Raw genomic sequence first — 72,089 nt, 5'->3', positions numbered from 1 at the left:
TTTTTTCCTTTTCAATTCGTTTTTTTTTTCAGGCGTACAGAAATATCACCAACAATATCGACTAATGAACGTTTTCCCGCATTAGCGTTTCTACGAGAAGGAACACTTAATAGTGTAGCAGGGATATTTTGACGGGTGTTTTAAGTACCTCCAATCTCAACTAAAATGTTTTCATAATCATCAGACGCTACAGCTAAATTAGGACTGAACAGAAGTTTTTCAATAGCACAGACAACGTCATAGTTGCCATTAGACTCTGCAAACACGCAAAAATTCCTAATTGCTTCATTCAGATTGTTTTTGTTTTCAATTTTTGAAATTTTTGCTATCATCTCGAAAGTTCGACTTCTATCCTTTAACTTGTACTTGAGTTTCAAGTCTTTAGCCCGGCCTAAAAGCTCAAATATTGCGAATTTTGCAAAATTGAATTGCTCAATGACATCTTGTGGGGCGCAACCAAATATTATACCGTTGTTGACTAACTTTATTTCGTTTAACAAAGCTGCTTGTTGGGTAGTTTTTGGGTTCCTACTTGGGTATGAACTCTTTCTCATTACTTTAAATTTTCACAAATACCTGACTAAAATAAACTTAAGTTCAAATTTTTTTAACTGAATGAACTAAACAACCTTTGTTATATTAGCACTCTTTAATCAGGTTTTTAAATTATTGCTATAATTAAATGCTAAATTTATTATTAATAATATCTTTTATAACATCACAGTTACATGACATTTCAAATGCTTATGAAACTTTTAAATTGAATTAAAAACTTTTTAATTAAGAAATGTCCATGTAGGCCTATTTACTAAAAAAATATTGTTTTAAATGATCAGAAAAAAACTTGCAATTTTTCTTCAAAACAACTCAAAATTTTAAGAATTTTAATACTATAAATTTGAATTATCAGTACTTGATCCGTTAGCCACTCAAAACCAGTATTTTTTTAGAAAAAAGAGTTAACCATAATCAAAAAGATTTAAATCATTCAAACAAAATCAAATTACCAGAACATAAATTAAATTGTTACCATTGTTAGTTTTCACTTGAAAAATATTTTACTTTTATTTTTAAACAAACAAACTTTTAACAGCACTTAGTAAAAACTTTTGGTTTAAGTTGTAAAAGTAGGTCTTGAGCATCATTAAATTATAAAACTTTTATACAGTTTTACTTTGTATGGTAGAAAGTAAACAAACAATATCTTTATTGATATTTGAAATATTAAAGATACAATTAACATCAATTATTAAGCATTTTAACTAGAAATACAAAGAGTAAAAAAAAACTTGATTTTTACTTAGTAGGAAGTGAAAATTCTTTTGTTTAGTATATTTTAAGATAAGTTGTTTAACTTTTCTAATCACTTGACAACTTTAAGTTTTTTATAAACATTTTGTGTCATTATTTATGTAAAGAAGCTCAAAAATCAAAGCCTAAAGTATTTTTTAAGAACTATAAATATGCATATTTATCATAAAGTCGATTTTATTCAAAATTGTTACGAAGCTATTTGCTTTATTAAGATTTCTGCTTAGATTATATAGCTTTTCCGATTTTTCTAATTAGTTATTAATAATTAGAAATGGTCTATATAAATAAAGAACTACATCGAAATTGTATAAAAAAGGGCATACATTAGTTTTTAAAAATATTTAATTAGATTTTTAAAAACATAAAGTGTTTGGTTATTTTTTTTAGTTTCTGAAATTAAAAATTAAAAGTTTAAGATTAATTGGTTTATAATAAAAAAAAAAAAACTTTAAAAAGTCTAACAGTTTAAAACATAATTTTTGTTATACCAGTATGTAACTAAAGTTATTAGTTGAGCATGTAAATAGAAAAAGTTGTTTAGTTTACAAAGAAAAATTCTTTTTATAAGCTATGAAATTTTGAAAAAACAAATCAAATGTCAGTTTTCAAAAAAAAGCCTGCTAATTAAAAAATAGTCTAAAATGCTTTAAGAAAATTGTTTATACAACTTACATAGTTTTGGTAGTGGTAGTCATTATCATCAGCAATGTAACTAGGAAGTTGATTTTTCTGAAGATATATTAGGCGTATTTTTTGTTAATGGTTTGTTTTGAAACGATTGATTTGATGCACAACTTACATCTTGTTGCCTTATTTGGTTATTTGTACTAATAACTGCTGAAGTAGACGGTTCACTATTTGTCATTAATAAACGCTGAGCCATTGAACTTTGTAAAGCGTTTAAATACTTTTGATGTTCAATATTTGACTTACCCAATTCCTGTACGTTATAGAACCATATTTCAACTTTAAACTCGTCAAAATTAATTTCTCTGGCTATCTCATTCATTATTTAACTGACTACCCTTTCGCATTGCAACAATTTTCAAAAGGCTATTCTTACTCAAGCTTTTCATTTTCGCTATACTCAAACGTGTGTAAGTAAACAAGCTTTGTATTTCCAGTCGTTTTCTACAGTTTCTAAATTACCGAAAGACTGCCAGTTTTTCTGCTCTTAGTATGCCGCTCAAATTTGCATTTTCACGTAATGGTGACTCCGGATTTAAGTTGAAATACAATTTTTGCCGATGGGATTATATTTTTCTCAAAAACGCCTTTCTCTAACTTCATTCTGTGCATTTAACCGAACCGTCTCGATTCAAAATCTTTACTTTTATCAGTCGTTTCAGACAAAATGTTTATAATAGTGTCAAGTGGGTACGTATTGTCCAATTAAAAACGTTGTCAGTTTCTTTTCACAACTATTGTCGTTACTCTGGAAGTTTATTGAATGGTTACATTATGGGTGCTGTTCAAAGAAACGTCTGAAGATTCTTGAGTCAGATTAGCGATGTTGGGCTCTGTCAAAGGATGTGATGTGGTTAAGGTTTCACAAACTTACGAGTAGTTGGTTGGTCTGCAAATCTGATAGTATATTGTTGTTTTACAATTTTGCTAGTGAATAGTTGGTCTGCGAATTTACTGATAAATGGTTGAACTGCAAATTTGCTGTTCTATTCAAGTATTTACTTTTTTTCTTAATATTATTTGTTAGAAACTTAAGTTTTTTTAAAGCTACACACTTTACACTTAAACAAAAAATAGCAATTAAAAGTATTAGATTTTCTTAATAGTTACTATTCAGTTTAAAAATAAATTTACTTTAACTGCTTGAAAACATTCTAAACTTTACAGTAAAGATTATCCAAATTAGAAAGAGCTAATGCTAATTTAAGTTAAATAAAGCAACTAAACTTTATGTTGGACATTAAAGCAAAAGTGATAAATAGATTGAAAAAGTGATAAAAGTTAGAATTATTCAAATAAAAGAGAGCTTAGTATAAATAATTAAGCGTTATTTAAAATTCCACTGAAAAGTAACTTTTATTTGACGAAGAGTTTTACTAAGAAAACAAATAAAAACAAAAAAAAATAGTATTGAACACTTTACAAAACTGTTAATTTTTTTTTTACAAAACTTAACAAATATTGACAGTTGAATATACTTAGCTTAGGTTGATACGATCGTTAACTTGGCTTGAATGACTTTTTTGTTTTTTTTTAATCATACTTTAAAACCTATTGTTTTCAAGATCTTTAATGCTAACTTGAAATTTTTTTAAATCTAACAACCGTTCTTTTGCTTTGTATTTCACTAAATTTCCATCGAATTAGGGTTTTACTTTTGTAGTGGGGCCCCTTTAAAAATTACACGTTTTTTAGCGTTTTTTTATTCAACACCTGTTTTCTCTAAAAATAATAATTGTTTTTATTTAATTTTAATAGTTAACATACTTATAAAACTGAGTTTAAAGACGTTATATATTTTTTTGCAAATTTTTTTAACATATGCCTAAATATATTTTTCAGAAAAACTCAAAATTTGCACGATTTTCGTTTTTTTGGTGCATGGTTTTATTGCAAAAATATAATATTTCGATAGTAATTTTTATGTCTAACGGACTTATAAATTTAAGTTATAATATTTTTTTTCCTAATTTATCATTATTTTTTGAATATATGACCCATACAAGTTTTACCTAAAATCTTTGTACTTTAGCAAGAATTCCCTCAAGTTACATAAACAAAGTGCTCAAGTGCTAAGAATTTGAGTAAAACTTGTATGGGTCATATATTCAAAAAATAATAATAAATTAGGAAAAAAATTTGTTAATGTCATAAAACTTAAACTTATAAGTCCTTTAGACATAAAAAATACTCCCAAAATATTATATTTTTGCAATAAAACCAAGCACCAAAAAAATTAAATTCGTGCAAATTTAGAGTTTTTCTGAAAAATTTGTTTTGGTATATGTTATAAATATAATAATAACGTCTGTAAACTCAGTTTAATAAGTATGTTAAAAAAAAGAATATTTTTTAAGAGAAAATAGGTATTAACTAAAAAAACGCAAAAAAACGATAAATTTTTAAAGGGGCCCACTACAAAAGTAAAACCACAATTCGATGGAAATTTTGTGAAAAGCAAAGCAAAAGAAAGTTTTTTAGAATAAAAAAAAAATTCCAAGTTAGCATTAAAGAAATTGAAAATAATAGGTTTTAAAGTTTGGTTTAAAAAAAAATTACAAAAAAAGCCATTCAAGTCAAGTTCACGTTCGTTAAGTTGATAAGGATATAATACTTAAGACTGGGATGAGTATCGTTAGATACGCAAATGGTTAACTTTAAAAATGTTAAGCAATTTTTTTTAACTTGAACTGTAAGGAATTAATTTTTTTGGTTTACATTAACTATTCTGAGATTAATGATGAAAAGCATGAAAAAAAAAATCGAGGATCAAAACTCGCCCCAGATATTAAATGGTCAATAATTAGTTTAACCCATGAATTATGATTTTATTAATACTAACTTTTACTTCTGTTAAATTTAGCCCACTGACTGAAAACGTTGCGGTTGCTTACTTTTTTTTCTGGTAATTTACACAGTATAACAAAGTTTATAATTATCATATTTAATTGACAAATAAAACGCTTCAAGATTTTCTCATTTACATTTATCACTGTTACTAAATTATTACAAAAATTTAACTCCGATATTTATCTAAGTTTTACTATCATCAATTTATTCATGATGTTTTTGTTGTAGTAGTTTTAATTATATACTAATTTTTAGGATCTATGCTTATTTATTTATTGCTTTCAAAACTGTTTAATTAAATTTGCTCTTATTCTCCACAGCCATCTTTTTATGTTTCTAAGTAGTTCATATTTTTCGATTTTAGTGTTGTACAAAATAAAAGCAATAATTTTGCAAACTTAAATTTAAAAATACTTAGCGACAAAATTGTTAGTAATTGAAATTTAGTAAATTAATCTGTTTCTAAATGCAAATATAAGTCTGTGTATTTAAATACTTAATGCAAGTTAAGTTTTTTAAGTAGTGATCCATCGGATACAAGATTTGAAATCCGGATTTTTTGTTTTTAAATTAAGATTCCGCTTTACCCGACCATATTTTGCTGGTATCCAGATCCAGCAGGATCCAAAATTTAAAAACAATAAATCTGGTTTCAGTAGATCACTACTTAAAATAGAATCACCTTAAAATTAGGTTAAATAAAATTATCTTTAAACTTTTCTTCTAATAGGTTTGCTATCTAAAAACAAAAGTTTTTGTATTAAAATTGATTGTGAATCTAAAACTATTACATTATATTGTATTAATATCTTTCTTAAAAGTTTTGCACTGTAAACTTAAAGTTTACAAAAAAAAACAAGTGTAAATGGCATTTGTCCAACGTTTTTTTATCATATTCTAGTTTGTCAACATAATCTGATACAACCTTGTTTTGTGAATAAACGAATCTAGCAAGTATAAAGATTTCTATTATCGAAAAACTTTGGTTAACGAAAATGAAATACTATTTTTACAAATTTTAACTTATTTAATTTTAACTTGTTATGTGATGAAACGAACTTCATAAAACGTTTAACCATTTTAAAATAAATCATAAGTTATCATTAGTTTCAGTTTATAATGAATATACACTAAACTTTTGTTTTGCTATTGAGTATAAGAATAGAGTAAGGTAAAAATGATCTTTTTAAAATTTACTTAGCTGATAAATACGGGTTAGTTTAATTACTTTAAGTCATACTGACTTAACAAAACATCTAAATAAAAACAGAATAGCTTTGTTTTTCTATTTTAACATATATCAGAAGTTTCGAATATTTTTTTTCACGAAATAAATAACGACGTTAGAAAATAATCATTTTATTGTATAATTTTAGCAATCCTTTTGTTTTTAGTTTGCTAAAAGATAATAATAAAGAGTTTACTACTTTTGCTAATTCTTAATATCTTATGACTTTAAATTGATAAGAAAAAAATAAAACTTAAGAATTTTTGTAAGTTACTCATAATTTTTTAATAAACTATTTTGTTACTTCAAAAACAAAGATAATAGTTTATCTACTTTTCTTGAAAATTCTTATAGGCAATTGATCATTTTATTCTTTGAACTTTTAGTTTTAGTAAGTTATCTGACTTGTTCTTAATGTAAATAATTCTTTAAATTGCAGTTAACCATTTAAAAGATTTCAGTAAATAGTTTCAATTCCAAGAAATGACATTTACAATTGAGAAAACAACTTGAAATTTTCATAATTGTGATATTTCTTAAAATATCAATGTTTTTTTTTAGCAAAAAAGTTCCAACGATAAATGTAAATCATTAGTTAAATGTTTTTTTATTGTGATTGTAAACATCATGGAATGAGATTTTATTATTTTGTATGATATAAAATATTGTTAAACATTGCAAGATCAAAACCCATATGGTTTCACATATTCAAATATGGATAATAAAAATGTGACAAACTATATATTCTTACAAAACTATAAGTTGATCAAGATGACAATATCATTTTCTTTTTTTCATAGTTACATCAAAAGACAAGATTCATAAGTAAATTATCATGCTCATTACTATATGTCATTGTTATGACTTTTTTCTTAGCTTATTGAAATTAAATAGTAACCAATTCTATTAAATAAATTAGTTTTCTAAATAATTGCATTTGAACTTTAATTACCTATGTGTGGCCTGATGATGTAGTGGTGTTTTAACTTTTTTTCTTTATGTTATTTTAATAAGCAAAAAAAAAAAAAAATCCATACAAAATATTTAGACCTAGGACTTGATGCACAAAGTCTTGGTTAATTAGTTGCACATCATCCTTTTAATGATCCTTTTTCTACCTTATGTCCAGGACATAAGATAGAAAAATATCAGACAGATTTATTGTTGTAGAAACTATTCCCTCTACAAGAATAAATATTTTTGAAGGTCAAGAAATCAATTTGTCATCATCTGTAATTTTACCTCCCCCTTTAAAATTAAAACCTAACTACAGGGTTGCCACTTTACCTGGAAACGTGGAAAAACTTGGAATTTGACAATTTAGGCATAATAAATCTGGAAAAACCTGGAATTTAAACTACATGAATACATGTTCAGTAGTGAAATTTTGATTTGACTCAAAAAATCTATCATATAAATAATTTTTTTTTGTTATCATCAAAAAAATGTTATTGAAAATATATTCAAAGTAGCTATACAGTATCTTTTCAATGTTTTTGTACTATTTAATACAGTTTCATATCTTAAACTTTGCTTTAAACTAAAAATAGACCCAAAAATGTTAACTTTTAAAAACCTGGAAGAAATTTGGAAAACCTGGAAAATTTTTGAAAAAATAAGTGAAAACTCTGTGACCAACCATAAAATTTTAAATAAAAGAAAAAAACTAGCATGATGTCGCACTAATATCAAACAGAAATTATATTTTATTGAAGGTCTATTTAACCATAATTTAAGGGGAAAAGTTAAGTTTTCTAAATATATAAATAAAAAATCAAATCAATTTCTCTTTAAGAAATAAAACTTGAATATTCAATTGCTTTCATTTTACAATATAAATTGATTATATCAATACAATATTTTATGTCGACTACAAATCTTTAAAATAAAAGCAATTAATTATTATTATTAGTTTGTTTTTTTATAAGGTAGAAAAACATCAGAAAATACTCACTCTCCCCTTTGCAACAAAAAATTCAAGTTTTTCTGGTTTATATTCAATAAATTTAATTCTATTTATTTATTCATAAAGCTTGTTTAAAATATCCTCAAGAGGGGACAGTGTGTTTTCTGATGTTTTCTACCTTAAAAAAGAACAGTATCTTTTTAGGCTTTAAAAATTGATTTTAGCCTAAAATTATGGATAAAATGAACATTGAATATTATGTAATTTAAGTTTGAAATTGGTGCAAAATCATGCTAGGTAATTATTTAATTCCCTTGGTGACAAATCATTTGGCAAACACTCACAAGGTTAAAATCTCAACACTAAATACCACAAAGTGTGTGAAAAATCATGAAGCTTAAATCCCCAAGCAAGTATCTGAACTACAACAAAAAACACATCAACAATCCAATCATGTGATCACTGCCACCAGTGTTAACTCACAATCAGCTGTTGCAACTCAAATATCAAATTGAAATTATTAATTTCTGTAAAAAAAAAAAGAACTACTGTAAGTAGAAAAAAAAAACTGTTTTTATTTTATAAAATATAAACATTAATAATAAAATCAATAATAACATGTATTATATAAATTTGTTAGTATTAACTTGACATAAAACTGAAAAAAATATAGAAACTAATAAACTTGTACTAATGTTATACTTTTATCTCTAATTTCTAATAAAAAATATAATAAATATTAATGAAATAAACTATCTTTAATCTAACACAATAACAAAAAAGAGTAAGAAAAATGAATACAAATAAAATAAATAAACAATAAAAATAATTTGTCTCAATACTTTATAACAATCACTCTTTCATTAGCAAGACAATCATAAAGTAAAAAACCAATCACAATCTGCTGCCCATACTAGGGGTAGGGAGTACTTGGGTGATGTTTGCTGGACTTATGAGTACATATGATTTGAATGTATTTTTGCTTCATTAAGAAGAATCTGAAAAAAAAATTAAAAAAAAAAGTTTGCTGCCCAAAAAAACAATTTCAACCCCAAAAATCACATACTTTTAGATTTTTTACTTAAACAGAAATTAAATCACTATATATGTCCTGGACTTATAATTTATGGCTTAAATGAAACCTTATACTTATTGACATATATTTAATGACATATTAACTGCTTTTGATGTATTATGACGTCATAATCACCCTTAATGTGCAAAATTTGTCTGTAAAATGTAGGGGTAGGGAGTACAGCACTTTTTTTTTATGATCATATTCATTCAAGTGCACATGATTCGAATGTGTTTTTGCTTAGTTAAAAAGATTCTAAAAAAAAAGATAATTTTTCAAAAAAATAAAAAAGTTGCTGCCCAGAAAACTGATTTAAAACCCAAAAATTACATATTTTTTGAATTTTCAACTTAAACACTAATAAAATTACCTAACATGTCCTAGACTTATAATTTATATTTTGAATAAAAGCTTATAATTATTGGCATATATTAATGACATTTCAACTGCTTTTGTTGTTTTATGACGTCATTATTATACTAAATATGCAAACTTTGTCTGTAAAATGGTACTTTATTTTCTAATATAAAAAGCAAATTCTTCTCCTTTTTTACTTTTAGTTTTTTGATTTAGAATATAAAATGTGTCAAGTCAGCTAGGCAGAAAGATATTTAAAAGATATTTTAAAATTGTTAATGGTAAATATAAAGAATTTTTCAATCAGTTTTTTGTTTTTTCTCAGACCAATTATAATTTGAGAGGAAATGATAAAAAGATAAAATGTAAATATAATTTTAATAACAGTCAGTGGCAAAATTCTTTTTTCTGCAGAACAATAAATATGTGGAATAAGTTACTGCAGGATGTGGTTTTGTGTGGGAGGGTGGAACAATTTCGATTAAAACTAAAAGAAATCGATTTAAATAATATAAACACAAGTAAAATACAGTGATTAACAAATAAAAATTCATTGTAAAATGTTAGTATCACTAAGATTAATTTTTCTTCCTTAGGCCTTCCCCCTACAGATTATAAGTTTTATATATAATTTTTTAAAATGTGTAATCTTTTTTAGTCTATGCATAAGTTTTTATATGAGAATTTATTTCGTTTTGTTCTATGTGTAACTAAGTTATTATTTATTATACAGGACTATTTGTTTGTAATTTTTTTACTATGTTATTTTTAGATTTTAATTTTCATTGAACGTAATTTGTTTGTTTCTATTTTTGTGTGTATTGTTTAAGCGGCTCAGGTTTTAATGCCCGAGTCCATCTTTGCACAATAAACTCCAATAATAATAATAATAATATTACTGATGTAATGTCATTTCAATTGCATGTATATAAAATACTTTTTAAATCACTTCCTGTTATTAGAAATTATGATTATTAGGAGAATTTTATATAAGTAAATACAATAAAAATTGACTGCTATGAATTTAAAATTGAAAATATTTGATAAAAATTTTAAAACTAGAGAATTAAAACATTTAAACAAACTAACAAATTAAGTTTTAATTTATTTAGATGTACAATACTTAATTAACTTTAACTAGTAGTAATTTGAAAACAATAACATACTTAAAGCTAAAAAAACTAATACAGATGAACATTTATTGTTGAATTAAATAAAAATTCTTAAACTCAAAGAACAAAATTACACATATTTTAATAAATATATACATATTTAAATTACATGTGTTTTATATGATATATAAATCTAGATCTTTTAATCTTAGACAGGTGCTCTCAATAGTCATAGTTTCTAATAACAGAAAGTGATTTTTAATGTACTTTATATACATATCAACATGCAATTGAAATGACACTTCATCAGTAATATTTTTCTGCCTAGCTGACTCAACACATTTAATATTCTAAATCAAAAAACTTAAAAAAAAGGCAGATGAATTTGCTTTTTATAGTAGAAGAAAAAAGTACAATTTTACAGTCAAAATTTGCATATTTAGTGTAATAATGACATCATAGTACAACAAAAGCCGTTAAAATGTCTTTAATTTATGCCTACAATTATAAACTTTCATTTAAGATGTAAATTATAAGTCTAGGACATGTATAAGGATTTTCATTACTGTTTAAGTCTAAAAATCAATAAAATATTTAATTTTTGGTGTTGAAATCAGTTTTTTGTCAGTGAATTTTTTTTTTGCAAAGTTATAAGCAAAAACAAAAACACACTCGAATCACATGTACTTGAATGAATATTACAGTATGACCAAAAAAATGTGCTGTACTCCCTACCCCTACATTTTGCAGACAAATTTTGCACATTTAGGGTGATTATGACGTCATAATACATCAAAAGCAGTTAATATGTCCTTGAATATATGTCAATAAGTCTAAGCTTTCATTTAAGACAAATTATAAGTCTAGGACATGTAAAAGTGATTTTAATTCTACTAAAGTAAAAAAATCAAAAAGTGTGTGATTTTTGGGGTCGAAATTGGTTTTTTGGGCTGCAAACTTTTAGAAAAATATTTTTTTAATTTTTTTTCAGATTCTTCTTAATGTAGCAAAAACACATCCAAATCATATGTACTTAAATGAATATTACAGTATGACCAAAAATGTGCTGTACTCCCTACCCCTACCCATACAACATGAGTCAAATTTTAACACAAATAAAACATACATTCTGAACTATGCTAGATCCTTGAAGTTATGTAAAAAAAAAAACTGATAACTAAATAAAAAACAATCTTAATAAGTTTTTAAAGTTTCAGGAACAATAGACCTAAACTTTGGGACCCAAATACCCAAAGCAGTTTAGGCCAAGCCTTGTTCTATGTCTATAGTGTTCTGGTTAATAATTTTCATTTTTTTTTTTTTCATTTTCATCCAGTTTTTAATTATAGCTTCTTAAGGCAATAGTAGGGGGGTAAGGCACTTTTTTACATGTTAGTTTATTTTAAAGATTTTTACTAAGCTAGCAGTTGGTATTTACTATTTTCAGAGTTGCCACTTTACATGGAAACCTGGAAAAACCTAATATTTGACAATTTAGGCAAAAATAACCTGGAAAAACCTGAATTTTGAGAAATTTTAAAAACACCTGGAATTTTCAACAAAAACCACTAAAAAACCTGGAATTTCAACAATTTTCACATGTTCAGTAGTAAAATTTCAATTTGACTCTTTAAATCTGCCATATAAATAAAAAAAATTGTCATCATCAAATTTTTTTTCATTTAAAAACATATTTAAAGTAGCTTTACATTATCTTTATGATGTTTTTATAATATTTAACACAGTTTCTTACCTTAGACTTAACTTTTAACTAAAAATAAACCCAATAATGTGTACTTTTAAAAACCTGGACGAAATTTGGAAAACCTGAAATTTTTTTTGAAAAAACAAGTGGCAACCCTATATTTTGTAAAAGTAAGTTTAACTTTTGAGATATGTGAGAACTATATCAGAGAGCTTAATAAGTTACTTATGGAGGACAAAAATAAAACTGTTTCATTAAAAATGTATCTTTTTCCATAAATTTTAAGCAATCTTTCTGAAAGTTTATTAGTTATTCTTAACTAAGTAATGAATATATGTAACTATAAACTAAATTATATAGGAATTATTTTTTTGTTATAAAATTCTTAAGTTTATTTTTATACTTGGTGCAATAGGATGTTTTATACTAATAAAAGGAACATTTCCTAAAAGTTAGAGGTCAATTGACTTGAAATAGGGGTAAACCATAGGGGGGGCCATAGGGGGGGGGGGGTAAACCATGTTTTTTACATGTTGATCTTATTTTAAAAAGTTTTTTATAAGCTTCTAGATGCTTTTTATTGTTAAAAAAAATTCAAATTATTTTTTGAGATATGACTAGTCAAAGTCGGGCCACATAATAGGTTCCCTATGGAAAGGGAAAACTAAAACAGCAAAAAAAGACTGTTTTATTTAAAATCTATCTCCTCCTACATTTTTCAAGCAATCTTCTTCAAACTTTCACAGTCTAATCTTTATCAAATAACAAAAAAACGTTACTTTGGAATTTAAAATAAATTTGTAAAAATATTATTAAAAAAGAACACTTTTTTTTTAAATTTTTGTGATACTTTTTTTTTTATTTAAAAAAAATTCTAAAGTAACGTTTTTTCCTTTTAATATAAGAAACATTCCCTGAAAATTTGAAGAAGATTGCTTAAAAAATGAAGGAGGAGATAGATTTTTAGTGAATTTTTAAATTTCCGAGAAAATTGAACCCAAAAAATTTGCGGTCCATAGGTTTGAATTGGAAATTTTTTACAAAAAATAAAATATCTCAAAAGTTAAATGATATTTTTGAATTCTATAAAAACAGGCTTGTAGTTTATATTTAAAGCTTTCATATAAAAGACAAAGTTAATTTTTGTATAAAAAAATGTCGGACCCCCCCTATGGCCTTATCAAGAAGATAGGATTCACTTTTAAAAATTATAAGAAAATGGACAATAGAAAATTTTACTACAGACATTGTAAACGTTTTTATGCAACTGCTTGAAAAATTTATTTAATTTATTGTGCTAATAGTATCTTATAATATATAATTATAGCTTTCATATAAGTTATAATGTTAATTTTTGTAAAAAGAATATTAGACTCCACTTCAGTCTTAAGTTGAGATTTCTATAGTAAATTTTGACTCTCACCAATCCATCAAGTGAATTAAGTTGCTTGTATTCATATTTTCAGAACTTTTAAATTAATTCTTGATAAGGGTGGCCAGGTCACTTGTTCTAGAATCCTTTAAAAATCTAGAATTTGAAAACTTGATCATAAATCCATTCTTGGTACCCAATCTGTTAATGTGAAATTTTCTTAAAAAATTATGGGAAAACATTGAACTTTTAAAATTTGAAATAGTTTCTATTCAAAAACATTGTTGCCACACTAAGGCTAGTTTTAAATTTTAAAATAACTTTTGTTGACTTGGTCAGCTTGGGATAATTGAATTTTTCAAAAGTTTTATGCTAATTTTGATTAAATTTCAAGTAACTTCAAGTTGATTTGTTTAATAGATAGTATTAGATTTTCTTATTAGATAAAATTTAGCTTACTAACATATAACAAAGGTATATTTAGAACTTTTTAGATATAAAACATAAAAGCATATCTTAGTCAGGGTGACTATTTAACCAAAAATTAAAATTTTTCTAAAATAAACCTTGAAAAGCCTGGCAATTAGTATTTTTTAAAAGAAAAGATAGATAAATGTTTTTTGAACAATTTTTACATAATTAAAAGCTAATTAAATTTGAATTGGAAACAAAAAAATATTGTATTCAACAATTTGTTTTTGTACTAGTACATATTTAAAATTTTAATTATTAAAAACCAAATTTAAAGACATAGCATTACCATATTTTTTATATAGAGGGTTGCCAAAAACCTGGATCCCTGAAAAATTTTAAAATTTAGGCTAAAAAACCTTGAAATTGACTTTAAGCCTTTTAAAAATCCTGCAGTTTTGAACAAAAGTCATTAAAAAAGGCTATAAAAACCTGTATTTTTAAACAATACTTACATTTAAAATAACAAATTTCAATTAGATTCAAAAATTATATCTTTAGATAAATATTTTGGTATGTTTAAGACTTTTTTACTAATAAGCAAATTTAAAATAGCTTTACAGTACTCTCTTATGCTGTTATACTATTTTAGACAATTTTTACTTTAAACTTAATTTTATACTTAAGACACTGAAACCTAATACTTTTAAAAAACTGGAAGAAATTCAGAAAATACGGAATAAATTTCTCAAAAATATTTGGCAACCCTAAATGTATATAGTTTTATCCTTTTTAAACATTGAATTTAATTTTATAGTAGTTATTACAGAAAAATTGCTTTTAAAACTTAGGAGATAGTCAGAAAATTTAAAAGAAATTTTTTATTAACCAGAAGCCATCCTGATTAATCTATACTTATAAGCTAAAAGCATCTTTAGATTTTTGTACAACTAAGTCACTAAAAGTTTATGAAGGGTTAAAATGTAATTTGATTTAAATTAATTTCTTAATAATGTAGTTTTTTCAAATTTAGTGGTCTTTTTATGCACAACATAGTTAAACCTGTTTAAACTTGTTAACTATTAGAAGTAGAACAAAAGTGGTTTTTCATATATTAGAAATTTAAGTTTTTCTGAACACACTGAAAATATTATATGTATACTGGTGATTACTGTAGCTGAATTTCAATGTGGCAATAATGAAATCAATTACAATTATTGTAGCTCAATTTGTTTTGATATTTTTTTACAAACTCAGGTCAGTTGTTTGCCTTAAAGAGTGGCAGCCTGAAATATAAGTTGAAAATATGTAAGTATTTGACTTAAATATAAAAGTTGTCATCTAAAATTGTGTTATCCAATTATCTGTGACCAGAAATGTTTTGATTAATTATTGTAAATTAACAAAATGCATTAGTTAAATGACACATTAAGTAATAATAATAAAAACATCAGAAAAAAGTTTTACGAATTCCTTAAATAAATTCAATTATGATAAAGGTTATAAATTTTGCAGTTATTAATCAAAATAAAAAATGACACCAACAATCGACCTGCAGCAATTGCTGACAGGTGCCATTATGACGGTCACCGCTCATCCTTTCTCCTATGCAAAAACATTAATTCAAGTGAGTAATTATATATAGTGAATGTTTCTGATATGCAAAAACTTTTATTTTAGAATGTTTTGTTTATATTGACCCCCTTTTTCCTATGCGAAAACATCAATTGATTTTGTTTTTATACAACTTGCTCTTAATATTGCAAGAAACATTTACTGAAAACGTAAGTAAATTGCTTAATGATAATAATGTAGATTTCTGGTAGATTAAAAAAAAAAAATGTTGCCATCATTTTTTATTCCATTTGTTTGTATTAGAAACAATTTAGAAAAATTATTCTATCTCAAGTTTTTTTAAAGAGTTTTTATGTATACACTTCAGGCTTTCAAATAAAGATTTATGTTAGTGTTTCTAAAGAAGGAGTTGGACATTAAAATTTTTTGATTACTTTTCTTAGATTTAAAAAGTTTCATAAAGTATGCCTCTTAAAATGAAAATTAGAAGAGAAAAACATAACAAAAATAATTATGGTACAATATGGAATTTTACGTTTGAAAATAGTTTAACTAGATCTAAAGTTAAGAACTTTGTTTTAAAGATGATGTAAATAAAAAAAAATTAAATTAAAATTTTAAAAGTTTAATAGTTGATATCTATAGCACAAAAAAACATTTTGGATAATAATAAAACATAAACGTTTGGGAAGTTTGTTTAAACTATGATTTCTTTACATAATGTTTTTACCATTGGGAAAAGTTAACTTAATGCTTATTAGAATTTTCCTTAAAAATGATTGATTTATAGTCAAAGGTCTACTTGGTTTCAACTATATGCACAGCTTTTAACTATTAAAAAACTGATTTTTTATATGCATTAAGTTGTACACTTACATAAATCATAAGAAGTTTTTTTAACAAATACAATACTTTAAAAAATATTTCTTAAGAATGTTTAACAATTTGGATAAATTATCAAATCTTAACTAAATTGTATATTTAAATAGTACACTTAATAATATAGTATATAGCAGTGGCGTAGCGTGGTATTTTGGTCAGGGGGTGCGCAAATTTTTTTCTCAAAAAATTTCTTAAATTAAAACTTTTGGGCCGCAATTTTTTCGGGGTCAATTTTCTCGGAAATTTAAGAAATTACTAAAAATCTATCTCCTTCATTTTTCAAGCAATCTTCTTCAAATTTTAGAAAATGTTCCTTACATTACCAGAAAAAAATGTACTTATGAATTTAGATAATTAAAATTAAATAAAAATTTTATATAAAAAATTTAAAAATATAGTCTTTTTTTTTCAAAAATAAAAAAATTACTACAAATTTTTCAATTCACAAGTAATGTTTTTTTGTTATTGTATAAAGATTAAACTGTTAGAGTTTGGAGAAGATTGCTGGAAAAAAGTATTAGTAGATAGATTTTAAACAAACTAGCCTTTTTTCGCTGTTTTAGTTTTCCCTTCTTATAGGGAACCTATTATGCGGCCCGACTTTGACTGTTCATATCTAAAAAAAAATCGAATTTTTTAAAACAACAAAAAGTATCTTAAAGCTTTAAAAAAATCTATAAAATAATATCAACTTCTAAAAAACATGGCTTACCCCCTATGGCCTTAAACTACAAATAAATAGTCAACTAAGTACAACAATTAATACATCAAAACATTTTTCTCTGTGCGATTTCTAAATAATGTTCAATATCTATTTTATATCAGCAAAAAAGAATTGTATTAAACTTAAAATAACTCATACTTTTAGTTTGTTGCAGCTTTCAATATACTATCTCTATCTTTTATATAAAAATGTTAAAATTTCAGTATTAAAATTAAAAGGTTTGAATCTAAAGAGCTATTTTTTTTTTTGTTTTAACTTTTACTTTTTTGGCTATATTACAATATAAAACTGTAAAAATATATCTTAAAGGATGAAGAAAATCTGAAATATAAACAAAAATTAAAATTTTATACCACTTGAACTGCTGTCTTGAGTAATAGCAATATCTGGTGTTGGTCTGCTATTTTTCAATTCAAGTTTTTGAGCTTCAGATAATTTTCCTATCTGAAATATTTTTAGACTTGCAACATTCCATACAATACTACTTTGCATTTTTTTTTAAATAATAATCTAAAAATTAATAAAAACAGATTTTTACTTTTTATTTAGTTTTATAAAACAAATTTTCAAAAAACAACCAACTTTGAAGCTATCAGAATTGCCTTGCCACTCTTTGAGTCAAAATAACTATCATGAGTTAGTTTAAAAATATCATGTGTCATCTTAGGCATTTTAAATTTTTTTAAAGATATTTTTTATTGTTTTTAAACTAATAGAAACTAGGCTGTTGTTAAAAAAAGCTTTTAAAACCACTTAATCTACCCTGAGTTAACAAAAAAAACAAATATATCCTTAGTCAGCCTGAGCTTAAAAATACTTAATTTTATAAAAAATTAAAAAAGTTATCCTGGTTTTAACTGAGTCATACTAAAGTTTTCCAAAACTTCATAGAATCTTGAGTTATCCTGAGTGTGTGGAAAGATTTTACTAAAAGTTTTTGATACAAAACAAAAAAATTAAAAAATAAAATTTTGAAGGTCAACCTTTTCAATGCTTTTAAAAATTCACAAGAAATATAGCTATTCACTTATCTCTAGATCAGTTTTTCTATGATCTTTAGGGAATAGCATTTTTTAAATACTACAAACAGTGGGTAGAAAGCACTTTTTTTAAAATACCATTTAAGCTTGATTTAAATCTAAATAAATTTAAATTTAAAATTAATCAAATAAGTCTTTAAGACTAAATATTGATTGTAAAAAATCTGTTTTACAAGTTACTATAATATTATTCATGATGTGACTGAATAAATTTTAAAATAACTTGCTACAAAAATTGATTAATTTTTTAACTTAATGGCTGATAGAATAGCAAAGTTTGATTTGTTTGTTATCTTAATAAAAAAAGAAACTACTTTTAAAAAATTTTTTAAGTTTAGGGTAATTTAAAGAATAATTTTTGTACAGTGAGATTAAAACTGCATTCACAGTATGAATTGTTTATTTATTATTTGTTTTATTATATTTTTTTTGTTATTTTTCTTTTAAATTATGTTGTTAATATTTTTTGTTCTTATTATCAATTTATTTTTATTTTATTAGCAGGTATTAATTGCTATTTTTGCTACTATTTGTTTATTCTTGAATCATTATCACTATAAAACAGGTTTAGCTTTATGGTTTGCTAACAAAATGTTAGCATTTGTCGTTGTAGAAAATTCTCTCATAAGGTTATACTACTGCGGTGCACTAACTGGTTGCGTACTGTTTGAGTGTAAATTCTAATGAAGTTAATGAAGTTATAAAATTTTTCCTTATGGAGTTTTGCATCAACATTGGTGCACATTTGAAATCACGCACCGAATCAGTATACTGGGTAATTTCCCTAACTTGTCACTAATTAGTATTGAAATTTCGTTTTACTTTTCAAATAATAGAAAAACTTAGTTGAAAAACGGCAAATTAATCAGAAAAAATAAACAATAAAGAATAAAGATATTACATTTTTTTTACTTCTTTTTTTTTTTTTTGGGTGGCACGCATGCGCCAGCGTCCCTCCCCACGCTACGCCCCTGGTATATAGTATTTATTATATAGTTTTTAGTCCAAATACTTAGTTTTCAAGTTTTATGGGATAAAGATGTTGTAAGAAACAATCAAGTAAATTTATTTAAGGTCAAACAATCAAAATAGGTATTTCATATGTTGCAGTTTGTAGTAAAGGATTCAATTATATTTGAGTTTTTGTTAAATCTTAACTATTTGACTTTGTGATGACAGTTTCATTGTTTTGGTTGCTATTGATAAAATACTTTATATCTTTTTGTTAATTAAGAGTATTTTTTTTTAAATTTAAATACACCTTTAAAACATGATCAAAACCTCTTTTTATTTATTCATTGCTAGATAGTTTGAAATTTTATAGAGTTTTCGATTATTAAAATAAACATATTCACTAAAACACTTAAATCTATACTTCATCATAGTGATTTAAAATATTTAATCAACTTGTAGTAAAGTTTTCCTTTTTTACATAAATTTGATTATTGTGTGCGAAAGTATAAGACAAATTAAATAAAAAATATAGCACTCTGAATGAGTTAAAAAACATAATCTTTTATTTCTTGATCAGAAAGAAAAAATAATTTTCAATAAGTAAAACTTAGTACATAAAACTTAATTTTCTTTTATTTTTCACAATAACTACGTTTTTTTTTAAGATTAAAGACTAAGAACACATAAATTTATTACAAAGTTTCAAAATTACAATTATAAGTTAAAGTTTTATTTCTAAAAGGTTGAAAATAAATAAATAATATATAAATAATTAAAGGTTTAAGAAAAAAAAAGTTTTGTTATATATTTAAAAACTACCCTAGATTATTAAACAAAGTTATTTGTTTATACAAGTTTTATTTACTTATTGATCAAACATTTACAGTTGTTTCGAAAGGCTCTAACATTATGAAGTTTAAATAAATTATCATAAATTAAAAGTACAGCTGAAAACATTTTTTTTTTGATAAACTGCTTCAGTTTTTATAATTCAATAATTTTTGAACTTCAGAATTGCCACACACCTAAGCTTGTTTACATTATTTTTGCAAAACTCAAGCATAGAAAAACATTTAGATATTTATATGTTGTTTTTATAAAACTTACAATTTAAATTAATTCAATAAATAAATTTATATTTTAAGTTTTATTTATCTTTTAATATTGGTTTGATTTTTTAAGTGATTTTTCTACAACTTTATTTCAACTTTCACTCAGTCTATGTTTGTCACTCAGTTGTTTTGCTTTATAGAGTGCTTTATAGAGTGGTGTTTCAAAGTTTTAAAGTCAAGTCTAGTAATACAAGTTATAAATAAATATTAATAATTGATATGATTTTCTACACAGCTAGGTCATGAGCCACTGGCCCCACAGCTGAAAAAAGATCTTTTCTTCCGTCAACGACTTCTGTACCCTGGAGTTTTCGAATATTGTGAGTTAAAAAACATTTATTTAATAAATTATTAAGTGAATATTTTTATAGCAGTTAATCTTGAATATTTTTTTTAATGATTATTTTTTTTTTTTATTTATCAGTAGGACGGTATTTATTTGCACGAAATGCCTTTTAAATATTAAAAAATAAATTGTTTAAGGTTTTTATCTGTATTGATATTGTTTAAAAATTCAAACTTTATTGTTTTTTGTTTCGTGTTAGTATTATTCCAACTAAAATATTTAAGGACTGTTTTATACTTAAATATACATGTTAAATCAAAATTAATTATAACAATGTCATTGTAAACAAAAGCTTTTAGTAATTATATTTTTAGTTTTAGAAATTTTTTAAGGTTACCAAGTTATAATCAACCTTATACAATTGTTTCCTTTTATTTGTGTTAATGATCACTAATACACTGACTTACATAAGAAAAGCATCCCACTCTTGACATTCAAATAATTTTATGTTTTTTAATATTTTGTTTTAAATGTTAGTAACCCTAAAAATTCTTAATAGTTATATATTCATTTTGTCAACAATATGTTTTATATTTTTATATACTTCAGGTAATTCCTATTTGCTATATTAACACATCAGATGAAGAAAATTATAGATAAAAACAGTAGTGTAAATTAGTTATGTACAAACAAAAAATTGAAAACAAAAAAAAATGTTAAAAATAAAACCTCTGGTATTTAACACTTGACAAAATACTAAACAAATCAATACAGTGTCGCACATCAAAGCAACTGACGGATTCGTAGGATTGTACAGAGGCTTGTTGCCACGGATGTGCGCGCACACCACTATGACCATCACTTATGAGTGCGTTAAACAGGTTTGTTGTAAATATTGTGTTATTTCAAATTTATGTTGAAAATACAATTATGTTAGTTCCAAAATGACCATCACTTATGAGTGCGTTAAGCAGGTAAATAGTAAATATTGTGTTATTTCAAATTTATGTTGAAAATACAATTGTGTTAGTTTAAAAATGACCATCATCTATGAGTGTTTTAGCAAGTCAGTAGTAAATATTTACCTGTTTTAGACATTATGTAGATTATTTTTGAAATATAGTTTGGCTGTTTAGTTATGACAGTTTAGCTCAATTAAATATTTATAAAAATTAAAGTATTTTACAATTAGATTATAATCTTTTTATGTAATTCACAATCTTTTTACATGCATTTTTAATTAAAAAAGTTTATTATAACTCAAAAAAAAAAGTGTTTGGAAAACTTAACTTTGGACAGTTATATTTAAAGTTTAGATATAACTAAGAAATTGTTTTTTGTTAATTATACTATTGCTAATACAGCTTTAAAATGTATAACTGTTGTTGATAGAGTAATACTAATCATTTTATATCAGTTTTTCTAACTTAGTTTAAATCCTCGATAAATAAGTTTATTAGGGTTTCCATTTAATTTCATCATTTATTTGAAAAATCATATGATAATTCAAAAAAATTATATAAAGGGTGCATCTAAAGCATTTGAATAATTTTTTTTTTAACAAAATGAAGTTTTGAAATAAGTTGTTAAGTGTTCTTGTTCTTTTATCAACTTTATTAAATTAAAATTTAGATAACAAATAACCTTCTAAGACTAAAAGTTGGTATGAGGTATGAAAATATAGTAATTAATATATTGTATAATACGGTTTGCGAAATTTACAAAACTTTAACTTTTTAGAAGTCTTTTGCTCATTTTGTTTATCTCTGTAATTTTGATTTTTGTTTGAAATTGTTTTATAAACAAATATAAAGCAGTGGTTTTTGTTTTTTTAGATATACTATTATACCATACAGTCAAAATAATTTTTTATTGAAATCTTAATTTTTAAAAGTTAAAAAAAACTTTTGGCAACTCTGTTATAGTTACTATTATATAATATATAATCAGAAAGTTGATTTATTGTCTAAATTTAAAATACTTTATTTTAACAGACAATCAAAACTCAGGAAGAACAGCAAAACGTTAGTTTTTTTTTTCTATCATAATTTAAATGTAAAAAAAATATCACAATCTTAATGTAAATTTAAAGGTTATTCATTTCTTAATTAAAGTGTAGATAAAAAATGTTTTTTAAAAGGTTTAAACCACCAGTATTGTTGTTTGATATTTTTTTATTTAGTTTCAAGCTTGTAAAGTATTGAACTACTTTATTTATTTGAAATTATTAGGTTATTCATTTCTTAATTAAAGTGTAGATAAAAAATGTTTTTTAAAAGGTTTAAACCACCAGTATTGTTGTTTGATATTTTTTTATTTAGTTTCAAGCTTGTAAAGTATTGAACTACTTTATTTATTTGAAAAGTTAGCAAAGACACAAACATAGCAGTTTCTACAATTGGGAATGAATGTTTTTTGAGACTTTTCTAAAAAAATACTTTAATTTGTAATTACAACAATCTAAAAATGTTTTTACTTTTCAACAATTTTTTTTGTTCTAGAAATAAATTAAATTGTTCTGAAATCTTTAAGAATAAATTTTATTAAGTTTATTAAAACTATTTTTTAAAAGAGTAATTACATTTAAACGCAAGATAATATAATATGAAATTATTTATTAGCTAAAATGAAAGTTTTCACAGCGTTTTAGTTTAAAATTTTGTGGTTCAATATATAATGTATAATATACCTGGTGTGTAAAAACTTAAATTAGATAATTGTTTATTTATTACAACTTAATTATTAATAAATAAAATTATTTAAAACAGCAAGCCCCAGAAAACGATTTTGGACAGCTCTGTGTGAAGGTATGTTTTTTTTTAATACAATTTATATATATATATATTTTCAATATTGTAGAAATATAGCTTGAAATGTTTTTCGGTGCTTGCTTATTAACCATATATCAATTAAGTTTTTAATAAAATAGCACAAAGTTTAAATAATTTAAACTTTAAAATACACTTATGCTGTTGAAAGTCTATAACTTTTGTTTGAAATTATAACAAAGTCATGGTAGTGGTTTTGATTTTCTAAAGTATATCACATATCTTTACTTAAATTGTATTGTTTTTTGATTAACAATTTTTAGTTTAAAAAAATAAGTTTAGACATAAGCTTTCTAGCTTCACTTGTTTTTAAATCAGTCACTTTTAAAACTACTAACTTTGCTGTATAATTAAAAAAAAATACACTACTTTCTATATAAATAAAGACTTCTTTTACAAATAACAGATGTTTTTGAAGCAAGATAAAAATATAAAATTAAGATATAAATGCAGCTCATTTGTTTTCTTTTCAATTAAGAAAAGTATTATTTGCTGACTGCTTTTCCTTTCAGTTGAATGATACATTTTTAACGATTGTTGAAATTCTTTTTAAAGTTTTATAAGCATAAATAGTCTTTTGTGGTTGGGTAAGAAGCAATTACGTAAAAAATAAGTTTTTATTTTTCTACAAAATTTTAAACTCAGTTGGAATTTTTTGTTTAAAAAAGACAAAACAACTATACTAGTATTTATAGGTTTATAATAATTAAATGAATTTAATCTTTTTATTAACATATAAGAATAAATATAAGAATAACATAAAGAAACTAAATAATAAACTTTTTTTTTTCAGCTTTCAAAGGAATCTGCAGCAAGGTCGGCAGCCGTCATCATTTCACACCCATTTCATGGTTAGAAGAATAAATAACAATATATAACAATAAATACAAATGTAAATTAAATAAACAAAATGTTAGTAGTTGTTTGTAATTTTTCATTGTTAGAAAAATAAATTAGTTATTAACCAATAAATAAAAATGTGTGTTATATAATTAAAATGATAACAACACGTCATTTTTTCACATCCTTTTCATTGATAGATTACGTTATAAAAGATGAAACAATAAAAAACCTGATAAATTTAAACAATGATATTACGTCACATTTATTTAATGGTCAGATAAATTATTAATACCAAAGTGTCATACTATCTCGCCCCTTCCATGATAAAATTAATAAATAATTAGTAAGTTGATAAGTAATAATAAACTATTTCACTACCTAAAATAATAATTAACTTGATATTTAAACTTGATAAATAATAAATGAACTTGGTAAATAAAATAGATAACAAGCAATAATGATTGAGTAATAAATATTAAATAAACTTAATATATAATAATAAAGTTCAGAAAATGATACTTAAGATCTTAATACAAATGATAATACTAAATATTAGTAATTAGCTTATTATTCTCATAGTTTTTTTTTGTACTACATAAACAAAGGTTTGAAATTGGTTTAAAAGGTGTTGATTTTTTAAAAAATTTGTTGTAAATCAATAGTATCAACCCAGTTAAAGATGTATTTTTTTAGTAAAGTTATCTTAAAAAACTAAAGTTATATTTTCACATCAATTTTTTCCTGCATTTTATGCGAATTATCACAACAAAATGTCAATTTATGTTTTATAAATTATCAAAATGTTTAATTAAAACAAGTGTGTTAAACATGTATGTTTATAAAGTTTTACATAGTTCATTTCTTGTTTATAATTAAACTCAAAGTTTTAACTTTTATTTGATGCTAGTTTTTTTGATTCATTATAAAGAAACGTATCAAAAATTTATTAAGTTTACCCAAAAAGTTTATTTAGTTTGATTATTATATAAAATAAATTTAAGCTGTATTTAAACTTCCTGTTTGTTTAACTGCAAATAAATTTTAAAGTTATTAATTAGCTAATACACTGTTAGTCACTTAAAATGCTGTTTAGCAAACATTAATGTAAACAAGTTTTTTTTAACTTGATTAAAATAAATTTGTGTGGATAAGATTTGAAAGCTTTTTAAAGTAAAGAAACTTTTATGGCTGACTTTTAATCATCTCTAAATCAATAAGAAAAGGTTAAGTTGAAGTAATTTGTATTAAAAGAAAAACTGCTTACTATAAAATTTCCATGGAAGTTTATATAAATTCAAGATAAAGTAAATTATTTAACAAATATTGTTTAAGCTATATGTTTAAAACTGATCAGTTTTAAAAAAAACCAAGTCAAAAAAATAAATATTTATAGTAAAGTTTGAAATTTACACAGTAACATAATAAACTCTAAAATAATTATAAGTTTTCATGATGTTCTTGAAGAAAAGTAATTAATTTTTGTAACTTGTATACTATTTAACTTTTTATTAAAAATTTAAATACTATTTTTACTTTTATTAAAGAGTCGTATGCTTCTCTAAAAATAATTTGAACTTGTTTATAATTTTTAAAACTTTTTTTCACAGCTTTTCAATTAACACATTCTAAAAAAATGTTTTTTTCCTTAAGTTCAAATGAAGTCAAAGTTTTTTTTACAAAAGTTAACACTGGCTTTTATTTGAAGAATGATCTCTTACAAAAAAATAAATGTTTTAGAATAATTTTGACTCATAAATTCATAGTAATATTTTTTTTTGTTATGGAAATACTATCACTACTGTTAAATAGTGCTTGTAAGATAACTAAAATAAACTACGTAACTATATTGCGTATTTGTATTAAATTTGTACTGTTCTTCGTCACATAGTGTTTTATATACTCTATTACAAAATTTAATTTTTAAAACATTTAAACTAAATAAATAGATTAATATCGTTTTTTTTTAAAGTTATCATTCAAATACTCTGATCTTTGGTGTTTTTGCAAAATGTAACTGTTGATTTTGAAACAATTTAAACACAGGGGGGATTTAAAATTAATAATTTATTATTTTGAAGAAAAAAATTTCACCGCAAAGCGGACTTTAGAATTGTAAATATGTACCGCCTAAAGTATGTATTGAAGTAATAATGGTAGAATGATAAATAATTACAAGTTTGTGTGAAAGTTTTTTTAAAATCGCCCACTTTGCATAACTCTCAAAAACTATCACCTAATGGCTGGCTGCAGGTCCGGACAAAAAAAAAACTTTTTGTTTAAGTAGATATTTAAACATGATTAAAAATGAATTACTTATACAATGATATAAATAATAAGTTTAGCCAGTTAAATTTATTTATATATTTAAAAGTTGCTTTTAATCTTTTCAACAGTCATCTATAATATTTAAAGAAAATTATATAAGTATGTGTATTCTAACAATGAAATAAGCTGTTATATACTAATCTAGTAAATACAAATAAATATCCGAAACAGTAATAAGATCAATCACATCATTCATTGGTGGTGAAGATTTTTGAAAAAACAAAAAAATATTAGTTATTACTTTTAATTTGAACGATTTATATTTGTTAAAACAGTCATAAACAAATGATAAATACTTTTGATAACAGTCAATTTGATTTATTTATTTGTATTCACAGTAATCGCAATAAGATCGATGGCCTCATTCATCGGCGGTGAAGATTTGTGGAGCTCGTTCTTCGGAGCTTCGAAAAACACTTGGAATGAAGACGGTCTCATGGGTTTCTTCGCGTTTGTTTATTTATTAGTATTAGATCTAATAAATATATTAAGAATTTTATTTATTATATTATTTATAATAATTGGAGTTTTTCTGTTATAAAAGAACCCATTTAGTGTAATAATTGATAAAATGAGATTTTTATTATCAGTTATAAATAGTTCTAGTATTGTAAATAAATAAATATATAGTTTCACCTTTCTTTTATTAGTGTAGTCAATTTAAAATTATTTTTAATTTATAACGTTCAAAATTGGTCTATTTTAGCTCATAAATATCATATGGCTCAAACAGTTTAGAATTTAAATTGGTGAATTGTAGATTAATTTTCCTAATATTTAACATTACACCATCTTAAAAATTCTGTGTTTGAAACTTTAAAATAATAAAAGAATTAGAAAATAACAATAATATTTATTATAACAGAGGATTGGTTCCCCGTCTTTTAATGGAAGCAGCAACAATGTGGTTGAGTGAACTGGCAGCATATATGATAAATACATACATTATCACTGAAAAAGTTTGTTTTATTTACATGATAAATACATACATTATCACTGAAAAAGTTTGTTTTATATGATGATAAATTAATACATTATCACTGAAAAAGTTTGTTTTATTTACATGATAATTACATACATTATCACTGAAAAAGTTTGTTTTATATGATGATAAATTAATACATTATTACTGAAAAAGTTTGTTTTATTTACATGATAAATACATACATTATCACTGAAAAAGTTTGTTTTATATGATGATAAATTAATACATTATTACTGAAAAAGTTTGTTTTATTTACATGATAAATACATACATTATCACTGAAAAAGTTTGTTTTATATGATGATAAATTAATACATTATTACTGAAAAAGTTTGTTTTATTTACATGATAAATACATACATTATCACTGAAAAAGTTTGTTTTATATGATGATAAATTAATACATTATTACTGAAAAAGTTTGTTTTATTTACATGATAATTACATACATTATCACTGAAAAAGTTTGTTTTATATGATGATAAATTAATACATTATTACTGAAAAAGTTTGTTTTATTTACATGATAAATACATATATTATCACTGAAAAGTTTTGTTTTATTTATTTATAAGTGCATTGTATATAAAAATATAAAACAAATAATTTCAGTTATAATACAAGCATATGATACATGTATACAGGGTTGCCAAAAAACCTGGAGTTAGTATATAAAAAAAACTGGAATCCTGAAAGTAGTTTGACAATTGGGCAAAAAAACTTGTAGTTTAAGACCAGAAATCACTAAAAACTTTGAAAACCGTGAAAACCTGGAATTTTAAACTAGTCATACACGTAAAGTAACAAAATTTCGATTAGTTAAAAAAAATCTCTCTTGAAAATTTTTTAATAAAAAAATCATTTAAAGTAGCTTTACCGTTTCTTTTCTTTTTTGTTATACATTTTAAGACAACTTTTATACCTTAAGAATTTATACTAAGAATTTATACTTAAACTTATAAAGAACATCTGGCAACACTGTATATATTTATTATCAGCTACTTTTATAAAAGTTTATATCATTCACAAAAAAAGTGTAATTTTAGTCTACATTAATTATCAGCCTATTTGTTGATACCAGTTTTTTAGTTTGATAAGTTTTCTGCTGCACAACTAAAACTAACAACGAATTAGTTTACCTTGAAAAGTATTAACGTTGTTTTAATTTTTATATTTTGATATTCAAGTTGTTTTCCAACCAGGGTGAACTTCGTGATCTGAGAAATTACACTCCTGTGCTGACCCACTACATGGTGCAGGGCTGGTGTTACCCGTTGTCCGTGACAACCACCGTCATGGCAACCAACGGCACCTCGTTGCAAGCTGGCAGGCCACCATTCATCACTTACTACAACAGCTGGTCGTCATGCTTGATTGATTTGAGAAGACAGGTTTGTTGAATTTGTTGAATTGTGAATTTTAAATAAGAAATTGAATAAGAAGGTTGAAAATTGGGTATTTAAAAAATAAAAAGAGTAAAGCTTTAGTTAGGCATGTTGTGGTTTAAGTGTTGATAATATGTGAAACTGAAAAAAAAAAATTTTACTGAAAAGTCTTATTTTATAAAGTTAGTACAAATTTTTGAAAACAATGCCTTTCGTTAATGTTTTCATGTTAGTATATATGCTCTTTATACATATGATATGCAAGGTAGCCACACTTATGTTTATAAAAACGTTTGAAACAAACCCGCTACATTTCTTAAAAATAAACTCATTAATTTTAGATGATATTCTGTCAATTTTCACGGTTGAGTACTTTTTATTAATTAAATTTAAAGCTTAAACTTACTTGCATTTCTTTTTTTGGAACAAAAAACATTAGACAAACTAAACCTTTTGGCTATTAATCTTTAAGAAGTTTCTAGTAATTTTTTTAATCAAAAACAGGGTTGCCACTTTACCTGGAAAAACCTGGAATTTGACAATTTAGGCTAAAATAACCTGGAAAACCTGATATTTAACAAATTTTGAAAAAAATCTGAAAAAACCTGGAATTTTTAATAACTTTAACATTTTCAGTTGTAAAATTTTTATTTGGCACAAAAAATCTATCATATAATTAAGATTTTTTGTCATCATCAAATTTTTTTTTAAATTAAAAAACACATTTAAAGTAACTTTACAGTATCTTTTCGATGCTTTTATTCTATTTAACACAGTTTCTTTAATAGAAATTAACTTAAAACTAAAAATAGACCCAAAAATGTGTACTTTTAAAAACCTGGAAAAAAATTTGAAAAAATGAGTGGCAACCCTGTCAAAAAGTTTTCAGGCATCTGATATTTGATTTAAATATCTAATATAATAAAATTATATTTGAATATCTGTGATATTTATAGTTTGTATCAGAACTTTAAATTTTTAAGTTTTAAAGCACTAAACTACTTAAAACATGATGGTCAAAACACCTTGAATTCTGGAAAAACCTGGAATTCGACAATTAAAGCTTAAAATTTTTAATATAACTGGGAATTTTAACATTTTTTACATGATAAGTAATGAAATTTTAATTTGACACAAAAGTTCTTTCAAATATATATGTATATATATAAGTTTTATTTAAAGATGCAAAACTCAAAGGAATTGAGTTTCGTGACTATTCACTCATCAGCTTCAAAACAAGTTTAAAATAAAGCACAAAACAAAATCACCAATGAAAGTTAAAAATTTTTAACTTGTTAAAGTTAATTTAAAAATTTAAATAAACCTTTTTTAATAATAAAGCCCTCAAGAAGGGCTCAGTGTGAAAAATTTAATTTATTAAGTTAAATAACTTAATTCTATATATATATATATATATATATATATATATGAAAGAACTTTTGTGTCAAATCAAAATTTCATTACTTATCATATAAAAAATGTTAAAATTCCCAGTTATATTAAAAATTTATGTATATATATCATATATATATACAATTGTTTGTTATTATTTTTTTTTCATAGAAAAAACATTTAAAATAGCTTTACACTTTCTTTTCAAGGTTGTGATACTATTTTAGACAGTTTACCTTTAAACTTATTTTTATACTTTTGTTAACCTGATGAAAATCAGAAACCCTGGAACGAGTTTTTCAAAAACCTTGAGAAATCAAAGCATCAAAAAACTATGGTACTTGTATTTTCATCAATATATTTAAATTTGTCAATCTCCTTATTTCAGTAAATTGTTCTTATTGCAGGGATCTCTGAAATTTTAACACCCCATTTGCAGTAAATACTTTAAATCGTTATGTAAACTAAGAAAAAGTAAGTAAAGAGAAATTATTCTCATTATAGGGAATGCACCAGCGTGGGGCATCGATGTTGTTCAGGAAAGCAATATTGCCCAGGGACGTTGTTTTTGAGGTGAAGGAACCAAAAGTATTCGAACAAATCGAATCACCCTTCGTATCAAATGTGGCTGACATTGTTGAATTAGATGAGTGAAAAAAATATAAGTTAAATTTTTAATTACATTGAAATACAAGAACATATAAAATAGATGAATTTAATTAAAAAAAAAAAATTACAGCACTTTTGTTATTTAAATTGTTAGTTTTATTAGGTCTATAGAAAATAAATAAATATCTTTATTATGTTGGAAATATGCATAAGTTTCTTTTCACAAATTGTTTTGATGCAAAGTTTCTTTTTATACAAGTCTTATTTTATAACTGCTGTAGCCTAATCGCAATCTATATTTATTATACAAGTTTTTGTTTTGTTAGTCGAAATGTTTCACTAATTTGAAAGTGTTTATTGGTTCTTTAAATATTTAATAAATTATATCATGACATTTGTGATTTAAAAAAAAAACTTAGTTATTAACACTCAACTTATTAGCTTTTAGTTGCTTATTATAAACTAGAATATGGGTTGGCAATGATTTTAGTCTTAAGTTTTCAAAAATTACTCAATTTTTCATTTAAATTTGACAAACTAATAATTCTATATGTCCTTCTTACTACATCTAATATAAGTTTAAATATTCCGCAAACTGTAATGACATTTTAAATTTTCATTTTGAATGAAAAAAGTTTAGTGTAAGTTTCGAATTTCGGTTTAGTAAGATTAACACTTGGGCCGAAGTTTTACCTTTTGTGGGCCGCACTTGAATTTTGTAAACATTGGCGGGCCGGTCATTTTCACTTCGCGGGCCGTAACATTACCCCTTTATCAGAACTATGTTATATTAAGTTCGCACGTTATAATATCCAACAGTCCTCGAATGAAGATTCAATTAAGTTGGTTAATTTTGAGTGATAAAAGTCGCTTACATGACCGCGCCCCAATTGGCAGAAAATCATAATAGCCTCTGAAAACTTGAAACAAAAACTTTAAGTGTTAATATCTTAACTCAATATAAAAGTAACAAACTTATAAAAGTAGTAATCTTATATAGAAATACATCACTCCTCTAAAACTAAATAAATAATCGCAAACAATTAATTATGTATCGCCCCTCTAACACTAAAATCTGATCTGCTAAACTTCGTGTTTCAACTTAACGCAATCAAATACTTTTAAACAGTATTAAGATACTTTGCTTGAGTTAAAAATTAATAAAATGTGCAACTTACTAGTTTTGTTTACTTACTTCACTTTTTTTTATCTGCAGAGTTAAAAAAATGCAAACATTTGTTATCCTAACTGAACGCATAAACTTTTGTTTTTCAAGTTAATTACTTCACGCTACATCAAATAAAGCAATGCCTTCTTACAAGTATGTTTTAAACATCAATAGGAATAATTTGACCCAGCTATAGTAAAATTTATTAAAAATCATTAAAGATCTTTACTAAAAACAAAACTTCAAAAAATTACTTTAAATCATGGTTTCCCAAACTTTTTTCAAAAGGCCCTCTAAACAAAAATTAAAAAAGCTATGACCCCCTCCAACAAGATTACTCAAAAAACTACCATTTAAAACACTTAAGACCTTTTTTAGTTCTTCAACCCCAAAATATCAAATGTAAGTTTGAAACTAATCTTATGACTTTGTGCGCGGGTGAGATTTAACCGGGTGGAAAATGATTACAGGTGGAATTGTTATTATACCTTGTTTTTCAGTACTAAATGTTGAAGCTTTGGTCTTTAAAGAATAAACGTTTTATTTTAAAAGTAATTATGTTTCTCAATTGGAAAAAGCTTTACTAGAAAAGGTAAAATTGTTTTTGACAACTACAGATTTCAAGGTTCCGACGCTTCAATTTAATTCGTTGTTTTTTTGGCATTGTTCGCAAAATGTCAGCTTTTGTACAAATGCTTGAAATTTATGATTTGAAAAGAGTTAGTTAAATTCTAATTAAACATATTACACTAATGTTGTGTATTTAAATTGTTAATTTAAATAACTGTTTGGTCTTTGAAACATTTTTTAGAAAATTCAAGGCACTATTGCCAAGATTTCAGGACTAAAATTAAACTTTTTAATTTAAACTTATTAAAATTTTTCAGGACAATTAAATTCTAAAAGTTTTTTTTGAAAGCCACATTAAAAATAACATTTAATAGTTGTCCTATATTAGTATCTTACGCCATTGCAGGCAAACTAATAGTCTATGTTGCTTCGTTTGGTTTTCATAAGCTCGGTTGGGTACCAACCAACAAATTGTTTAGAATGTTTAAAAACTGTATTTAGTCACCTATAAAAACTAACCTAAGAGCTAATTTCTCGGAAAAATGTATAGCAGGATTAAGCTAGGTATCATATAAACATAAACTTACTTTAAAACTGCCTTAGTTTTGGTACTTTTAAAATTAATTTTAAATATAAATAAAAAAAACTTTGCTTCTTTTAAAGTATAATAAATAGTTTAGAAGCATAATATCATTATTTTCGTTAATAACATCTAAAAGTTTATATATATATAAGTTGTTTAAGTTATAGCTAAATGCAAAAAATTATAAGAGCAACTAAAACTAATAACTCCATTTATGATGGGTTTACATTGAAAACAACGTTTGTTTAGTAATTTTTTATTTCATGATACATATTTCATTTGAACCTAACTTCCATTTACTAAAACTTAAAAGCTGCCGATAAAATAATTGTTTACGGTTTTAAGAATAAGTTATACCTTATCAATGACAAACAAACGAAACTTGTTGTACACCATACATTTTTGTTGTTTCAGTACAAAGGTGACATTGAATTGGTCAGCTTAATTAATTAGTTATTAACTATTTTAAAGAAATTACTTAGTCATGACAAGTTAAAACAAACATATTTAGTATAAATAACTTTGAAATTTTTGCGACCCAAATGGTATGACAACTAACAAAGTTTTATATTCAAAAATTAGTAAAGTTGTTTTCTAACGTCATCCACAAATTCTTTCTTATTCTTTTAGTAAAAACTTTATTTTAATTAATTTTCAATGTATATTTGTATGAGAAAAAAAAAATCAAAGTTAATTATGAATCTAAAAAAAAAGTATTTTACTGGGGAAGAAAAAAAAACTGTTTATGGCATCTATAAATTACTGAAAAAGAAAATTAATTTATAAAAATTTAGTCAAATTACCTGGTATATAGAAAAACCGAAAATTTTTTTCCACTTTTTTAATTATTGAAATTCCAAAAAAACTTTCCGTTGAGTTTTAGTTTTAATCGAACACATCGGTATTTAAAAGCTAAAATCATTTTGTAGTGTACAGTAACCTCTTGCGAATCAACGCACTCGTTTGATTACGCACGCTCGTTTATTTACGCATTTGAGAACTATTAATAAAAAAGAAAAAATCATTAATACACTATAAATACTACATAAATACTGAGTTTATTTTGTGTGTATTGAACTAGTAAGGCATTTACTTTTAATAAATCATTTAAATGAAAATTTAGGAGAAAGGAAAGTTTTAAGGTTTTTGCATTTTTAATTTGCGCCTTGAATAAAAACTTATTTTGCTTCGCTCTTTGTCTTTTAAATTTATTTAACCAACTTTTATACTTTTATGTCTAACAAGGTACAACTTTCAATTTACTCAAAGTATTGATGGCATTAAGTTTAAGTTTATCTCAATAAACTTATTATTTTTAATTAATCTGTTACTTACCCAGCTAAAAGTAAACTTCTCTTGCGTTGTGTTAGAGATCTTTTTCTCTAACACCTATGAAATACAAGCTTACTCTTAGGTGGGCAAGGAACATAGTGGAAAATACATTTTGTATACACATAAACAACTTTTATTAATATACTTTTGACACCAGGTCCGAGGACCAATTTTGAGCTTTTTGTTTTTTGTTGTTCAATAAACAAATTATGTAAAACTTGAATTAATACTATTTTTGTAAACAAAAAAGTGATCAAGTCTACAAATGGTATTTAATCAAATCCATTATAAAAACAGTCAATTTAATAAGTATATTACAAGGGAATGGATCAAAATTGCACGAGGTTACTAAATTACACGAGAGGACTAATTTGCACAAGAACAAAGTAGCACGAATGCACAAAATAGCATGTAGACACTTTTGCACGAAGTAAAAACATGCACGAGGGGACAAAATTGCACCACGACAGTTTTGCACCAAGGGTCAATTTTGCACGAGCGACATTTCTACAAGATTAAAAAATACAAAAAAAAAAACAAAACAAAACAGAACAAAAAACTAAAAGATAGATTAATAAAAAAATGAAAAAAAAAAAATACTGACCGAGGGTAAGGGCTAGGGGTAACAGTGATACTAAAAAAAAAATAACACGTAGCAATTTCACGAGACGATTAAAAAAAAAAGTACATATGATAACAAAAGTTAAAAGCTGTTTATACTCTCGTTTATTCATGATGCCAAATAGTGATTCTCGAATAATGACGTCACAACTTAATATTAAGAACTATAGTAAACAAGAAAATGTTCATAAAATAATGAGTTTTTGTTATAAACATTCTTAATTATAGAAAGGTAAGTATCATCACCAAGGAAGCAATTCCTTTATTATCATTTCACAACTGTTCATCGACTTCAACGTGCTGTTTGCTGAATTGTTGGTAAACAATAAGCTAAAGTACTTACAGTCTACTTTGCACAAGTCATTGCTTTGAGATTTTAAGTAAAGAAATTTCTCAACCAGACCCTGGTAAACGGCGAGAGATTGCTGTACATTTTGCTGAAGGTTGAACAAATTAAATCAAATTCTTTAAACACATAGCATTTTCACGAGATGACTTTACGTTTGCACTAATATCTTAAGAATGCGACTTTACTTGGTCAATCCGAAGATACTGTCGGAAAGCTGAGACTCTCAGGAGCATTTTAAGATATTTTTTAGGTTCTTGAGACAAGAAATAACAAAGTTATTGCTTCTAGATTTTTTTTTTAGTTTTCTATAGTAAAAGAACTAATATACGAAACCTTATTTTAATATATACAAAAATTCAAACTATTTAGAGCTGCGACTTATAGCCATCTTGCTTATGAAGCTTGTTTAACTTAAACGAAACTAATTGAAATACTTAACATAAAAGTGAGAAGATGAAAGAAAATGGCGTGTACTATAATGGGTTTTTGATACCATATATAAGTGTTGCCAATGGAAATACTTGACATAAAAGTATAAAACTGACAAAAATGGCATTTACTTTTATGGGTAATACTATATATCAGGGTTAACAATGGAAAAAATTGTCATAAATGTGTAAAAACTAACAAAAATGGCATTTATTATTGTTGGTTTTTGATACTCTACATTGGGGTTGCCAACACAGATGTAAAATCGAAAAAGTTTTTGAGGTTTTTTATTTGTCTGAATCTTTTATGATCAAGCATCATTAAAAGTTTCTTAGCTGCACAAGGAGAAAGAAAAACAACATAGTTAAGGTTTGGTTTCAATTCAAATTTATCAAAATAAAATTAATAATCAGCTTACTTTGAATAATCTAATGTTTGTATAAAGTATTTTTTTTCTTCAGTTATTCGACAATTAAAAAAAAATGTACATATGATAACAAAAGTTAAAAGCTGTTTATACTCTCGTTTATTCATGATGCCAAATAGTGATTCTCGAATAATGACGTCACAACTTAATACTAAAAACTAAAGTAAACAAGAAAATGTTCATTAGATAATGAGTTTTTGATGTCAACATTCTTAATAATAGAAAGGTAAGTATCATCACCAAGAAAGCAATTCCTTTATTATCATTTCACAACTGTTCATCGACTTCAACGTGCTGTTTGCTGAATTGTTGGTAAACAATAAGCTAAAGTACTTACAGTCTACTTTGCACAAGTCATTGCTTTGAGATTTTAAGTGAAGAAATTTCTCAACCAGACCCTGGTAAACGGCGAGAGATTGCTGTACATTTTGCTGAAGGTTGAACAAATTAAATCAAATTCTTCAAACACATAGCATTATCACGAGATGACTTTACGTTTGCACTAATATCTTAAGAATGCGACTTTACTTGGTCAATCCGAAGATACTGTCGGAAAGCTGAGACTCTCAGGAGCATTTTAAGATATTTTTTAGGTTCTTGAGACAAGAAATAACAAAGTTATTGCTTCTAGATTTTTTTTTTAGTTTTCTATAGTAAAAGAACTAATATACGAAACCTTATTTTAATATATACAAAAATTCAAACTATTTAGAGCTGCGACTTATAGCCATCTTGCTTATGAAGCTTGTTTAACTTAAACGAAACTAATTGAAATACTTAACATAAAAGTGAGAAGATGAAAGAAAATGGCGTGTACTATAATGGGTTTTTGATACCATATATAAGTGTTGCCAATGGAAATACTTGACATAAAAGTATAAAACTGACAAAAATGGCATTTACTTTTATGGGTAATACTATATATCAGGGTTAACAATGGAAAAAATTGTCATAAATGTGTAAAAACTAACAAAAATGGCATTTATTATTGTTGGTTTTTGATACTCTACATTGGGGTTGCCAACACAGATGTAAAATCGAAAAAGTTTTTGAGGTTTTTTATTTGTCTGAATCTTTTATGATCAAGCATCATTAAAAGTTTCTTAGCTGCACAAGGAGAAAGAAAAACAACATAGTTAAGGTTTGGTTTCAATTCAAATTTATCAAAATAAAATTAATAATCAGCTTACTTTGAATAATCTAATGTTTGTATAAAATATTTTTTTTCTTCAGTTATTCGACAATTAAAAAAAAATGTACATATGATAACAAAAGTTAAAAGCTGTTTATACTCTCGTTTATTCATGATGCCAAATAGTGATTCTCGAATAATGACGTCACAACTTAATACTAAAAACTAAAGTAAACAAGAAAATGTTCATTAGATAATGAGTTTTTGATGTCAACATTCTTAATAATAGAAAGGTAAGTATCATCACCAAGGAAGCAATTCCTTTATTATCATTTCACAACTGTTCATCGACTTCAACGTGCTGTTTGCTGAATTGTTAGTAAACAATAAGCTAAAATACTTACAGTCTACTTTGCACAAGTCATTGCTTTGAGATTTTAAGTGAAGAAATTTCTCAACCAGACCCTGGTAAACGGCGAGAGATTGCTGTAAATTTTGCTGAAGGTTGAACAAATTAAATCAAATTCTTCAAACACATAGCATTTTCACGAGATGACTTTACGTTTGCACTAATATCTTCAGGATGCGACTTTACTCGGTCAATCCGAAGATACTGTCAGAAAGCTGAGACTCTCAGGAGCATTTTAAGATATTTTTTAGCTTCTTGAGAAAAGAAATAACAAAGTTATGGCTTCTAGTATTTTTTTTAGTTTTGTATAGTAAAAGAACCAAATTACGAAACCTTATTTTAATATATACAAAAATTCAAACTAGTTAGAGCTGCGACTTATAGCCATCTTGCTTATGAAGCTTGTTTAACTTAAACGAAACTAATTGAAATACTTAACATAAAAGTGAGAAAATGAAAGAAAATGGCGTGTACTATAATGGGTTTTCGATACCATATATAAGTGTTGCCAATGGAAATACTTGACATAAAAGTATAAAACTGACAAAAATGGCATTTACTTTTATGGGTAATACTATATATCAGGGTTAACAATGGAAAAAATTGTCATAAATGTGTAAAAACTAACAAAAATGGCATTTATTATTGTTGGTTTTTGATACTCTACATTGGGGTTGCCAACACAGATGTAAAATCGAAAAAGTTTTTGAGGTTTTTTATTTGTCTGAATCTTTTATGATCATACATCATTAAAAGTTTCTTAGCTGCACAAGGAGAAAGAAAAACAACATAGTTAAGGTTTGGTTTCAATTCAAATTTATCAAAATAAAATTAATAATCAGCTTACTTTGAATAATCTAATGTTTGTATAAAATATTTTTTTTCTTCAGTTATTCGACAATTAAAAAAAAATGTACATATGATAACAAAAGTTAAAAGCTGTTTATACTCTCGTTTATTCATGATGCCAAATAGTGATTCTCGAATAATGACGTCACAACTTAATACTTAAAACTAAAGTAAACAAGAAAATGTTCATTAGATAATGAGTTTTTGATGTCAACGTTCTTAATAATAGAAAGGTAAGTATCATCACCAAGGAAGCAATTCCTTTATTATCATTTCACAACTGTTCATCGACTTCAACGTGCTGTTTGCTGAATTGTTGGTAAACAATAAGCTAAAGTACTTACAGTCTACTTTGCACAAGTCATTGCTTTGAGATTTTAAGTAAAGAAATTTCTCAACCAGACCCTGGTAAACGGCGAGAGATTGCTGTAAATTTTGCTGAAGGTTGAACAAATTAAATCAAATTCTTCAAACACATAGCATTTTCACGAGATGACTTTACGTTTGCACTAATATCTTCAGGATGCGACTTTACTCGGTCAATCCGAAGATACTGTCAGAAAGCTGAGACTCTCAGGAGCATTTTAAGATATTTTTTAGTTTCTTGAGAAAAGAAATAACAAAGTTATGGCTTCTAGTATTTTTTTTAGTTTTGTATAGTAAAAGAACTAATATACGAAACCTTATTTTAATATATACAAAAATTCAAACTAGTTAGAGCTGCGACTTATAGCCATCTTGCTTATGAAGCTTGTTTAACTTAAACGAAACTAATTGAAATACTTAACATAAAAGTGAGAAAATGAAAGAAAATGGCGTGTACTATAATGGGTTTTTGATACCATATATAAGTGTTGCCAATGGAAATACTTGACATAAAAGTATAAAACTGACAAAAATGGCATTTACTTTTATGGGTAATACTATATATCAGGGTTAAAAATGGAAAAAATTGTCATAAATGTGTAAAAACTAACAAAAATGGCATTTATTATTGTTGGTTTTTGATACTCTACATTGGGGTTGCCAACACAGATGTAAAATCGAAAAAGTTTTTGAGGTTTTTTATTTGTCTGAATCTTTTATGATCAAGCATCATTAAAAGTTTCTTAGCTGCACAAGGAGAAAGAAAAACAACATAGTTAAGGTTTGGTTTCAATTCAAATTTATCAAAATAAAATTAATAATCAGCTTACTTTGAATAATCTAATGTTTGTATAAAATATTTTTTTTCTTCAGTTATTCGACAATTAAAAAAAAAAGTACATATGATAATAAAAGTTAAAAGCTGTTTATACTCTCGTTTATTCATGATGCCAAATAGTGATTCTCGAATAATGACGTCACAACTTAATACTAAAAACTAAAGTAAACAAGAAAATGTTCATTAGATAATGAGTTTTTGATGTCAACATTCTTAATAATAGAAAGGTAAGTATCATCACCAAGGAAGCAATTCCTTTATTATTATTTCATAACTGTTCATCGACTTCAACGTGCTGTTTGCTGATTTGTTGGTAAACAATAAGCTAAAGTACTTACAGTCTACTTTGCACAAGTCATTGCTTTGAGATTTTAAGTGAAGAAATTTCTCAACCAGACCCTGGTAAACGGCGAGAGATTGCTGTAAATTTTGCTGAAGGTTGAACAAATTAAATCAAATTCTTCAAACACATAGCATTTTCACGAGATGACTTTACGTTTGCACTAATATCTTCAGAATGCGACTTTACTCGGTCAATCCGAAGATACTGTCAGAAAGCTGAGACTCTCAGGAGCATTTTAAGATATTTTTTAGCTTCTTGAGAAAAGAAATAACAAAGTTATGGCTTCTAGAATTTTTTTTAGTTTTGTATAGTAAAAGAACTAATATACGAAACCTTATTTTAATATATACAAAAATTCAAACTAGTTAGAGCTGCGACTTATAGCCATCTTGCTTATGAAGCTTGTTTAACTTAAACGAAATTAATTGAAATACTTAACATAAAAGTGAGAAAATGAAAGAAAATGGCGTGTACTATAATGGGTTTTTGATACCATATATAAGTGTTGCCAATGGAAATACTTGACATAAAAGTATAAAACTGACAAAAATGGCATTTACTTTTATGGGTAATACTATATATCAGGGTTAACAATGGAAAAAATTGTCATAAATGTGTAAAAACTAACAAAAATGGCATTTATTATTGTTGGTTTTTGATACTCTACATTGGGGTTGCCAACACAGATGTAAAATCGAAAAAGTTTTTGAGGTTTTTTATTTGTCTGAATCTTTTATGATCAAGCATCATTAAAAGTTTCTTAGCTGCACAAGGAGAAAGAAAAACAACATAGTTAAGGTTTGGTTTCAATTCAAATTTATCAAAATAAAATTAATAATCAGCTCACTTTGAATAATCTAATGTTTGTATAAAATATTTTTTTTCTTCAGTTATTCGACAATTAAAAAAAAAAGTACATATGATAACAAAAGTTAAAAGCTGTTTATACTCTCGTTTATTCATGATGCCAAATAGTGATTCTCGAATAATGACGTCACAACTTAATACTAAAAACTAAAGTAAACAAGAAAATGTTCATTAGATAATGAGTTTTTGATGTCAACATTCTTAATAATAGAAAGGTAAGTATCATCACCAAGGAAGCAATTCCTTTATTATTATTTCACAACTGTTCATCGACTTCAACGTGCTGTTTGCTGATTTGTTGGTAAACAATAAGCTAAAGTACTTACAGTCTACTTTGCACAAGTCATTGCTTTGAGATTTTAAGTGAAGAAATTTCTCAACCAGACCCTGGTAAACGGCGAGAGATTGCTGTAAATTTTGCTGAAGGTTGAACAAATTAAATCAAATTCTTCAAACACATAGCATTTTCACGAGATGACTTTACGTTTGCACTAATATCTTCAGAATGCGACTTTACTCGGTCAATCCGAAGATACTGTCAGAAAGCTGAGACTCTCAGGAGCATTTTAAGATATTTTTTAGCTTCTTGAGAAAAGAAATAACAAAGTTATGGCTTCTAGAATTTTTTTTAGTTTTGTATAGTAAAAGAACTAATATACGAAACCTTATTTTAATATATACAAAAATTCAAACTAGTTAGAGCTGCGACTTATAGCCATCTTGCTTATGAAGCTTGTTTAACTTAAACGAAATTAATTGAAATACTTAACATAAAAGTGAGAAAATGAAAGAAAATGGCGTGTACTATAATGGGTTTTTGATACCATATATAAGTGTTGCCAATGGAAATACTTGACATAAAAGTATAAAACTGACAAAAATGGCATTTACTTTTATGGGTAATACTATATATCAGGGTTAACAATGGAAAAAATTGTCATAAATGTGTAAAAACTAACAAAAATGGCATTTATTATTGTTGGTTTTTGATACTCTACATTGGGGTTGCCAACACAGATGTAAAATCGAAAAAGTTTTTGAGGTTTTTTATTTGTCTGAATCTTTTATGATCAAGCATCATTAAAAGTTTCTTAGCTGCACAAGGAGAAAGAAAAACAACATAGTTAAGGTTTGGTTTCAATTCAAATTTATCAAAATAAAATTAATAATCAGCTCACTTTGAATAATCTAATGTTTGTATAAAATATTTTTTTTCTTCAGTTATTCGACAATTAAAAAAAAAAGTACATATGATAACAAAAGTTAAAAGCTGTTTATACTCTCGTTTATTCATGATGCCAAATAGTGATTCTCGAATAATGACGTCACAACTTAATACTAAAAACTAAAGTAAACAAGAAAATGTTCATTAGATAATGAGTTTTTGATGTCAACATTCTTAATAATAGAAAGGTAAGTATCATCACCAAGGAAGCAATTCCTTTATTATTATTTCACAACTGTTCATCGACTTCAACGTGCTGTTTGCTGATTTGTTGGTAAACAATAAGCTAAAGTACTTACAGTCTACTTTGCACAAGTCATTGCTTTGAGATTTTAAGTGAAGAAATTTCTCAACCAGACCCTGGTAAACGGCGAGAGATTGCTGTAAATTTTGCTGAAGGTTGAACAAATTAAATCAAATTCTTCAAACACATAGCATTTTCACGAGATGACTTTACGTTTGCACTAATATCTTCAGAATGCGACTTTACTCGGTCAATCCGAAGATACTGTCAGAAAGCTGAGACTCTCAGGAGCATTTTAAGATATTTTTTAGCTTCTTGAGAAAAGAAATAACAAAGTTATGGCTTCTAGAATTTTTTTTAGTTTTGTATAGTAAAAGAACTAATATACGAAACCTTATTTTAATATATACAAAAATTCAAACTAGTTAGAGCTGCGACTTATAGCCATCTTGCTTATGAAGCTTGTTTAACTTAAACGAAATTAATTGAAATACTTAACATAAAAGTGAGAAAATGAAAGAAAATGGCGTGTACTATAATGGGTTTTTGATACCATATATAAGTGTTGCCAATGGAAATACTTGACATAAAAGTATAAAACTGACAAAAATGGCATTTACTTTTATGGGTAATACTATATATCAGGGTTAACAATGGAAAAAATTGTCATAAATGTGTAAAAACTAACAAAAATGGCATTTATTATTGTTGGTTTTTGATACTCTACATTGGGGTTGCCAACACAGATGTAAAATCGAAAAAGTTTTTGAGGTTTTTTATTTGTCTGAATCTTTTATGATCAAGCATCATTAAAAGTTTCTTAGCTGCACAAGGAGAAAGAAAAACAACATAGTTAAGGTTTGGTTTCAATTCAAATTTATCAAAATAAAATTAATAATCAGCTCACTTTGAATAATCTAATGTTTGTATAAAATATTTTTTTTCTTCAGTTATTCGACAATTAAAAAAAAAAGTACATATGATAACAAAAGTTAAAAGCTGTTTATACTCTCGTTTATTCATGATGCCAAATAGTGATTCTCGAATAATGACGTCACAACTTAATACTAAAAACTAAAGTAAACAAGAAAATGTTCATTAGATAATGAGTTTTTGATGTCAACATTCTTAATAATAGAAAGGTAAGTATCATCACCAAGGAAGCAATTCCTTTATTATTATTTCACAACTGTTCATCGACTTCAACGTGCTGTTTGCTGATTTGTTGGTAAACAATAAGCTAAAGTACTTACAGTCTACTTTGCACAAGTCATTGCTTTGAGATTTTAAGTGAAGAAATTTCTCAACCAGACCCTGGTAAACGGCGAGAGATTGCTGTAAATTTTGCTGAAGGTTGAACAAATTAAATCAAATTCTTCAAACACATAGCATTTTCACGAGATGACTTTACGTTTGCACTAATATCTTCAGAATGCGACTTTACTCGGTCAATCCGAAGATACTGTCAGAAAGCTGAGACTCTCAGGAGCATTTTAAGATATTTTTTAGCTTCTTGAGAAAAGAAATAACAAAGTTATGGCTTCTAGAATTTTTTTTAGTTTTGTATAGTAAAAGAACTAATATACGAAACCTTATTTTAATATATACAAAAATTCAAACTAGTTAGAGCTGCGACTTATAGCCATCTTGCTTATGAAGCTTGTTTAACTTAAACGAAATTAATTGAAATACTTAACATAAAAGTGAGAAAATGAAAGAAAATGGCGTGTACTATAATGGGTTTTTGATACCATATATAAGTGTTGCCAATGGAAATACTTGACATAAAAGTATAAAACTGACAAAAATGGCATTTACTTTTATGGGTAATACTATATATCAGGGTTAACAATGGAAAAAATTGTCATAAATGTGTAAAAACTAACAAAAATGGCATTTATTATTGTTGGTTTTTGATACTCTACATTGGGGTTGCCAACACAGATGTAAAATCGAAAAAGTTTTTGAGGTTTTTTATTTGTCTGAATCTTTTATGATCAAGCATCATTAAAAGTTTCTTAGCTGCACAAGGAGAAAGAAAAACAACATAGTTAAGGTTTGGTTTCAATTCAAATTTATCAAAATAAAATTAATAATCAGCTCACTTTGAATAATCTAATGTTTGTATAAAATATTTTTTTTCTTCAGTTATTCGACAATTAAAAAAAAAAGTACATATGATAACAAAAGTTAAAAGCTGTTTATACTCTCGTTTATTCATGATGCCAAATAGTGATTCTCGAATAATGACGTCACAACTTAATACTAAAAACTAAAGTAAACAAGAAAATGTTCATTAGATAATGAGTTTTTGATGTCAACATTCTTAATAATAGAAAGGTAAGTATCATCACCAAGGAAGCAATTCCTTTATTATTATTTCACAACTGTTCATCGACTTCAACGTGCTGTTTGCTGAATTGTTGGTAAACAATAAGCTAAAGTACTTACAGTCTACTTTGCACAAGTCATTGCTTTGAGATTTTAAGTGAAGAAATTTCTCAACCAGACCCTGGTAAACGGCGAGAGATTGCTGTAAATTTGCTGAAGGTTGAACAAATTAAATCAAATTCTTCAAACACATAGCATTTTCACGAGATGACTTTACGTTTGCACTAATATCTTCAGAATGCGACTTTACTCGGTCAATCCGAAGATACTGTCAGAAAGCTGAGACTCTCAGGAGCATTTTAAGATATTTTTTAGCTTCTTGAGACAAGAAATGACAAAGTTATGGTTTCTAGAATTTTTTTTAGTTTTGTATAGTAAAAGAACTAATATACGAAACCTTATTTTAATATATACAAAAATTCAAACTAGTTAGAGCTGCGACTTATAGCCATCTTGCTTATGAAGCTTGTTTAACTTAAACGAAATTAATTGAAATACTTAACATAAAAGTGAGAAAATGAAAGAAAATTGCGTGTACTATAATGGGTTTTTGATACCATATATAAGTGTTGCCAATGGAAATACTTGACATAAAAGTATAAAACTGACAAAAATGGCATTTAATTTTATGGGTAATACTATATATCAGGGTTACCAATGGAAAAAATTGTCATAAAAGTGTAAAAACTAACAAAAATGGCATTTTTTATTGTTTGTTTTTGATACTCTACATTGGGGTTGCCAACAAAGATGTAAAATCGAAAAAGTTTTTGCGGTTTTTTATTTGTCTGAATCTTTTATGATCAAGCATCATTAAAAGTTTCTTAGCTGCACAAGGAGAAAGAAAAACAACATAGTTAAGGTTTGGTTTCAATTCAAATTTATCAAAATAAAATTAATAATCAGCTTACTTTGAATAATCTAATGTTTGTATAAAATATTTTTTTTCTTCAGTTATTCGACAATTAAAAAAAAATGTACATATGATAACAAAAGTTAAAAGCTGTTTATACTCTCGTTTATTCATGATGCCAAATAGTGATTCTCGAATAATGACGTCACAACTTAATACTAAAAACTAAAGTAAACAAGAAAATGTTCATTAGATAATGAGTTTTTGATGTCAACATTCTTAATAATAGAAAGGTAAGTATCATCACCAAGGAAGCAATTCCTTTATTATTATTTCATAACTGTTCATCGACTTCAACGTGCTGTTTGCTGATTTGTTGGTAAACAATAAGCTAAAGTACTTACAGTCTACTTTGCACAAGTCATTGCTTTGAGATTTTAAGTGAAGAAATTTCTCAACCAGACCCTGGTAAACGGCGAGAGATTGCTGTAAATTTTGCTGAAGGTTGAACAAATTAAATCAAATTCTTCAAACACATAGCATTTTCACGAGATGACTTTACGTTTGCACTAATATCTTCAGAATGCGACTTTACTCGGTCAATCCGAAGATACTGTCAGAAAGCTGAGACTCTCAGGAGCATTTTAAGATATTTTTTAGCTTCTTGAGAAAAGAAATAACAAAGTTATGGCTTCTAGAATTTTTTTTAGTTTTGTATAGTAAAAGAACTAATATACGAAACCTTATTTTAATATATACAAAAATTCAAACTAGTTAGAGCTGCGACTTATAGCCATCTTGCTTATGAAGCTTGTTTAACTTAAACGAAATTAATTGAAATACTTAACATAAAAGTGAGAAAATGAAAGAAAATGGCGTGTACTATAATGGGTTTTTGATACCATATATAAGTGTTGCCAATGGAAATACTTGACATAAAAGTATAAAACTGACAAAAATGGCATTTACTTTTATGGGTAATACTATATATCAGGGTTAACAATGGAAAAAATTGTCATAAATGTGTAAAAACTAACAAAAATGGCATTTATTATTGTTGGTTTTTGATACTCTACATTGGGGTTGCCAACACAGATGTAAAATCGAAAAAGTTTTTGAGGTTTTTTATTTGTCTGAATCTTTTATGATCAAGCATCATTAAAAGTTTCTTAGCTGCACAAGGAGAAAGAAAAACAACATAGTTAAGGTTTGGTTTCAATTCAAATTTATCAAAATAAAATTAATAATCAGCTCACTTTGAATAATCTAATGTTTGTATAAAATATTTTTTTTCTTCAGTTATTCGACAATTAAAAAAAAAAGTACATATGATAACAAAAGTTAAAAGCTGTTTATACTCTCGTTTATTCATGATGCCAAATAGTGATTCTCGAATAATGACGTCACAACTTAATACTAAAAACTAAAGTAAACAAGAAAATGTTCATTAGATAATGAGTTTTTGATGTCAACATTCTTAATAATAGAAAGGTAAGTATCATCACCAAGGAAGCAATTCCTTTATTATTATTTCACAACTGTTCATCGACTTCAACGTGCTGTTTGCTGATTTGTTGGTAAACAATAAGCTAAAGTACTTACAGTCTACTTTGCACAAGTCATTGCTTTGAGATTTTAAGTGAAGAAATTTCTCAACCAGACCCTGGTAAACGGCGAGAGATTGCTGTAAATTTTGCTGAAGGTTGAACAAATTAAATCAAATTCTTCAAACACATAGCATTTTCACGAGATGACTTTACGTTTGCACTAATATCTTCAGAATGCGACTTTACTCGGTCAATCCGAAGATACTGTCAGAAAGCTGAGACTCTCAGGAGCATTTTAAGATATTTTTTAGCTTCTTGAGAAAAGAAATAACAAAGTTATGGCTTCTAGAATTTTTTTTAGTTTTGTATAGTAAAAGAACTAATATACGAAACCTTATTTTAATATATACAAAAATTCAAACTAGTTAGAGCTGCGACTTATAGCCATCTTGCTTATGAAGCTTGTTTAACTTAAACGAAATTAATTGAAATACTTAACATAAAAGTGAGAAAATGAAAGAAAATGGCGTGTACTATAATGGGTTTTTGATACCATATATAAGTGTTGCCAATGGAAATACTTGACATAAAAGTATAAAACTGACAAAAATGGCATTTACTTTTATGGGTAATACTATATATCAGGGTTAACAATGGAAAAAATTGTCATAAATGTGTAAAAACTAACAAAAATGGCATTTATTATTGTTGGTTTTTGATACTCTACATTGGGGTTGCCAACACAGATGTAAAATCGAAAAAGTTTTTGAGGTTTTTTATTTGTCTGAATCTTTTATGATCAAGCATCATTAAAAGTTTCTTAGCTGCACAAGGAGAAAGAAAAACAACATAGTTAAGGTTTGGTTTCAATTCAAATTTATCAAAATAAAATTAATAATCAGCTCACTTTGAATAATCTAATGTTTGTATAAAATATTTTTTTTCTTCAGTTATTCGACAATTAAAAAAAAAAGTACATATGATAACAAAAGTTAAAAGCTGTTTATACTCTCGTTTATTCATGATGCCAAATAGTGATTCTCGAATAATGACGTCACAACTTAATACTAAAAACTAAAGTAAACAAGAAAATGTTCATTAGATAATGAGTTTTTGATGTCAACATTCTTAATAATAGAAAGGTAAGTATCATCACCAAGGAAGCAATTCCTTTATTATTATTTCACAACTGTTCATCGACTTCAACGTGCTGTTTGCTGAATTGTTGGTAAACAATAAGCTAAAGTACTTACAGTCTACTTTGCACAAGTCATTGCTTTGAGATTTTAAGTGAAGAAATTTCTCAACCAGACCCTGGTAAACGGCGAGAGATTGCTGTAAATTTGCTGAAGGTTGAACAAATTAAATCAAATTCTTCAAACACATAGCATTTTCACGAGATGACTTTACGTTTGCACTAATATCTTCAGAATGCGACTTTACTCGGTCAATCCGAAGATACTGTCAGAAAGCTGAGACTCTCAGGAGCATTTTAAGATATTTTTTAGCTTCTTGAGACAAGAAATGACAAAGTTATGGTTTCTAGAATTTTTTTTAGTTTTGTATAGTAAAAGAACTAATATACGAAACCTTATTTTAATATATACAAAAATTCAAACTAGTTAGAGCTGCGACTTATAGCCATCTTGCTTATGAAGCTTGTTTAACTTAAACGAAATTAATTGAAATACTTAACATAAAAGTGAGAAAATGAAAGAAAATTGCGTGTACTATAATGGGTTTTTGATACCATATATAAGTGTTGCCAATGGAAATACTTGACATAAAAGTATAAAACTGACAAAAATGGCATTTAATTTTATGGGTAATACTATATATCAGGGTTACCAATGGAAAAAATTGTCATAAAAGTGTAAAAACTAACAAAAATGGCATTTTTTATTGTTTGTTTTTGATACTCTACATTGGGGTTGCCAACAAAGATGTAAAATCGAAAAAGTTTTTGCGGTTTTTTATTTGTCTGAATCTTTTATGATCAAGCATCATTAAAAGTTTCTTAGCTGCACAAGGAGAAAGAAAAACAACATAGTTAAGGTTTGGTTTCAATTCAAATTTATCAAAATAAAATTAATAATCAGCTTACTTTGAATAATCTAATGTTTGTATAAAATATTTTTTTTCTTCAGTTATTCGACAATTAAAAAAAAATGTACATATGATAACAAAAGTTAAAAGCTGTTTATACTCTCGTTTATTCATGATGCCAAATAGTGATTCTCGAATAATGACGTCACAACTTAATACTAAAAACTAAAGTAAACAAGAAAATGTTCATTAGATAATGAGTTTTTGATGTCAACATTCTTAATAATAGAAAGGTAAGTATCATCACCAAGGAAGCAATTCCTTTATTATTATTTTACAACTGTTCATCGACTTCAACGTGCTATTTGCTGATTTGTTGGTAAACAATAAGCTAAAGTACTTACAGTCTACTTTGCACAAGTCATTGCTTTGAGATTTTAAGTGAAGAAATTTCTCAACCAGACCCTGGTAAACGGCGAGAGATTGTTGTAAATTTGCTGAAGGTTGAACAAACTAAATCAAATTCTTCAAACACATAGCATTTTCACGAGATGACTTTACGTTTGCACTAATATCTTCAGAATGCGACTTTACTCGGTCAATCCGAAGATACTGTCAGAAAGCTGAGACTCTCAGGAGCATTTTAAGATATTTTTTAGCTTCTTGAGAAAAGAAATAACAAAGTTATGGCTTCTAGAATTTTTTTTAGTTTTGTATAGTAAAAGAACTAATATACGAAACCTTATTTTAATATATACAAAAATTCAAACTAGTTAGAGCTGCGACTTATAGCCATCTTGCTTATGAAGCTTGTTTAACTTAAACGAAATTAATTGAAATACTTAACATAAAAGTGAGAAAATGAAAGAAAATTGCGTGTACTATAATGGGTTTTTGATACCATATATAAGTGTTGCCAATGGAAATACTTGACATAAAAGTATAAAACTGACAAAAATGGCATTTACTTTTATGGGTAATACTATATATCAGGGTTACCAATGGAAAAAATTGTCATAAAAGTATAAAAACTAACAAAAATGGCATTTTTTATTGTTTGTTTTTGATACTCTACATTGGGGTTGCCAACAAAGATGTAAAATCGAAAAAGTTTTTGCGGTTTTTTATTTGTCTGAATCTTTTATGATCAAGCATCATTAAAAGTTTCTTAGCTGCACAAGGAGAAAGAAAAACAACATAGTTAAGGTTTGGTTTCAATTCAAATTTATCAAAATAAAATTAATAATCAGCTTACTTTGAATAATCTAATGTTTGTATAAAATATTTTTTTTCTTCAGTTATTCGACAATTAAAAAAAAATGTACATATGATAACAAAAGTTAAAAGCTGTTTATACTCTCGTTTATTCATGATGCCAAATAGTGATTCTCGAATAATGACGTCACAACTTAATACTAAAAACTAAAGTAAACAAGAAAATGTTCATTAGATAATGAGTTTTTGATGTCAACATTCTTAATAATAGAAAGGTAAGTATCATCACCAAGAAAGCAATTCCTTTATTATTATTTCACAACTGTTCATCGACGTCAACGTGCTGTTTGCTGATTTGTTGGTGAACAATAAGCCTAAGTACTTACAGTCTACTTTGCACAAGTCATTGCTTTGAGATTTTAAGTGAAGAAATTTCTCAACCAGACCCTGGTAAACGGCGAGAGATTGCTGTAAATTTTGCTGAAGGTTGAACAAATTAAATCAAATTCTTCAAACACATAGCATTTTCACGAGATGACTTTACGTTTGCACTAATATCTTCAGAATGCGACTTTACTCGGTCAATCCGAAGATACTGTCAGAAAGCTGAGACTCTCAGGAGCATTTTAAGATATTTTTTAGCTTCTTGAGAAAAGAAATAACAAAGTTATGGCTTCTAGTATTTTTTTTAGTTTTGTATAGTAAAAGAACTAATATACGAAACCTTATTTTAATATATACAAAAATTCAAACTAGTTAGAGCTGCGACTTATAGCCATCTTGCTTATGAAGCTTGTTTAACTTAAACGAAATTAATTGAAATACTTAACATAAAAGTGAGAAAATGAAAGAAAATTGCGTGTACTATAATGGGTTTTTGATACCATATATAAGTGTTGCCAATGGAAATACTTGACATAAAAGTATAAAACTGACAAAAATGGCATTTACTTTTATGGGTAATACTATATATCAGGGTTACCAATGGAAAAAATTGTCATAAAAGTGTAAAAACTAACAAAAATGGCATTTTTTATTGTTGGTTTTTGATACTCTACATTGGGGTTGCCAACAAAGATGTAAAATCGAAAAAGTTTTTGCGGTTTTTTATTTGTCTGAATCTTTTATGATCAAGCATCATTAAAAGTTTCTTAGCTGCACAAGGAGAAAGAAAAACAACATAGTTAAGGTTTGGTTTCAATTCAAATTTATCAAAATAAAATTAATAATCAGCTTACTTTGAATAATCTAATGTTTGTATAAAATATTTTTTTTCTTCAGTTATTCGACAATTAAAAAAAAAAGTACATATGATAACAAAAGTTAAAAGCTGTTTATACTCTCGTTTATTCATGATGCCAAATAGTGATTCTCGAATAATGACGTCACAACTTAATACTAAAAACTAAAGTAAACAAGAAAATGTTCATTACATAATGAGTTTTTGATGTCAACATTCTTAATAATAGAAAGGTAAGTATCATCACCAAGGAAGCAATTCCTTTATTATCATTTCACAACTGTTCATCGACTTCAACGTGCTGTTTGCTGATTTGTTGGTAAACAATAAGCTAAAATACTTACAGTCTACTTTGCACAAGTCATTGCTTTGAGATTTTAAGTGAAGAAATTTCTCAACCAGACCCTGGTAAACGGCGAGAGATTGCTGTAAATTTTGCTGAAGGTTGAACAAATTAAATCAAATTCTTCAAACACATAGCATTTTCACGAGATGACTTTACGTTTGCACTAATATCTTCAGAATGCGATTTTACTCGGTCAATCCGAAGATACTGTCAGAAAGCTGAGACTCTCAGGAGCATTTTAAGATATTTTTTAGCTTCTTGAGAAAAGAAATAACAAAGTTATGGCTTCTAGAATTTTTTTTAGTTTTGTATAGTAAAAGAACTAATATACGAAACCTTATTTTAATATATACAAATATTCAAACTAGTTAGAGCTGCGACTTATAGCCATCTTGCTTATGAAGCTTGTTTAACTTAAACGAAATTAATTGAAATACTTAACATAAAAGTGAGAAAATGAAAGAAAATTGCGTGTACTATAATGGGTTTTTGATACCATATATAAGTGTTGCCAATGGAAATACTTGACATAAAAGTATAAAACTGACAAAAATGGCATTTACTTTTATGGGTAATACTATATATCAGGGTTACCAATGGAAAAAATTGTCATAAAAGTGTAAAAACTAACAAAAATGGCATTTATTATTGTTGGTTTTTGATACTCTACATTGGGGTTGCCAACAAAGATGTAAAATCGAAAAAGTTTTTGCGGTTTTTTATTTGTCTGAATCTTTTATGATCAAGCATCATTAAAAGTTTCTTAGCTGCACAAGGAGAAAGAAAAACAACATAGTTAAGGTTTGGTTTCAATTCAAATTTATCAAAATAAAATTAATAATCAGTTTACTTTGAATAATCTAATGTTTGTATAAAATATTTTTTTTCTTCAGTTATTCGACAATTAAAAAAAAATGTACATATGATAACAAAAGTTAAAAGCTGTTTATACTCTCGTTTATTCATGATGCCAAATAGTGATTCTCGAATAATGACGTCACAACTTAATACTAAAAACTAAAGTAAACAAGAAAATGTTCATTAGATAATGAGTTTTTGATGTCAACATTCTTAATAATAGAAAGGTAAGTATCATCACCAAGGAAGCAATTCCTTTATTATCATTTCACAACTGTTCATCGACTTCAACGTGCTGTTTGCTGAATTGTTGGTAAACAATAAGCTAAAGTACTTACAGTCTACTTTGCACAAGTCATTGCTTTGAGATTTTAAGTGAAGAAATTTCTCAACCAGACCCTGGTAAACGGCGAGAGATTGCTGTAAATTTCGCTGAAGGTTGAACAAATTAAATCAAATTCTTCAAACACATAGCATTTTCACGAGATGACTTTACGTTTGCACTAATATCTTCAGAATGCGACTTTACTCGGTCAATCCGAAGATACTGTCAGAAAGCTGAGACTCTCAGGAGCATTTTAAGATATTTTTTAGCTTCTTGAGAAAAGAAATAACAAAGTTATAGCTTCTAGAATTTTTTTTAGTTTTGTATAGTAAAAGAACTAATATACGAAACCTTATTTTAATATATACAAAAATTCAAACTAGTTAGAGCTGCGACTTATAGCCATCTTGCTTATGAAGCTTGTTTAACTTAAACGAAACTAATTGAAATACTTAACATAAAAGTGAGAAAATGAAAGAAAATGGCGTGTACTATAATGGGTTTTTGATACCATATATAAGTGTTGCCAATGGAAATACTTGACATAAAAGTATAAAACTGACAAAAATGGCATTTACTTTTATGGGTAATACTATATATCAGGGTTAACAATGGAAAAAATTGTCATAAATGTGTAAAAACTAACAAAAATGGCATTTATTATTGTTGGTTTTTGATACTCTACATTGGGGTTGCCAACACAGATGTAAAATCGAAAAAGTTTTTGAGGTTTTTTATTTGTCTGAATCTTTTATGATCAAGCATCATTAAAAGTTTCTTAGCTGCACAAGGAGAAAGAAAAACAACATAGTTAAGGTTTGGTTTCAATTCAAATTTATCAAAATAAAATTAATAATCAGCTTACTTTGAATAATCTAATGTTTGTATAAAATATTTTTTTTCTTCAGTTATTCGACAATTAAAAAAAAAAGTACATATGATAACAAAAGTTAAAAGCTGTTTATACTCTCGTTTATTCATGATGCCAAATAGTGATTCTCGAATAATGACGTCACAACTTAATACTAAAAACTAAAGTAAACAAGAAAATGTTCATTAGATAATGAGTTTTTGATGTCAACATTCTTAATAATAGAAAGGTAAGTATCATCACCAAGGAAGCAATTCCTTTATTATCATTTCACAACTGTTCATCGACTTCAACGTGCTGTTTGCTGAATTGTTGGTAAACAATAAGCTAAAGTACTTACAGTCTACTTTGCACAAGTCATTGCTTTGAGATTTTAAGTGAAGAAATTTCTCAACCAGACCCTGGTAAACGGCGAGAGATTGCTGTAAATTTCGCTGAAGGTTGAACAAATTAAATCAAATTCTTCAAACACATAGCATTTTCACGAGATGACTTTACGTTTGCACTAATATCTTCAGAATGCGACTTTACTCGGTCAATCCGAAGATACTGTCAGAAAGCTGAGACTCTCAGGAGCATTTTAAGATATTTTTTAGCTTCTTGAGAAAAGAAATAACAAAGTTATAGCTTCTAGAATTTTTTTTAGTTTTGTATAGTAAAAGAACTAATATACGAAACCTTATTTTAATATATACAAAAATTCAAACTAGTTAGAGCTGCGACTTATAGCCATCTTGCTTATGAAGCTTGTTTAACTTAAACGAAACTAATTGAAATACTTAACATAAAAGTGAGAAAATGAAAGAAAATGGCGTGTACTATAATGGGTTTTTGATACCATATATAAGTGTTGCCAATGGAAATACTTGACATAAAAGTATAAAACTGACAAAAATGGCATTTACTTTTATGGGTAATACTATATATCAGGGTTAACAATGGAAAAAATTGTCATAAATGTGTAAAAACTAACAAAAATGGCATTTATTATTGTTGGTTTTTGATACTCTACATTGGGGTTGCCAACACAGATGTAAAATCGAAAAAGTTTTTGAGGTTTTTTATTTGTCTGAATCTTTTATGATCAAGCATCATTAAAAGTTTCTTAGCTGCACAAGGAGAAAGAAAAACAACATAGTTAAGGTTTGGTTTCAATTCAAATTTATCAAAATAAAATTAATAATCAGCTTACTTTGAATAATCTAATGTTTGTATAAAATATTTTTTTTCTTCAGTTATTCGACAATTAAAAAAAAAAGTACATATGATAACAAAAGTTAAAAGCTGTTTATACTCTCGTTTATTCATGATGCCAAATAGTGATTCTCGAATAATGACGTCACAACTTAATACTAAAAACTAAAGTAAACAAGAAAATGTTCATTAGATAATGAGTTTTTGATGTCAACATTCTTAATAATAGAAAGGTAAGTATCATCACCAAGGAAGCAATTCCTTTATTATCATTTCACAACTGTTCATCGACTTCAACGTGCTGTTTGCTGAATTGTTGGTAAACAATAAGCTAAAGTACTTACAGTCTACTTTGCACAAGTCATTGCTTTGAGATTTTAAGTGAAGAAATTTCTCAACCAGACCCTGGTAAACGGCGAGAGATTGCTGTAAATTTTGCTGAAGGTTGAACAAATTTAATCAAATTCTTCAAACACATAGCATTTTCACGAGATGACTTTACGTTTGCACTAATATCTTCAGGATGCGACTTTACTCGGTCAATCCGAAGATACTGTCAGAAAGCTGAGACTCTCAGGAGCATTTTAAGATATTTTTTAGCTTCTTGAGAAAAGAAATAACAAAGTTATGGCTTCTAGTATTTTTTTTAGTTTTGTATAGTAAAAGAACCAAATTACGAAACCTTATTTTAATATATACAAAAATTCAAACTAGTTAGAGCTGCGACTTATAGCCATCTTGCTTATGAAGCTTGTTTAACTTAAACGAAACTAATTGAAATACTTAACATAAAAGTGAGAAAATGAAAGAAAATGGCGTGTACTATAATGGGTTTTTGATACCATATATAAGTGTTGCCAATGGAAATACTTGACATAAAAGTATAAAACTGACAAAAATGGCATTTACTTTTATGGGTAATACTATATATCAGGGTTAACAATGGAAAAAATTGTCATAAATGTGTAAAAACTAACAAAAATGGCATTTATTATTGTTGGTTTTTGATACTCTACATTGGGGTTGCCAACACAGATGTAAAATCGAAAAAGTTTTTGAGGTTTTTTATTTGTCTGAATCTTTTATGATCAAGCATCATTAAAAGTTTCTTAGCTGCACAAGGAGAAAGAAAAACAACATAGTTAAGGTTTGGTTTCAATTCAAATTTATCAAAATAAAATTAATAATCAGCTTACTTTGAATAATCTAATGTTTGTATAAAATATTTTTTTTCTTCAGTTATTCGACAATTAAAAAAAAAAGTACATATGATAACAAAAGTTAAAAGCTGTTTATACTCTCGTTTATTCATGATGCCAAATAGTGATTCTCGAATAATGACGTCACAACTTAATACTAAAAACTAAAGTAAACAAGAAAATGTTCATTAGATAATTAGTTTTTGATGTCAACATTCTTAATAATAGAAAGGTAAGTATCATCACCAAGGAAGCAATTCCTTTATTATTATTTCACAACTGTTCATCGACTTCAACGTGCTGTTTGCTGATTTGTTGGTAAACAATAAGCTAAAGTACTTACAGTCTACTTTGCACAAGTCATTGCTTTGAGATTTTAAGTGAAGAAATTTCTCAACCAGACCCTGGTAAACGGCGAGAGATTGCTGTAAATTTGCTGAAGGTTGAACAAACTAAATCAAATTCTTCAAACACATAGCATTTTCACGAGATGACTTTACGTTTGCACAAATATCTTCAGAATGCGACTTTACTCGATCAATCCGAAGATACTGTCAGAAAGCTGAGACTCTCAGGAGCATTTTAAGATATTTTTTAGCTTCTTGAGAAAAGAAATAACAAAGTTATGGCTTCTAGAATTTTTTTTAGTTTTGTATAGTAAAAGAACTAATATACGAAACCTTATTTTAATATATACAAAAATTCAAACTAGTTAGAGCTGCGACTTATAGCCATCTTGCTTATGAAGCTTGTTTAACTTAAACGAAATTAATTGAAATACTTAACATAAAAGTGAGAAAATGAAAGAAAATGGCGTGTACTATAATGGGTTTTTGATACCATATATAAGTGTTGCCAATGGAAATACTTGACATAAAAGTATAAAACTGACAAAAATGGCATTTACTTTTATGAGTAATACTATATATCAGGGTTAACAATGGAAAAAATTGTCATAAATGTGTAAAAACTAACAAAAATGGCATTTATTATTGTTGGTTTTTGATACTCTACATTGGGGTTGCCAACACAGATGTAAAATCGAAAAAGTTTTTGAGGTTTTTTATTTGTCTGAATCTTTTATGATCAAGCATCATTAAAAGTTTCTTAGCTGCACAAGGAGAAAGAAAAACAACATAGTTAAGGTTTGGTTTCAATTCAAATTTATCAAAATAAAATTAATAATCAGCTTACTTTGAATAATCTAATGTTTGTATAAAATATTTTTTTTCTTCAGTTATTCGACAATTAAAAAAAAATGTACATATGATAACAAAAGTTAAAAGCTGTTTATACTCTCGTTTATTCATGATGCCAAATAGTTATTCTCGAATAATGACGTCACAACTTAATACTAAAAACTAAAGTAAACAAGAAAATGTTCATTAGATAATGAGTTTTTGATGTCAACATTCTTAATAATAGAAAGGTAAGTATCATCACCAAGGAAGCAATTCCTTTATTATCATTTCACAACTGTTCATCGACTTCAACGTGCTGTTTGCTGAATTGTTGGTAAACAATAAGCTAAAGTACTTACAGTCTACTTTGCACAAGTCATTGCTTTGAGATTTTAAGTGAAGAAATTTCTCAACCAGACCCTGGTAAACGGCGAGAGATTGCTGTAAATTTGCTGAAGGTTGAACAAACTAAATCAAATTCTTCAAACACATAGCATTTTCACGAGATGACTTTACGTTTGCACTAATATCTTCAGAATGCGACTTTACTCGGTCAATCCGAAGATACTGTCAGAAAGCTGAGACTCTCAGGAGCATTTTAAGATATTTTTTAGCTTCTTGAGACAAGAAATAACAAAGTTATGGCTTCTAGAATTTTTTTTAGTTTTGTATAGTAAAAGAACTAATATACGAAACCTTATTTTAATATATACAAAAATTCAAACTAGTTAGAGCTGCGACTTATAGCCATCTTGCTTATGAAGCTTGTTTAACTTAAACGAAACTAATTGAAATACTTAACATAAAAGTGAGAAAATGAAAGAAAATGGCGTGTACTATAATGGGTTTTTGATACCATATATAAGTGTTGCCAATGGAAATACTTGACATAAAAGTATAAAACTGACAAAAATGGCATTTACTTTTATGAGTAATACTATATATCAGGGTTAACAATGGAAAAAATTGTCATAAATGTGTAAAAACTAACAAAAATGGCATTTATTATTGTTGGTTTTTGATACTCTACATTGGGGTTGCCAACACAGATGTAAAATCGAAAAAGTTTTTGAGGTTTTTTATTTGTCTGAATCTTTTATGATCAAGCATCATTAAAAGTTTCTTAGCTGCACAAGGAGAAAGAAAAACAACATAGTTAAGGTTTGGTTTCAATTCAAATTTATCAAAATAAAATTAATAATCAGCTTACTTTGAATAATCTAATGTTTGTATAAAATATTTTTTTTCTTCAGTTATTCGACAATTAAAAAAAAATGTACATATGATAACAAAAGTTAAAAGCTGTTTATACTCTCGTTTATTCATGATGCCAAATAGTGATTCTCGAATAATGACGTCACAACTTAATACTAAAAACTAAAGTAAACAAGAAAATGTTCATTAGATAATGAGTTTTTGATGTCAACATTCTTAATAATAGAAAGGTAAGTATCATCACCAAGGAAGCAATTCCTTTATTATCATTTCACAACTGTTCATCGACTTCAACGTGCTGTTTGCTGAATTGTTGGTAAACAATAAGCTAAAGTACTTACAGTCTACTTTGCACAAGTCATTGCTTTGAGATTTTAAGTGAAGAAATTTCTCAACCAGACCCTGGTAAACGGCGAGAGATTGCTGTAAATTTGCTGAAGGTTGAACAAACTAAATCAAATTCTTCAAACACATAGCATTTTCACGAGATGACTTTACGTTTGCACTAATATCTTCAGAATGCGACTTTACTCGGTCAATCCGAAGATACTGTCAGAAAGCTGAGACTCTCAGGAGCATTTTAAGATATTTTTTAGCTTCTTGAGACAAGAAATAACAAAGTTATGGCTTCTAGAATTTTTTTTAGTTTTGTATAGTAAAAGAACTAATATACGAAACCTTATTTTAATATATACAAAAATTCAAACTAGTTAGAGCTGCGACTTATAGCCATCTTGCTTATGAAGCTTGTTTAACTTAAACGAAATTAATTGAAATACTTAACATAAAAGTGAGAAAATGAAAGAAAATTGCGTGTACTATAATGGGTTTTTGATACCATATATAAGTGTTGCCAATGGAAATACTTGACATAAAAGTATAAAACTGACAAAAATGGCATTTACTTTTATGGGTAATACTATATATCAGGGTTACCAATGGAAAAAATTGTCATAAAAGTGTAAAAACTAACAAAAATGGCATTTTTTATTGTTGGTTTTTGATACTCTACATTGGGGTTGCCAACAAAGATGTAAAATCGAAAAAGTTTTTGCGGTTTTTTATTTGTCTGAATCTTTTATGATCAAGCATCATTAAAAGTTTCTTAGCTGCACAAGGAGAAAGAAAAACAACATAGTTAAGGTTTGGTTTCAATTCAAATTTATCAAAATAAAATTAATAATCAGCTTACTTTGAATAATCTAATGTTTGTATAAAATATTTTTTTTCTTCAGTTATTCGACAATTAAAAAAAAAAGTACATATGATAACAAAAGTTAAAAGCTGTTTATACTCTCGTTTATTCATGATGCCAAATAGTGATTCTCGAATAATGACGTCACAACTTAATACTAAAAACTAAAGTAAACAAGAAAATGTTCATTACATAATGAGTTTTTGATGTCAACATTCTTAATAATAGAAAGGTAAGTATCATCACCAAGGAAGCAATTCCTTTATTATCATTTCACAACTGTTCATCGACTTCAACGTGCTGTTTGCTGATTTGTTGGTAAACAATAAGCTAAAATACTTACAGTCTACTTTGCACAAGTCATTGCTTTGAGATTTTAAGTGAAGAAATTTCTCAACCAGACCCTGGTAAACGGCGAGAGATTGCTGTAAATTTTGCTGAAGGTTGAACAAATTAAATCAAATTCTTCAAACACATAGCATTTTCACGAGATGACTTTACGTTTGCACTAATATCTTCAGAATGCGATTTTACTCGGTCAATCCGAAGATACTGTCAGAAAGCTGAGACTCTCAGGAGCATTTTAAGATATTTTTTAGCTTCTTGAGAAAAGAAATAACAAAGTTATGGCTTCTAGAATTTTTTTTAGTTTTGTATAGTAAAAGAACTAATATACGAAACCTTATTTTAATATATACAAATATTCAAACTAGTTAGAGCTGCGACTTATAGCCATCTTGCTTATGAAGCTTGTTTAACTTAAACGAAATTAATTGAAATACTTAACATAAAAGTGAGAAAATGAAAGAAAATTGCGTGTACTATAATGGGTTTTTGATACCATATATAAGTGTTGCCAATGGAAATACTTGACATAAAAGTATAAAACTGACAAAAATGGCATTTACTTTTATGGGTAATACTATATATCAGGGTTACCAATGGAAAAAATTGTCATAAAAGTGTAAAAACTAACAAAAATGGCATTTATTATTGTTGGTTTTTGATACTCTACATTGGGGTTGCCAACAAAGATGTAAAATCGAAAAAGTTTTTGCGGTTTTTTATTTGTCTGAATCTTTTATGATCAAGCATCATTAAAAGTTTCTTAGCTGCACAAGGAGAAAGAAAAACAACATAGTTAAGGTTTGGTTTCAATTCAAATTTATCAAAATAAAATTAATAATCAGTTTACTTTGAATAATCTAATGTTTGTATAAAATATTTTTTTTCTTCAGTTATTCGACAATTAAAAAAAAATGTACATATGATAACAAAAGTTAAAAGCTGTTTATACTCTCGTTTATTCATGATGCCAAATAGTGATTCTCGAATAATGACGTCACAACTTAATACTAAAAACTAAAGTAAACAAGAAAATGTTCATTAGATAATGAGTTTTTGATGTCAACATTCTTAATAATAGAAAGGTAAGTATCATCACCAAGGAAGCAATTCCTTTATTATCATTTCACAACTGTTCATCGACTTCAACGTGCTGTTTGCTGAATTGTTGGTAAACAATAAGCTAAAGTACTTACAGTCTACTTTGCACAAGTCATTGCTTTGAGATTTTAAGTGAAGAAATTTCTCAACCAGACCCTGGTAAACGGCGAGAGATTGCTGTAAATTTTGCTGAAGGTTGAACAAATTTAATCAAATTCTTCAAACACATAGCATTTTCACGAGATGACTTTACGTTTGCACTAATATCTTCAGGATGCGACTTTACTCGGTCAATCCGAAGATACTGTCAGAAAGCTGAGACTCTCAGGAGCATTTTAAGATATTTTTTAGCTTCTTGAGAAAAGAAATAACAAAGTTATGGCTTCTAGTATTTTTTTTAGTTTTGTATAGTAAAAGAACTAATATACGAAACCTTATTTTAATATATACAAATATTCAAACTAGTTAGAGCTGCGACTTATAGCCATCTTGCTTATGAAGCTTGTTTAACTTAAACGAAACTAATTGAAATACTTAACATAAAAGTGAGAAAATGAAAGAAAATGGCGTGTACTATAATGGGTTTTTGATACCATATATAAGTGTTGCCAATGGAAATACTTGACATAAAAGTATAAAACTGACAAAAATGGCATTTACTTTTATGGGTAATACTATATATCAGGGTTAACAATGGAAAAAATTGTCATCAATGTGTAAAAACTAACAAAAATGGCATTTATTATTGTTGGTTTTTGATACTCTACATTGGGGTTGCCAACACAGATGTAAAATCGAAAAAGTTTTTGCGGTTTTTTATTTGTCTGAATCTTTTATGATCAAGCATCATTAAAAGTTTCTTAGCTGCACAAGGAGAAAGAAAAACAACATAGTTAAGGTTTGGTTTCAATTCAAATTTATCAAAATAAAATTAATAATCAGCTTACTTTGAATAATCTAATGTTTGTATAAAATATTTTTTTTCTTCAGTTATTCGACAATTAAAAAAAAATGTACATATGATAACAAAAGTTAAAAGCTGTTTATACTCTCGTTTATTCATGATGCCAAATAGTGATTCTCGAATAATGACGTCACAACTTAATACTAAAAACTAAAGTAAACAAGAAAATGTTCATTAGATAATGAGTTTTTGATGTCAACATTCTTAATAATAGAAAGGTAAGTATCATCACCAAGGAAGCAATTCCTTTATTATCATTTCACAACTGTTCATCGACTTCAACGTGCTGTTTGCTGAATTGTTGGTAAACAATAAGCTAAAGTACTTACAGTCTACTTTGCACAAGTCATTGCTTTGAGATTTTAAGTGAAGAAATTTCTCAACCAGACCCTGGTAAACGGCGAGAGATTGCTGTAAATTTCGCTGAAGGTTGAACAAATTAAATCAAATTCTTCAAACACATAGCATTTTCACGAGATGACTTTACGTTTGCACTAATATCTTCAGAATGCGACTTTACTCGGTCAATCCGAAGATACTGTCAGAAAGCTGAGACTCTCAGGAGCATTTTAAGATATTTTTTAGCTTCTTGAGAAAAGAAATAACAAAGTTATAGCTTCTAGAATTTTTTTTAGTTTTGTATAGTAAAAGAACTAATATACGAAACCTTATTTTAATATATACAAAAATTCAAACTAGTTAGAGCTGCGACTTATAGCCATCTTGCTTATGAAGCTTGTTTAACTTAAACGAAACTAATTGAAATACTTAACATAAAAGTGAGAAAATGAAAGAAAATGGCGTGTACTATAATGGGTTTTTGATACCATATATAAGTGTTGCCAATGGAAATACTTGACATAAAAGTATAAAACTGACAAAAATGGCATTTACTTTTATGGGTAATACTATATATCAGGGTTAACAATGGAAAAAATTGTCATAAATGTGTAAAAACTAACAAAAATGGCATTTATTATTGTTGGTTTTTGATACTCTACATTGGGGTTGCCAACACAGATGTAAAATCGAAAAAGTTTTTGAGGTTTTTTATTTGTCTGAATCTTTTATGATCAAGCATCATTAAAAGTTTCTTAGCTGCACAAGGAGAAAGAAAAACAACATAGTTAAGGTTTGGTTTCAATTCAAATTTATCAAAATAAAATTAATAATCAGCTTACTTTGAATAATCTAATGTTTGTATAAAATATTTTTTTTCTTCAGTTATTCGACAATTAAAAAAAAAGTACATATGATAACAAAAGTTAAAAGCTGTTTATACTCTCGTTTATTCATGATGCCAAATAGTGATTCTCGAATAATGACGTCACAACTTAATACTAAAAACTAAAGTAAACAAGAAAATGTTCATTAGATAATGAGTTTTTGATGTCAACATTCTTAATAATAGAAAGGTAAGTATCATCACCAAGGAAGCAATTCCTTTATTATCATTTCACAACTGTTCATCGACTTCAACGTGCTGTTTGCTGAATTGTTGGTAAACAATAAGCTAAAGTACTTACAGTCTACTTTGCACAAGTCATTGCTTTGAGATTTTAAGTGAAGAAATTTCTCAACCAGACCCTGGTAAACGGCGAGAGATTGCTGTAAATTTTGCTGAAGGTTGAACAAATTTAATCAAATTCTTCAAACACATAGCATTTTCACGAGATGACTTTACGTTTGCACTAATATCTTCAGGATGCGACTTTACTCGGTCAATCCGAAGATACTGTCAGAAAGCTGAGACTCTCAGGAGCATTTTAAGATATTTTTTAGCTTCTTGAGAAAAGAAATAACAAAGTTATGGCTTCTAGTATTTTTTTTAGTTTTGTATAGTAAAAGAACCAAATTACGAAACCTTATTTTAATATATACAAAAATTCAAACTAGTTAGAGCTGCGACTTATAGCCATCTTGCTTATGAAGCTTGTTTAACTTAAACGAAACTAATTGAAATACTTAACATAAAAGTGAGAAAATGAAAGAAAATGGCGTGTACTATAATGGGTTTTTGATACCATATATAAGTGTTGCCAATGGAAATACTTGACATAAAAGTATAAAACTGACAAAAATGGCATTTACTTTTATGGGTAATACTATATATCAGGGTTAACAATGGAAAAAATTGTCATAAATGTGTAAAAACTAACAAAAATGGCATTTATTATTGTTGGTTTTTGATACTCTACATTGGGGTTGCCAACACAGATGTAAAATCGAAAAAGTTTTTGAGGTTTTTTATTTGTCTGAATCTTTTATGATCAAGCATCATTAAAAGTTTCTTAGCTGCACAAGGAGAAAGAAAAACAACATAGTTAAGGTTTGGTTTCAATTCAAATTTATCAAAATAAAATTAATAATCAGCTTACTTTGAATAATCTAATGTTTGTATAAAATATTTTTTTTCTTCAGTTATTCGACAATTAAAAAAAAAAGTACATATGATAACAAAAGTTAAAAGCTGTTTATACTCTCGTTTATTCATGATGCCAAATAGTGATTCTCGAATAATGACGTCACAACTTAATACTAAAAACTAAAGTAAACAAGAAAATGTTCATTAGATAATTAGTTTTTGATGTCAACATTCTTAATAATAGAAAGGTAAGTATCATCACCAAGGAAGCAATTCCTTTATTATTATTTCACAACTGTTCATCGACTTCAACGTGCTGTTTGCTGATTTGTTGGTAAACAATAAGCTAAAGTACTTACAGTCTACTTTGCACAAGTCATTGCTTTGAGATTTTAAGTGAAGAAATTTCTCAACCAGACCCTGGTAAACGGCGAGAGATTGCTGTAAATTTGCTGAAGGTTGAACAAACTAAATCAAATTCTTCAAACACATAGCATTTTCACGAGATGACTTTACGTTTGCACAAATATCTTCAGAATGCGACTTTACTCGGTCAATCCGAAGATACTGTCAGAAAGCTGAGACTCTCAGGAGCATTTTAAGATATTTTTTAGCTTCTTGAGAAAAGAAATAACAAAGTTATAGCTTCTAGAATTTTTTTTAGTTTTGTATAGTAAAAGAACTAATATACGAAACCTTATTTTAATATATACAAAAATTCAAACTAGTTAGAGCTGCGACTTATAGCCATCTTGCTTATGAAGCTTGTTTAACTTAAACGAAACTAATTGAAATACTTAACATAAAAGTGAGAAAATGAAAGAAAATGGCGTGTACTATAATGGGTTTTTGATACCATATATAAGTGTTGCCAATGGAAATACTTGACATAAAAGTATAAAACTGACAAAAATGGCATTTACTTTTATGGGTAATACTATATATCAGGGTTAACAATGGAAAAAATTGTCATAAATGTGTAAAAACTAACAAAAATGGCATTTATTATTGTTGGTTTTTGATACTCTACATTGGGGTTGCCAACACAGATGTAAAATCGAAAAAGTTTTTGAGGTTTTTTATTTGTCTGAATCTTTTATGATCAAGCATCATTAAAAGTTTCTTAGCTGCACAAGGAGAAAGAAAAACAACATAGTTAAGGTTTGGTTTCAATTCAAATTTATCAAAATAAAATTAATAATCAGCTTACTTTGAATAATCTAATGTTTGTATAAAATATTTTTTTTCTTCAGTTATTCGACAATTAAAAAAAAAAGTACATATGATAACAAAAGTTAAAAGCTGTTTATACTCTCGTTTATTCATGATGCCAAATAGTGATTCTCGAATAATGACGTCACAACTTAATACTAAAAACTAAAGTAAACAAGAAAATGTTCATTAGATAATGAGTTTTTGATGTCAACATTCTTAATAATAGAAAGGTAAGTATCATCACCAAGGAAGCAATTCCTTTATTATCATTTCACAACTGTTCATCGACTTCAACGTGCTGTTTGCTGAATTGTTGGTAAACAATAAGCTAAAGTACTTACAGTCTACTTTGCACAAGTCATTGCTTTGAGATTTTAAGTGAAGAAATTTCTCAACCAGACCCTGGTAAACGGCGAGAGATTGCTGTAAATTTTGCTGAAGGTTGAACAAATTTAATCAAATTCTTCAAACACATAGCATTTTCACGAGATGACTTTACGTTTGCACTAATATCTTCAGGATGCGACTTTACTCGGTCAATCCGAAGATACTGTCAGAAAGCTGAGACTCTCAGGAGCATTTTAAGATATTTTTTAGCTTCTTGAGAAAAGAAATAACAAAGTTATGGCTTCTAGTATTTTTTTTAGTTTTGTATAGTAAAAGAACCAAATTACGAAACCTTATTTTAATATATACAAAAATTCAAACTAGTTAGAGCTGCGACTTATAGCCATCTTGCTTATGAAGCTTGTTTAACTTAAACGAAACTAATTGAAATACTTAACATAAAAGTGAGAAAATGAAAGAAAATGGCGTGTACTATAATGGGTTTTTGATACCATATATAAGTGTTGCCAATGGAAATACTTGACATAAAAGTATAAAACTGACAAAAATGGCATTTACTTTTATGGGTAATACTATATATCAGGGTTAACAATGGAAAAAATTGTCATAAATGTGTAAAAACTAACAAAAATGGCATTTATTATTGTTGGTTTTTGATACTCTACATTGGGGTTGCCAACACAGATGTAAAATCGAAAAAGTTTTTGAGGTTTTTTATTTGTCTGAATCTTTTATGATCAAGCATCATTAAAAGTTTCTTAGCTGCACAAGGAGAAAGAAAAACAACATAGTTAAGGTTTGGTTTCAATTCAAATTTATCAAAATAAAATTAATAATCAGCTTACTTTGAATAATCTAATGTTTGTATAAAATATTTTTTTTCTTCAGTTATTCGACAATTAAAAAAAAAAGTACATATGATAACAAAAGTTAAAAGCTGTTTATACTCTCGTTTATTCATGATGCCAAATAGTGATTCTCGAATAATGACGTCACAACTTAATACTAAAAACTAAAGTAAACAAGAAAATGTTCATTAGATAATTAGTTTTTGATGTCAACATTCTTAATAATAGAAAGGTAAGTATCATCACCAAGGAAGCAATTCCTTTATTATTATTTCACAACTGTTCATCGACTTCAACGTGCTGTTTGCTGATTTGTTGGTAAACAATAAGCTAAAGTACTTACAGTCTACTTTGCACAAGTCATTGCTTTGAGATTTTAAGTGAAGAAATTTCTCAACCAGACCCTGGTAAACGGCGAGAGATTGCTGTAAATTTGCTGAAGGTTGAACAAACTAAATCAAATTCTTCAAACACATAGCATTTTCACGAGATGACTTTACGTTTGCACAAATATCTTCAGAATGCGACTTTACTCGATCAATCCGAAGATACTGTCAGAAAGCTGAGACTCTCAGGAGCATTTTAAGATATTTTTTAGCTTCTTGAGAAAAGAAATAACAAAGTTATGGCTTCTAGAATTTTTTTTAGTTTTGTATAGTAAAAGAACTAATATACGAAACCTTATTTTAATATATACAAAAATTCAAACTAGTTAGAGCTGCGACTTATAGCCATCTTGCTTATGAAGCTTGTTTAACTTAAACGAAATTAATTGAAATACTTAACATAAAAGTGAGAAAATGAAAGAAAATGGCGTGTACTATAATGGGTTTTTGATACCATATATAAGTGTTGCCAATGGAAATACTTGACATAAAAGTATAAAACTGACAAAAATGGCATTTACTTTTATGAGTAATACTATATATCAGGGTTAACAATGGAAAAAATTGTCATAAATGTGTAAAAACTAACAAAAATGGCATTTATTATTGTTGGTTTTTGATACTCTACATTGGGGTTGCCAACACAGATGTAAAATCGAAAAAGTTTTTGAGGTTTTTTATTTGTCTGAATCTTTTATGATCAAGCATCATTAAAAGTTTCTTAGCTGCACAAGGAGAAAGAAAAACAACATAGTTAAGGTTTGGTTTCAATTCAAATTTATCAAAATAAAATTAATAATCAGCTTACTTTGAATAATCTAATGTTTGTATAAAATATTTTTTTTCTTCAGTTATTCGACAATTAAAAAAAAATGTACATATGATAACAAAAGTTAAAAGCTGTTTATACTCTCGTTTATTCATGATGCCAAATAGTTATTCTCGAATAATGACGTCACAACTTAATACTAAAAACTAAAGTAAACAAGAAAATGTTCATTAGATAATGAGTTTTTGATGTCAACATTCTTAATAATAGAAAGGTAAGTATCATCACCAAGGAAGCAATTCCTTTATTATCATTTCACAACTGTTCATCGACTTCAACGTGCTGTTTGCTGAATTGTTGGTAAACAATAAGCTAAAGTACTTACAGTCTACTTTGCACAAGTCATTGCTTTGAGATTTTAAGTGAAGAAATTTCTCAACCAGACCCTGGTAAACGGCGAGAGATTGCTGTAAATTTGCTGAAGGTTGAACAAACTAAATCAAATTCTTCAAACACATAGCATTTTCACGAGATGACTTTACGTTTGCACTAATATCTTCAGAATGCGACTTTACTCGGTCAATCCGAAGATACTGTCAGAAAGCTGAGACTCTCAGGAGCATTTTAAGATATTTTTTAGCTTCTTGAGACAAGAAATAACAAAGTTATGGCTTCTAGAATTTTTTTTAGTTTTGTATAGTAAAAGAACTAATATACGAAACCTTATTTTAATATATACAAAAATTCAAACTAGTTAGAGCTGCGACTTATAGCCATCTTGCTTATGAAGCTTGTTTAACTTAAACGAAACTAATTGAAATACTTAACATAAAAGTGAGAAAATGAAAGAAAATGGCGTGTACTATAATGGGTTTTTGATACCATATATAAGTGTTGCCAATGGAAATACTTGACATAAAAGTATAAAACTGACAAAAATGGCATTTAATTTTATGAGTAATACTATATATCAGGGTTAACAATGGAAAAAATTGTCATAAATGTGTAAAAACTAACAAAAATGGCATTTATTATTGTTGGTTTTTGATACTCTACATTGGGGTTGCCAACACAGATGTAAAATCGAAAAAGTTTTTGAGGTTTTTTATTTGTCTGAATCTTTTATGATCAAGCATCATTAAAAGTTTCTTAGCTGCACAAGGAGAAAGAAAAACAACATAGTTAAGGTTTGGTTTCAATTCAAATTTATCAAAATAAAATTAATAATCAGCTTACTTTGAATAATCTAATGTTTGTATAAAATATTTTTTTTCTTCAGTTATTCGACAATTAAAAAAAAATGTACATATGATAACAAAAGTTAAAAGCTGTTTATACTCTCGTTTATTCATGATGCCAAATAGTGATTCTCGAATAATGACGTCACAACTTAATACTAAAAACTAAAGTAAACAAGAAAATGTTCATTAGATAATGAGTTTTTGATGTCAACATTCTTAATAATAGAAAGGTAAGTATCATCACCAAGGAAGCAATTCCTTTATTATCATTTCACAACTGTTCATCGACTTCAACGTGCTGTTTGCTGAATTGTTGGTAAACAATAAGCTAAAGTACTTACAGTCTACTTTGCACAAGTCATTGCTTTGAGATTTTAAGTGAAGAAATTTCTCAACCAGACCCTGGTAAACGGCGAGAGATTGCTGTAAATTTGCTGAAGGTTGAACAAACTAAATCAAATTCTTCAAACACATAGCATTTTCACGAGATGACTTTACGTTTGCACTAATATCTTCAGAATGCGACTTTACTCGGTCAATCCGAAGATACTGTCAGAAAGCTGAGACTCTCAGGAGCATTTTAAGATATTTTTTAGCTTCTTGAGACAAGAAATAACAAAGTTATGGCTTCTAGAATTTTTTTTAGTTTTGTATAGTAAAAGAACTAACATACGAAACCTTATTTTAATATATACAAAAATTCAAACTAGTTAGAGCTGCGACTTATAGCCATCTTGCTTATGAAGCTTGTTTAACTTAAACGAAATTAATTGAAATACTTAACATAAAAGTGAGAAAATGAAAGAAAATTGCGTGTACTATAATGGGTTTTTGATACCATATATAAGTGTTGCCAATGGAAATACTTGACATAAAAGTATAAAACTGACAAAAATGGCATTTACTTTTATGGGTAATACTATATATCAGGGTTACCAATGGAAAAAATTGTCATAAAAGTGTAAAAACTAACAAAAATGGCATTTTTTATTGTTGGTTTTTGATACTCTACATTGGCGTTGCCAACAAAGATGTAAAATCGAAAAAGTTTTTGCGGTTTTTTATTTGTCTGAATCTTTTATGATCAAGCATCATTAAAAGTTTCTTAGCTGCACAAGGAGAAAGAAAAACAACATAGTTAAGGTTTGGTTTCAATTCAAATTTATCAAAATAAAATTAATAATCAGCTTACTTTGAATAATCTAATGTTTGTATAAAATATTTTTTTTCTTCAGTTATTCGACAATTAAAAAAAAATGTACATATGATAACAAAAGTTAAAAGCTGTTTATACTCTCGTTTATTCATGATGCCAAATAGTGATTCTCGAATAATGACGTCACAACTTAATACTAAAAACTAAAGTAAACAAGAAAATGTTCATTAGATAATGAGTTTTTGATGTCAACATTCTTAATAATAGAAAGGTAAGTATCATCACCAAGGAAGCAATTCCTTTATTATTATTTCACAACTGTTCATCGACTTCAACGTGCTGTTTGCTGAATTGTTGGTAAACAATAAGCTAAAGTACTTACAGTCTACTTTGCACAAGTCATTGCTTTGAGATTTTAAGTGAAGAAATTTCTCAACCAGACCCTGGTAAACGGCGAGAGATTGCTGTAAATTTTGCTGAAGGTTGAACATATTAAATCAAATTCTTCAAACACATAGCATTTTCACGAGATGACTTTACGTTTGCACTAATATCTTCAGGATGCGACTTTACTCGGTCAATCCGAAGATACTGTCAGAAAGCTGAGACTCTCAGGAGCATTTTAAGATATTTTTTAGCTTCTTGAGACAAGAAATAACAAAGTTATAGTTTCTAGAATTTTTTTTAGTTTTGTATAGTAAAAGAACTAATATACGAAACCTTATTTTAATATATACAAAAATTCAAACTAGTTAGAGCTGCGACTTATAGACATCTTGCTTATGAAGCTTGTTTAACTTAAACGAAATTAATTGAAATACTTAACATAAAAGTGAGAAAATGAAAGAAAATGGCGTGTACTATAATGGGTTTTTGATACCATATATAAGTGTTGCCAATGGAAATACTTGACATAAAAGTATAAAACTGACAAAAATGGCATTTACTTTTATGGGTAATACTGTA

The 72,089-nt window shown here is 26.7% G+C and overlaps 1 protein-coding gene across 1 annotated transcript; it reads left to right on the top strand.

Moving 5' to 3' along the window:
- The first annotated feature begins 15,530 nt into the window (after positions 1-15,530).
- LOC145844010 (mitochondrial carrier homolog 2-like) lies at positions 15,531-31,351 on the top strand. Its single transcript, XM_082951320.1, has 10 exons — positions 15,531-15,644; positions 20,540-20,624; positions 21,365-21,471; positions 22,585-22,614; positions 23,359-23,397; positions 24,212-24,269; positions 26,925-27,036; positions 27,452-27,545; positions 28,774-28,962; positions 30,853-31,351. Exons 1-10 carry the CDS (start codon positions 15,552-15,554, stop codon positions 31,000-31,002), a joined length of 957 nt encoding a protein of 318 aa, XP_082807446.1. The 5' UTR covers positions 15,531-15,551; the 3' UTR covers positions 31,003-31,351.
- Positions 31,352-72,089: the final 40,738 nt, after the last annotated feature.

Source organism: Thalia democratica, chromosome 9, assembly GCF_965202585.1.
Source record: "Thalia democratica chromosome 9, ktThaDemo2.hap1.1, whole genome shotgun sequence".
In the NCBI taxonomy this organism is placed as follows: domain Eukaryota; kingdom Metazoa; phylum Chordata; class Thaliacea; order Salpida; family Salpidae; genus Thalia; species Thalia democratica.
This window is presented reverse-complemented; position numbering and strand designations above follow the sequence as displayed.

Excerpts from the sequence above, each read along its gene's own strand:
- LOC145844010 (XM_082951320.1), top strand. The coding sequence starts at position 15,552 with ATGACACCAACAATCGACCTGCAGCAATTGCTGACAGGTGCCATTATG. Across the intron at positions 15,645-20,539 it reads ATGCAAAAACATTAATTCAA|CTAGGTCATGAGCCACTGGC; the intron begins GTGAGTAATTAT and ends TTTTCTACACAG. Across the intron at positions 20,625-21,364 it reads CCCTGGAGTTTTCGAATATT|TGTCGCACATCAAAGCAACT; the intron begins GTGAGTTAAAAA and ends AAATCAATACAG.